The sequence below is a fragment of the Pipra filicauda genome, unplaced genomic scaffold (genome assembly GCF_003945595.2).
Source record: "Pipra filicauda isolate LSUMZ 115617 unplaced genomic scaffold, ASM394559v2 scaffold506_size402828_pilon, whole genome shotgun sequence".
In the NCBI taxonomy this organism is placed as follows: Eukaryota; Metazoa; Chordata; class Aves; order Passeriformes; family Pipridae; genus Pipra; species Pipra filicauda.
Genome location: NW_024104650.1, coordinates 34,056 through 87,451, shown reverse-complemented (window position 1 = coordinate 87,451; position 53,396 = coordinate 34,056). Strand labels below are relative to the sequence as shown.

Here is a 53,396-nt window from a genome sequence, read left to right as displayed (position 1 = left end):
GAGAGCCACAGAGCTCCTGACTAATGGCAGCAGAGGCTGGTAGGCATGCTGGACACACCACCAGTATCCCTGGAAAGCAGACCATTATACTTGGGCCAAGGGATTTGTTTAGTAAAACAAAACCAACATTGAGTGAGAGCAAAAACATTCTCTTTACAAAAGCATTTGTATTTTTCTGTGTCTATTCTTTCAATAGGTAAGTCCCACAGATTCTTCCAACACTGCATCATCCATATTACAACATCCCTAGCTAGCAGGGAGAGGAACACTGAGTTACCCTGAGTTTCAAGGCTCAGGCTGCCACCACTTGCCAAGAACAACTTCAGGCATGCATAAAACACAGATGTGGAACACCAACACCATCTATCATTATGGACTGAAGTTTACATTTGATTTTCAAAGGAATCCAAATACCCATTTCTAACTCATTTTTCCAACAGCTCTCCCAACAAGCATAAAACCTACTTACCATCAGAGAGAGCTTTTCTCTAATGGCTGTAACCTACCAGAACATTGGCAAGACCCCCCTGCCCCTGAGGTGTGATGTTGCTTACGCAGTTGCAGCTGCAGAGCTCAGGGACTTCTGAGAAATCATAGAGACTGAGACCCCTCAAGGATGGGATATTCATACAGAACATTCCCAAATAGATAAATCAAGACAGGAGCTCCAGGAGAAACCAGAGTTGTAGAATGTGAGGATATAAAGACAAACAAGGTGTTGCACAGCTGTAGTAAAATGTCAGCAGGGGCAAGTTACCCTCCAAGCCAGCTCCTGTGGGGTTTCTTCCTTCAAAGGAAGGAGCCTTTCTGCTTCTGGCCACAAGCAGAAATAGGAGGACATAGGAGTAGGAAAGGAACCCCTTTACCTCCTATGGCCCTGCCTCCACAGGAGTATTTGGGGACTTAACTGCATCCTTGCAGTCGCACCTTGGAAGATCCCAACCACATGATGCATCTTAGACAAGCACAAGTAGTCTGGTAAGCAAAAGAGCCTGACAACAGGTACCTGCAACCCACCAGCAGCATTACAAGCATCCCATATCTGCAGGGAATGCCATCAGGCTTCTATAAGGATCCTCTGCCTCTTATTTATTGGATGCCTTCCACTTACTAGAGACTTCACAGTCAAATCCCAAACACCAGCTACCATTAGAAGCAACTCTTAGGCAACATCTCCCTCAGCCTAATAAACTAGCAGCTAAATAACAAATGGATCTATTTGACGTGCCTCTCACTGTTAACAGCAAAACAGGTTATCTGAGTAATTAATTGCTCTCATTGGATTACAGCTCAAGGCCTGACCCTGCAGTTGCTGCATCCTCCAGGTCCCCCATTGGTTCCCCCATCCAGTTCCATGTGTACAGTTCCACATCCAGAAAAAAGGCAGCAGAATAAAAGCCTGCAAAGGCAGAAAGCAAGTGCTCTACTCCACCTTCAATATTGCTGCTCTTGACAGCAAGTGAGTGTGTGCAGGATCAGACATTAAATCTGCAAACTTAAAATGACCAGTATATCTGACAGAGAAGAATTTAAGAACTCTTAAGCTTGCACTTATCACAACAGCAGCTTTATTCTGTTTGGAAAAAAAGATGATTTAGAGAGCAAGGACAGCAGGCAACCAGAGTCAAGGAACAGGCACTGGGGCACTGCCATATTACAGATACGATAGTGCATTATAAAAACCTCTGCCAAAGCATGGGATTAAACAGGAATAAATTGCAAGAATGACACAACTCATTGCAAAGGATTGAGACAACTCTGAGTCAGCCTCCTGTTACCACCATTGCTTGCTAAGGAAGACAATCAGTTACCCTGTAAATTGATTTTTGGCAAACACAGCAAATAAATTTTAAAAATAAGGACTCCAATGATCCAATATATCCTTGACTGGTTATCCAAACAAAATGAACTATGAGCAGAAGCACTTAAAACCAAGTCAGTTGAATTACTCACTCAAATCAAACTGCTATGAAACTTTATTTGGATATAGTGAAGCTCACAGGGGATGTGGGGAGGTTGTTCTACAGCTGAGTGCTCTGCAAGAAACTCAAGAACAAGACATCCCCCCAAAGCCAAAGGCTCACCTCAGAGCAGGGGCTCATCCTCACCGGTAGAGAAAAAGATGTGCCTTGATTCATCCTTTGGGTCTCCAGGCTGTTTTCACTCTGCAGTCACAGGGGGGAAAAGTCTTCCAGACAGTGGGGCCTGTCTTTGTCAGCTGATGCTCTGTGGAAGAAAGCCATTGCATTTTGGGGTGAATCCTTACAGAATGCCATTCCCATGCCTCTGGGGTGGTTTTGGATGTCCTGGTTTCCACATGCCAAGTTGGGGCTGGGTGTGACATGACTTAACCATGGTGTCCCCTGGCCAGGGCTGACAGTGGTGACAGCCACCCTGTGTAAGGAGATGGGGCTGCCCCACTCACCTCTCTCTGTGGGACACCACAGCCACACAGAGCCACAGCAGCTCTCCACACCTACAGGAATGATCTCAACACACAAACCCTTCAAAGCCCTCCTCTCCCAGCAAACACCTTACCCCTTCCCCTCAGCTCCAGGTGAAAGTAATCACCACTCCCCCTCATTAGCCCTCTCCAAACAGACCTCCTTTCTCACAGGCACGGTGGCCCCTTTGTCAACATCAGCTGGGTAGGGCTCTTTCTCCCTTCCAAAGTTCCAGCCTGAGAGATGCAGCTATTTTGGGTGCAAGGTGCCATCACAAACCTTCTTGACTCCCTGTCCACACTGACTTCTCGGAGTCACTGCCTTGTTATTTGCCTGACTTCATCCCCTTTCACCACACAACCACCTGCTTTCACCAGCCTCCACGAGCAGGAAACCTTCCCAGCAGAGGCAGCCACACACGCTGGCTCCTCCTGGGACATCTGTGTCCCTGACTGGGTGAAAGTCACTTGTGCCCTGTTTTGGATGGGCTGTTTTCCCACTGGAATATGAAGCATCTGTGTCCCACAAAGGGCATCCCAGCTGAAGGGAGAAGTGTCACATCGGAAAGATGATTCCTTGAGGCCCCAGTGATGGCTCTCTCTCCAACCTGTCCTCTGCATTTTCCAAAGGCTGTTTTCAGCCCCAGGTGCACAGATAACAGTGCCCTGCAGTGAGTCTTCTCAAGAGATCTGAGAGAAAGAAAAAAGACTAAAAAAATAGGGAAAGAGATCATCAGTCTCCACGCCCTGACCCATCCCACCATTCTGCTGCCCTGGGGGATAACTGGTAGCCAGATGGAGCCCCAGCCCTACAGGCAGCTGGAACTCACCTGACATGGGCTAATTACCTCACAGCCATTAGTGAAAGGTCTCCAGGCAGGAAAAGTAATGGAAAAACTGAAACATTTCGGAGTCATTCCTCTCTGGGAGTAAGTAAGGGAGGGGTTGTGGAAGGTTTTAAACAGTGTTGTTAAAACATCAGCGATGCAAATCCCTTTTCATGGAGTTTAAATACATAACATGCTGCTTTCCAAGTTGATGCAAAGGAGGGCATTGCAACCTGTTGGCCACATACCATGGACTGTGATCCTCAGTGTGGAGAAGCCAGGCTGCCAAAAAACAGGCATCTGTCAGCTCTGTCTGTGGATCTATCTGTAAGTCTGTAAGTCTTCCTGTCAGTGTAGTCTGGAATCACACACATGCATGGGAGTGAGGGGTTAAATTGCTGCTGAGGGGCACCAGTGGATTCCTCTTCATCAGTGGTTGTGCAAACCAGCAAAGGACAAAGTTGTCCTGGCCTCAAGTTGCACCAGAGAAGGTTTAGATTGGCTATCAGGAAAAATGTCTTCACTCAAAGGGTGGTCAAACATTGGAATAGGTTGCCCAGGGAAGTGGTGGAATCACTGGTCCTAGGAGAGTTCAAAAAACATGTAGATGTGGTGCTAAGAGATGTGGTTTAGTGGTGGTCTTGGCAGTGCTGTATTAATGGTTGGACTCGATGATCTTAGAGGTCTTTTCTAACCTTAATGATTCCATGATTCTATTAATTTAGTGGGCTAAGCAGTAAGACACAAAAAAGGATTGTGATCGTATTTGGTGATATGCACGAAACTACTCAGCTTTCCACTGTTTAGTGTCAAAATATGTCTGTAGTATAACCCTCTGATACCATCAGCAAACCCAGATCAAGAGATCAAAAGAGATTTCCAAAAGCCTGACTATCACCTGCTGAGAGCCTGCTATTGAATAGGCCAATTACAGTGGCTGAGTTATTCAGGGCATCACCAGTACTCAGATTTTCCTGAGTGACACCAGAATCTGCACACCGAGAGGGGATCTAGCTAGAGATTTTTCCCACCTTTAAAAAGCAACTGCAGGAATGACTCAGCTATCAGATTAAGAGAAGCAGTCATGTCAGCCCACTTGGCATCCTTTGGCAGAAGTCAAAATGCTTCTCCCAGTACAAGTTGCTCCTTCTGTGCATGGAAAATTACAAAGGTGACTCCCATTTATAAAAGATGATGCACCAGGGCCCTACAGAAATGGACCCATCTGTTGACTCCATGCCCGTAGCAAGGCTACATTTGGAAAAGGCAACAGAAACTAAGGTTTCCAACAGTCTTTCCAGTAACAATATAAGTTTTCAAGGAATGTTGGCAGCAGTTGCAGCTATTTATTTATCTGCAGCCCGCAGGGGGCTACTCAAACTCTCCAGGTTTTCTGCCAAGGACAGGGCTTGAGGTTTTCTGCTCTGCAGTCCTTTGAGCCTCAGCTTTGCCATCCACATTCATGCACTGGGTGCCAGTGATGTTTCCTGCAGGCAGGGATGTGGGAGCAGCAGGCAGCTTGTGGCCACGAGCATCGCCACACCTGGGCACACACCCATGGGACGTGGCAGCCCTGGGAGGGTGCACAGCTCTGTCTCTGCAGCCCCACACACCAGCCTTGTCCAGCCCTGTGGTCTGTGTAAACCCTGTCTAACCCTGAGCAGAGCCCACAAACTGAAACATGGGGAATAGTCTGGGCAAACAAATAACTTTGCTCCTGCAGAACTTCTGCCATGACTAGAATTTTTCATCTGCCGTCAGCTGAAGTCAAGTAAATTTCCATTGACTTCAACAACTGCTGGGTCACAGTTTGCTTAAGTGTTTCCAGATTTTGGCCCTTCCAGCAAACACCTTGGCCAGACACTCAGCAACAGGAATCCATCAAATATTTGAGTTATTTGCATAAGCCAAACCAATAAAATTTGAGACAAGGTTTGGTTCTTGGTCTTCATCAGTTAACAGTTCCTCTGCACATCCAGAGAGATCTAACAAAGGCTTCTAATAGCAATAAGGTAAAGAAATAGCAATATAATATAAGATTTTCCTTCAAACAGAGCAAAGGGATTTGTGATGGTATGTGTTATGAAAACTTAAAACATGTATGTCTTTATCTTACTATACATAATTACCCTAACATTGGTCTTTTTCCTTGGTGTGAGGCTCACTGGGAGTTTCATGTTTCAGATTTGAAAAGATGGCTTCCAGGCATCAGACCAAAATTAAGCATCTCTAATAATTTTAGCTTTAGATTTTAGTCTAAGAAAAAAATTAATTCAAGGTACCCACAGGCTAACATAAGTAAAATACATGTTTTAATAGCAGAAGAGGTTTTCAGAGCATGACAAATTTCATTTTGCTTTAGTCTGCAGTTAAAATCAAATCAATTAGAAAGCTGAGGACCATGAAGAAACACATACAACTGGATTAGATCATTGCCAAGAACGTGAGAGGTGACAGGCACAGCGTGGGCTGGGGCTCACAGTGTTTGCCTACAGCTCAGGGGACCACAATTAAATTCCTCATCCTGGTACAAACTTCTTGTTTGACTTAGGCTGAGTCACAACACCAGTCCCTCAGGCACTACCTGCCTGGCTCCAGGGCTGCTGGAAACGCTATGGACATGCTCCAGGAGGGAGCAGTGCCTGCAGTCCCTGTTTAGCTGTCTGAAGCTGCCTTTGCCCCGTCTGTATCATCGAGCTGGAGCGACTCGCTCCGTGTGCGTCGGGTTCCTGCGCGTACAAAAAGACATGAGAGCGCTTTTTGCTCCCTACACGTGTCCCACGGAGGCAAAGGCATGTGAGCAGCTTGGCTTCTGTTTTAAATGCAGACTTTGCAACAACAGACAGGTACAAAGAGGACAAGCTTTCAGATTCAAAGGCACCCCATGGAGAAGATTCGGGTTCAAAAGCAGAGCTGGAGACAAAGCACAGCTGCAAGAGACACACAAACCTCCTCTGCTGCCATAGCATCTTCCAGTTCTCTCTGCTCTGACATGGGATGGGACACAAGAGTCTCACCTCAGGCCAACCTGGCACCTGCTACCTGTGTGTCCTTGTCTCTCCAGATGCAAAAGCCAGAGCTGGGGAGTCTTAATAAACGCTCTGCTGGCTCTTTGCATAGTGATTTTGTGTGACTCACAATTAATGCCAGTGAAAGCTGTATTTAGTGAGATAATTAATGGCAGCTGAAGCTATGAAGAGGCTTAAATTAGGTGTGCTCCAAGGTACCAACCTAAACTGCTCATGTGGTTCCCAGGGCTACACCAGGGGCAAAGTGAAGAAAGCAGTCACTTGTCCAAGGCCATGAATGTGATCTCTCCCATGGGCTGGAACTGAACTCCAGCCCAGATCACCAGAACCAAGTGCCTCTGAATAAATTAAAGTCTTTTTCTTTCATATAAATGCACTGGGAATCATACTTACTGCTCAGACCTACACTGATGGTAATGTGGAGAAACCAAGGTTACACCTTCCCACCTTTTCTGCTTGCTCCTTGTATCCAACAGCATTGCCTATATGAGCATTTTCAATTTCTCTGTCAGATCAATTTTTCCCTTGCTAAAATAAAGATTGTATTAAAATTTAAAGACTATTGATGGAAGGCTTAGTCACAAATAAGGCTAGGCTTTTTATTCCCTCTGCCAAACAAATCAAGTGAACAGTATTCCCTTCAATATACTATGTAGTCTATAAAATACATGCTTCATGTTAGCTTCATAGTTAGGCAAAAATAAGTTTGTGTAAGGTTTCCAAAGGCTTTGTTTCACAAACAAAAAAAGGAATAGTCATGGGAAAATTATAAACCATTTGGCATTAAGGAAATTATGAATGCAATTTCCTGAGCTCAGTGTGCTGAAGGAGCTGCAATAAATAGCTGTCAGGCAGCTTTCTCAAACAAAAGATTTTAGACTTGATACCCGGCTGTGAAGAAGATTTGTCTGTCCTGGACTTTTGCTCTCCTTCCAGTCAGATGGGATTTTCAAATTACTTAGTTCAGCCGGCACAAAGGGAGCATGGGTGTGTTTCCTTTGGTTTAAAACAAATTTTCTGGGAATCATCTGTTATGCGAAAATGGCAGAGTTCACTTCTTTGCTGAATTCTGCTGAAGAAAAGTGATTTAAAGATGGTTTGAAGTCAAAGCTGGGAGACCCAAGAGAAAAATCTCAGACATATGCATGGATACAGAGAAGCTGTCTTCCTGCCACTTCCAAACTGAAATAAATCTCTTCAGTAAAGCAGATTGGGATTTTTTTCCCCTCAGCAGCTCAAGTGAGTGTTGGGAACAGAAGAAAAAAACAGAAGAAAAATATTTGGCATTTAATATTTTGGATCTGAAAAAGAACATGAGTTGTGCAGAGACTGCTTAGATTTTGATGAAGGAGCCCCTCAGGAGAACGACTCACTACAGCGAGGGGTGACAGACCCGTCTCCCAAGAGAAAAAGGACTCTGCGTGCTGTGCATTCCCTTTCCACCTCCTTCATGCAAACCTAAGCTGGTCAGTGCAAAAATGCTGCCAGGCTGACTTTTGTGGGCTGTCAGTGCCTTGTGCCCCCTTTCCCAGAGCTGCTGGCTGGGATGCAGGTGCTGGTGGGTGCTGCTGTGGTGGTTCACAGTGCCCTGGGTGCTGCCGGATGGCCCCGCTGCCTCGGAGAAGTGCTCAGCAATGCCCCAGCTCCCTGCAGAGAGGATTCTGCCCCTGCCAGTGTCCTTGGCAACTCAGAGCCACAAACATCAAGTGGTAGGAGCCAGGAGGGACAGAGGGATTGGCCAAACATGAAACCTGGTAACTGGGCTATAAATATTTACACGCTGTGCCTCAGCTTTACTCATTCTGCTGCATCAGAAGTCCAGGTATTAACTGTCCTACTTGTTGCACTCCAGGGCGTTCAGATGGACCATAATCCTCACTGACTCCGTGTCCTGAATCGGATCCACTCCTGAGGAGGCCAGTGGATGCTCCTTTTCCCAGCCTGAGGAGCCAGTGCGTGCTGCTCTGATGTTGGTGTATCAGCATTACATCTGCCCACCACACCCCTCATCAGTGAAGCCTCACAGCCCAGCCAGCTCCGTGCTGCTGTGAACACAACTGCTCCAGTGCCATCCTGGCGTGACTGCCTGACCCCCAGCTGGGCTCTTCTCCCTAGAGCAATAGAATTTAGTCTTGCAAGCATTGCTGAGGCCCAATGCTAGCTATGGAATTTCAGATTAAATATCTGTAAAGCCAGGATGATCCATTTTTTCCAGGGGATTTTTTACTCAGCTCCTGCACCCTTGTCACGAGCATCATCAGTCTATTATCAGCTCTGTCATCAGAGCAGAGATTGCAGCTGAAGCAACAAGTCTCTGATGGAGCTGAGTTTAGTCATGTCACTGTGCCAAATGGCACTGGCTTCGCTCTGGCAGCACAATAGCTTCGGGCCCTTTAAGGCATCTGACCCAAGCTGAGGTATTTTATCGACAGCAAATATCTCAGCAACAAAGCTCCAGCTGGTGACCCAGCCCATGCAGGGCAGAAACCAAGTCACAAGGGAAATTTGTTTGCCTTTTGTAAGAATTTGGACATTCTTGTGTGAGCAGCGGACACAGCCCTAGAGTCCCAGGGTGGAAAACATAATCCAGACATACCTTGTACCGTTGCAGAACTGTCACTTGACCTGTCTTGTCAGGGAAGTCCTTGATTTTGCACTTTGAGAAACGGACACCAACGCAAATAGTGACCTCAGACTACTCAGATCATCATTTAGCTAAATGGCTTTAGGATGTTCGTGGCTATTCCAAAGCCAAAACATAATGGCAATGGTACCTGGAAAAGGGAATAAATTTGTCTTAAACCTGGCCCATCTGTCATGGAGATACAGAGGCATTTCCAATTCTCTCTTATTACAGATCTCAAAAACTTCAGAGGCTGGGAGAATTCACACAACACGTCCAAAAGCACCAGTGATTAATATTAACTACCTGGGAAAGGGGAAAAGCAAGCAATGCTGCATCTCTTGTTCTCACTCCTCTTATACCTCTGGGAATTCTAAGAGTGAGTCGTACCACAGAAAAGCAGATTTAGCCATCCATCATCAAAGTGTGCAGAGGAGATACTTCAAGGTGCTGCAGAGGATGAGGATGCTGCAGGGATGTGGAGACATATTGTCCTTAGATATCTTTAAGGCTATGCCCTTGGAGCCACACTAACCAGAAAAGGTGCATTTTGGTCCAGACCAATGCCTAAGGAGGGGCAAGGGAAATAAAGATGCAGAACATGCCCACTGTAACCCCTCGGATTTTCTGATTAGCCTGTTCCTAAATCAGCCAAAGGGCCTTCAGCTAACATGGGGGAGAGCAGGAGGTGGGCAGTGGGTTGCAGGACATTGACTGCTACTAACCCTGAGGGGGACAATAGCTCCATTGCTGTGTTTGGAGGATAAACATAGCATAAGTTAGCCATGGGCTGTGGGCACCAGGCCACAGAGGGAGGAGGAAGGGGAAGATGTCCTGGGCAGAAGAATCAAGCAGAATTCAGGCTACAGAAGTCCCTCACGGACAGAAAGTGCTCAGGGGTAGCTGCAGCTCTTGGCCACAGTCTAGAACAGAAGGAAGAGGCAGGACAAGGGAAAATCTCTGCTGCTGTCTCAGCCTAGGCACGTTTGCACTGCCAAATGCTTCAGTGCTCAGCCAGTTGGTATTTTCCTATTCCCAAAGCATCCTTTGCACCGCGGTGCCTGCCCAGCTCAGCGCCCACGCGGGCAGGCTGGAATAACTCACCTTGCTGCTGCAGGTGGAAGGGCTGACACGCTGCACAGAGCTGACAGCTTTCATTTGTGCACTTTTTTTATCTTTGTCCGCATTCCTCAGAGCTTATACATACAGGAAAGGGAGCAATGTTCACACATATCCTTAAAAGTAGCCATGACTATACTATTGTGGCACATGCAGCCTCAGGAGATTGCAACCATATATGGGCTCCTTGGGGCTGGAGCATGGCTGGCACCCCTGGGAGGAGGACAGCTGGTGGAATTTCCTATGAAAGGCCAATTAATAAAGACCAAATCCTTTTGTATATATGCATGTCTAAATATTGGACAACAAATTCAAGGCTTTGCTACCCCAGAGTCCTGAACCTTACAGAGTCTCCTGTACTCATTAATGGATCTTGTAGCCTCTGACCCAAGCTCTTTTAAGTGCATGGACTGCAAAGGCTGGAGTAAGGAAAAGCAGCAAGATGGGCTGTGTGAGGGCTGCAAGTCCCAAAGTAACATGCTCCAGAGCCTCTGGTTCCCAAATGCTGTTCTGAGAGCAGACCTCCTGCAACACTGAGTGGCGACAGGCTGGAATTCTGCTTTCCCTGGCTCTGGGCTCTCCAGTCACAGCCTCACCCTGACACCTCACCTCTGCAGCAGCCAACACACCGAGTCTTTGCTTTCCTTCTGATCTGGCTTGTCTGAGGGCCAGGAGCTTCAGGGACATCAGACCCACTGTGCTGCTGTGCCACCCTCCTCTCAGCCATGGCAGGGATCAGGCAGCAACTGGGAGCCAAACTGTCCCCAGAGCTGCCCCTGCCAGCAAGGTGCAAGGCAGCTTCTGATGATAATGTGGTCGAAAGCCCCAGGTGAGTTGTAAATGCCTTCATGATAAGAGACACCTACTCGTCTCCCAGCTGAGCAGGATGCAGGGGAGATGGGAAGCAGAGGGCACATGCAGTGTTTGTGCTGGGCAGTGTTGCTACGCTCACACTGGACACAGAGAGTACACAAATACTCCCAGCCTCTGGGTTCCCTCACCAGCTTGGCAGATTTTGTTATGGTTGTCAGCAAGGACACGATTTCTCTGTTTCCATTTTACTTGCCTCATCTTCCAATTATTCTCCAACCACAGACATGTGTGACTGAAAGATTTTTTTTTTGCAATTTAGCATTATAAGAATATATTTGGGCCTATTAGCATCCCATGGGCACTTCCAACCCCCTGTCCTCTTTTAATCTCGCCAAGACATTTCCTCCAGAAAACTCCTCACATCTGGTGACATACACTATTTTGGCGCTGTAACAAGTGAGAGCCAAGCAGACAGAAAGTCCTCTTGGAAGAGTGCAAGCAGCCATGATGACCTCAAATGGGCTGCAGATGTCAGTAACACCTAGTACTAGGAAGGATTTGGTGTCCAGGTGATGCCCTACCCGTGAGACATGGGGAGCACATGGAGGAAGGTGCCCTTGCAGGCTCATTGCTGGGGGGGGGGTTGAACCAGACACTTGTCAGCAGCTCCAGCAAGGACTGCAGCTCATCTCTGACCAAAACTGATCCTGCAGCCAGCTTGTGACCACTGGCCTTAAACTCCTTATTCTGAAAACCTAATAGGGAAAAAAACTGCCAACAAGCAGCTGAGCTTAAAGGGGAAAACAAGGTGTAGAGGAGATATACAGTCTGTGAGCTCAAGATTGCCTTGACACATCCAGACTCCTGGGTGTTTGAAGTGATGGCTTCTGCAGGGGGGCTCAGAGCAGTAGTGTCACAACAGGGTCTCCTCTCCTTCCTGCTAATATTCAGCTGGGTGGTGTATGAGGCATGGTGGGGGATGGAGAGGGTCTCTGGAGCCGGGGTGGGCTGCTGGGCTCTGCACTGCCAGGACCTGCGAGGACATGGCAGTGATGGACAGTTACTGTCCTTTCCAATATTGCCATCTAGAGGACCCAGCAAGGACCAGAGCGCTCCTTGCAGGCCACAATCAGATAAGGAAGAAGATTCAAACCCTTGCTTTCTTGTTTTTTTAATATTACTTCATGTAAATACTCCTTCAGCATTACATGTAGACAGAGAGCCAAGTGCACAGGACTGTCCGTGCCTTGGGCATGGGAATATGGGATTGCTCTAAAAACAGCCCTGTGATTTTTTCTGAGGCTGTAGATACCCAGCATTGGCCCATTTCCCAGCATTTTACTGATCCCCACATGAAGGTGGACAGATGGTATGATAGCCTGACTGAAAGCTGCCCCTCATCAGCTCAAACTGAACGGAACTAATAAAACAGGGACTAATCAGCAAATGGCAGCTCTACACACCTGCCTGCAGTGCAAGTCCCCCTCCCCAGGCAGGGATCTGCCTTGTCCCTGCTTCCAGTGCCTCTGAACAGCAACTATCCAAAATATTTTTGCATGGTTGATATACCATGGCAGCTCATGGCACAGCGAGCCCATCCCAGAGGGTTCCTGTCTGCAGCTGCCTGCACTGGGGATGGGGGGTGCATACCAGATGGTCTCGGCTACATTTTGGGCACTGGAGACACTGCTCACCAATGCTGAGGTCCAGGGCCTGAATCTTACCTCATTTCAAGGAAACAATCCATTTGAAGGGAGGTGCTGCACTCCTTTTGAGGGTTTGCAAAGGTGAAGAGCTGCTAAAAGGCACTTTTTCAATTGCTCAATTATGTCCTTGTTTGTTTTAGTTACATGAACAAGTCTGACCCAAGCCTGGGCTGGACAGCACGTGTGCAGTGGAATTAGTGGAGTTTATTCCAACTATCACACAAGTGTGATAGTGTCCAGTGGAATTAGCATCATTTCATAGCAAGAAAATAAACACCATTGTCTCCTGTCCCACTCCTGTGTCTTCCAGCACAGGCCACCCACGACCAGAGCAATGCTGGACAAGCCCCTCTCGCTCGCAGAACTCCCAGTGCTTTTGTGAGCTGCAGGCAGAGTTCAGGGTGTGCCACCCCCCACAAGGACCACAGTCCCTTTGGAAAGCAGCACAGACATCCCCTCACCTGTTCACTGCTACGGATGGGAGTCAAGTGTTTAAGTAGGGTTCAGGGCTATCCTCCAACAGCGACGCAGAGCTATGCACAATGCGGGTTTGCATCATTCAAGACACGAAGGTTGTCCTTTGTGAATCAAAGCCCTCAAAAAGAGATTCCTGAAGTTTCTGAGGTGCCCTCTGTACTGAAGGATTGTAAAGCATTTGAACAACTTGCCTCTTCAGCTGCTCCAACAGCAGAGCGCCAAAAAAATGGTATGGGCGGGAGACAGAGGGCAGAATCACCAGCCATGAGCCCAACTGCAAATTCCACAGACCCATGGGATATAAAAGCCTGTGAAAGCTCAGGAGCCTCGATTTTGCAAACACCCCATAGTAATGCCTCTCACACAGGTCCACCCATTGCCTCAGGGCAGGTGAGAGTGAGCAATGCTACCCCAGCTGGGTTTGCTGCTCCTGGAGGAACCTGGGAGCTGCAGCGGCTTTTAGCAAACAGCATCTGTCCACCTCTCTGTTCCTGGGAGGGAGGATGGCCCCAGGGCTGGGCTGTGTCCCAGGAGCTGGGAAGGCAGGAGTGTGCAGCCCAGCCCACCTTGGGGTCCAGCATCCTCATCCGTGGCTGCTGCCCTCCTTACCCACTGGCCAAGGGCCATGAACAAACCGGTCTGAGAAGGTCGAGTGGCACGTCGTCACTTTGCTACAGATTTATTTCCGTGTGAATTAATGAAACGGTACACACAATTCCAAAAAAAACCAAAAAAAATAATCTTTTATAGGCCCATAATCCTTCTTTCACAGTACAACGCAACAGTAAAGGATTTAGTCAGTGTAAACAGAAGGTCCAATAGTGATCATCAGCTATCACAGATCAGCTGCACAAACACCACAGCTACGGGGTTAATGCCATTACCACACAAATCGACAGTACCAGTACAAATTATAACTTTACCTACAATGCTTTTTCATGTGCAAAAACCATGAAAATTCAATTTACAGAAGAAGGGCACCATCTCTAAATCTCCGTGGGTGCTGTAAACTGCCTCCTCGGGGCTGTCTTATCTATTTGGCAATAGGTCTCAGGCCCCAATTCTCCAAGGTACCTTTAACTCCATCTGCAGCACACAAACATCAGGGCTCTACATCTGCAAGCCACGCATTTGTGGATGCTCTGCTGCAGCAGAGCAAAGAAAATAATCAGCTGAGGACAAATCCGAGTCATTTATTAAATGTCTCCTGAACTGGAGCTTAGATTCATTCATTCATTCACCAAGGCTTTTCAAAACAGTCCTGGTTGTATTACGTATGGATCATAAGAGTTCACAGGCAACCCATAAAATTATAATTTGTAACTTTCTTTTTTCTTTAATGTACTAACTGAGCTGCTACTGCAGTCAAAAGTTGAGGCTTATGGTAATGTGTTGGCAAGCCTACAGTGAGTGGGTAAATTACTGAAGTTGAAAGGTCAGAGAAAGAGAGGAATGCTACCACAGCAACGGTAAAACCTCACCCTGGGGCACCTCAGGTGGGAATTTGCACCTCAGCTGGGGATGCCTGGGAGGGAGCCCAGTGCTGCCATTGCTGGGGCCCTGCTGATGGGACCACGGGCTGTCAGGGGGAGCAGAACTGCTCTGCACCTCCAGCTGCACCAACTCTGTAAATTGAATTCATAGTCAGGCGATACAGGAAAAAACAAGAGGTAGTTATTTATCATACCTCTTCGAAAAGGCAGAACAAACAAAAAACAGGATGTAGAAGTGATGCAGTAAACCTAAAATCAACAGGTTCCTACTTTTTTTTTTTCTTCTTTTTTTTTGGATTTTTTTTAAACACATGAAGTTAAGTCACAGACATCATATAAAATGCACACTCACTTTATGGAATTCCTGCATAGTAGGAAACAAAGGCCAGCGCTAATCCAACAGCAATGTTAACAGCGGGATGCCATTTACAGGTGCAAGGAAGATGCCCTATCCAAATATAAACAGAGCATTACCCCCCTTCCAGGGGATTCCTATGGCAACACTTATACATTTTGTTCTGAAGGAAAAAGAAAGCATTTTCTTGGGGATAAACTGCCAAAATAATTGGTTTCACATCCATAATTTTAAGGCAATGTTACTTAGACCTGAGAAAATGAAAAACTAAAAAAAAACAAGTAAATTTATTTTCTCAACTATACATATATACTTGAAATTTCAGGATTTCCTGTCTCCTCCAACTCTCAGGTGGTGCTGGGGAAAACAGGCATGGGGACACTGCTCTGAGGTCTCAGGGTCAGATCCTGAGCGATGCAGTTTGTTCCAAGGACAGCTAATGTGAGCTGTGAGTGCCTGAACTCACCTGGCTCTTTTTCATATATTTTTATTTTAAACACCTCTGTTTAAGCCCTCTGGAGAGGGTTAACTCCAGAACAGGCCTGTAGTGCACTAGTAACCCTGAAAGGTTTGTATAGTAAAACCGTAGATAAAATAGACAATAAAATTACATACAGTAAATTTCTGTGATTCCCCCTTTTCAGGAGAAAAAGGATGTCAGGGTTAACAGTTTCACTGCACCTTTAGCCATTCCTATAACTACAGAATAAATCCTTTAACACTAGCGTGAAATCGCAAATTGTTCTGTGCTCTTTCCTGGAAAACAGAAGTTTAAATTAAAATAAAAAAAAAAATCAACTCGCAAACATTTCTCATTAAATGGTAAAAGAGACATGAGAAAGGTGGGGTGGGTTCTGCAGACACACAGCATGCTGAGGAGTTACCAAACGAAGTGCAATGGTTTTCAACTCTGTGGGAGGACGGACGGACGGACGGCTCCCCTTCAGTACCACCTGGATGCCCAGTGCCTCTGGAGAGCCCTGGAGGCACCGTGTCCATCTGCAGCCATAAAGCTCGTGTTTGAGGCTGCCTGGGCTCCATGGCCCCCTGTGCAGCTGCAGTAGCTCTGCACACCTGTGGCTGCAGGAGAAGGGATTCGCTCGCACAAGGACACGGTCGCTTCCCAAACGCGAAATTTAATTGCCAATTGAGGATTTGATGGCTGGTTCTAGAAAGCTGCTTGAGTCACAACTGAAGGATGGACTCAGCCCTAAAATCTGTGCACGTCTGGTTCTGTGGGATCACCTCCTTCAACCATCCCTCTCTCCTGCTCCCATCTGAGCAGCCAGACACCCACAGGCCTTGCTGTCAGCTTTGGCCAGGGTCTGCCATGAGTTCACTAAAGCAGGGCTTGGGCAGAAGGTCACTAAAAAGCAGAAAGTCTCCAGGTTCCCACAAAGTGAACAAGTTTATCACCATCCACTGCCTGGCAAGAGGGTCTGTGGGCAGATTTTCTACTGATGTTTCAAATGTGACTATCCAAAAATCAGAGACAAAAAAAAAAAACAAACCAACAATCCTCATCTGCCTAGAAAGCGATTTCCACTGCTCACCAGCACCTCCCTACCCTCCTCTCCCAAGTTCAAAGGATGAACAGGGAGTCAGCTCCTTTACCTACCCGCTGGGAACTAAACCCTTCATCAAATCACACATTAACGAAGCTCACTGTGTGCAAAAGACTCTTACGCTAAAACAGTTCCACCCTACGTAGTGCAGTCAACACAGTTTTTAACTTAAATTTGCAGCTTGTTCTTTACAAGTGCTTGGCAGAGAATATTTATATTCTTCTGACACCATATAAATAATATTTATACAGCTTAGACATTTTGAGACATGCATTAGACTTTAGGTAGTACATACTTCTTGATCATATATGCAAATATTACTGTCAATTAAACCGAGCAACCTTATGCTGGACCATGTCTTGCGTTATCCAGGACGTTTGATGGGGGCTCTGAATCGTCCATGGGCAGGACCAGGCGCGTTCCCCGGATTACGAGTTCATGGTCCCCAAAAGCAAGCTCCCGATCCAGCGCGTCTTCCGAGCTGTTCCCCACGAACCGCCGCGACGTTCCGCTGGACACGACGGAGTCGGTGTTGACAGTGGAGTCCCCGTAGGTCAGGCTGATGTCCCCGTCGTTCAAAATGAGGTCAGAGTCATCGTCCTTCAGCTGCTCCTGATTCTGGGGAACAAACGGGAGGGAAGTGCTGTTGAACTCCTCTGGAACAGCTGTTTGCAATCGCACGGTGATGGTGGAGGAGCAGATTGAGGCACCGAAGCACAGACTCTGCTGCACCGTGACCATAACAGTACACACCACACACACATCTCTGAGCCCAGGTGACTTGCACCACACACTGATTTCTCTGCACACTGACTAAAAGGGCTCTCCCAGCTCTCCTCTTTCTGGTGCCATACCCAGATACATGGGGAATGCAGTTTTGAGTGGCTTTGACAGGACCAAAATACCTATGAGCACAGAAACCCCATCACTGACCCCCCACAGACACCTCTGGTTTGTCAGGGAACCTGATGCTGATACTTTGCAGACAGGGCAAGAAAACTCCTGCCACGGAGAGCTGCTGCTGCAAGGGGCTCCTGAGCATGGCAATGCTGGCAATCTTTCTGGTTGTGAGTGATGCAGCTGGAGGGGCTGCAGAAATAGCTCAGGTGCAAGGCCAGAAGAAAGCAGGAGATGATAAATTGTGTGTCCTCCCAGCTGGGCCTGGGAAAGGACAGCCATGGCAGCTTCATTGAGCCAGTCACTGAGAAACCACCACGAATACACCACAAATCCCTTCATGACCAAACAGTGGGCTGGAAAAGCAAAATGCTCATGGGAATTAGCTCACCCATCAGCCCCAATATCTGATCTCCCCTCTGGCTCCCAGCTCGATGCTGCAGAGCAGCATCCAAAAGTAACACAGAAAGATAAACACGTCAAACCCACCAACCCTGTGACAGAGAGGACACCGATGGACTCACCTCGTACGCCTGCGGACTCGTCAGGCACCGGGCAACGGGCCCACAGCACCCCGGGAGCGTGGTGGTCAGCGGGGGACCACTGTGTGTCAGGAGAGGCTTTAGATAGCTATGGAGAGGGTTAAGGAAGAAACAGGAACAGGGCGATGGCAGTAAGTTAAGGGGTGGGATGGTGGCAGTGAGGGAATCAGTGTCTCGAGGAAATCACAGGAAAGAAAGAAACACAAGTGCCTGGAAGCTCAAAAATTATAGGGATGAGAAACATGAATGCAACCAAACAGAGCAGAACATGAGTCAATCAGGACACAGCCCTGGTAAGATGCTCAGCAGCATCACTTGTCCCATCAGCCTGTGCCTCTCAGACGGACACCACTCCTCCCCTAATTCATAGCACAGCACCTGAAAGGGAGGAGGGGCACAGATTTAGCAAGAGGGCTGCAAATGAGAAGCCCCACTGCCCTTCCTGCCACTGGGATCAAGGAGCCCCTGGGATTGCAGCCTTGGAGAGCCCAGCTTTGAATGTAGCTGCCTCTGCGTTCCCACTGATGGCAGGTGGAAATGGTCATTTCTCACAGACACGAGTAGGTGCAAACCAAAATCCAGCAGTGTAACGGGAAAGCTCCTCTGCTAAGCAGGGAGAAAGTCATGCTCCAAGTCAACAAGGGCTGCTTGGGGCAGTGGGATTTGACAAGGCACGCACCGACCGCCATCCAAGGATACTTGTGATCGAAGTTGTACCACATGCGGAAGAGCCAAGCGCTCTCGGCCTTCGTACTCCTCCTCTCGCTCTCTGGGACACCCTGTGGAAGAGCAAAACATTAAACAGGGGCAGGGCTACGTGCAATGACCTGGATCAGGGCTAGGAGACCCCATAGGACCCTGGATTATCCCCAGGAGACATAAGAAGACACACCTTCCCACTGTCCCTTCAGAAGAAACCTTTGGGTTTCATTGAGTACAAGGACATTCACACCACAACAGCCTGAAGGTGCTTCCAGCTCACACTCTGCATTTAGCAGCATTTAGCAGCCTTAGGGAGGTGATATCAAAGCACAGAGTGACCATTTTTCTGCTAGAGCCTTCCAGTATCCGGCCCCAAGGTTTAAAGTGCCTCAGAGCCAGCGGCTCCACCCAGACATCATATTTAATAGTGACTGACAGGCTCAACCTCCATCAGATCTCGCCTGAGATTTCTGTATGCAAATAATTGTGTGTTATGGGCACTCCAGGCTTCCTTTTAGTCAGAGAAAAAAAAAAATAAAACTGTTTGGAGGGGACTATGAATACAATTATGTATTTCAGAGAAATCTGGCTTACAGGTTTATGGCTCTGGGCTGCCTATAGCATTTGATGCTTTCTCTCCAGGAGGTGAAAAGCCCAATAAATGGCTCTGAATAAAATGAACCTCCAAGGCGCAGAACCCACACTGAAATCAAGGAGAGCCACAGTCACAGCACGACCAGGCTGCAGATGCATGAGTGAGACAGCTCAGAGCTAAAAGGCAGGAAAACTCCCAAGGCTCCAGCATTTAGCTCAATGTGGTCAGTGGTTCTGGGCCTGCCACATAACTCCCCACAGGAAACAGGGAGCAAAGGAGGGGTTGAGGGTATCCATGAGTAAAAGTGGGACAGAAGATGCTACATAAAAGCAGTCAGTAAATGGTGTTTCTGTACTGCCCTGGATGCTTGGATGAAGTAGAGAGCCTCCATGTCATGCACATTTTGGGATTTATTTCAAATCCAGCAAGGGAGAGATCAGTCTATTGCAGCAGCAACGTGGACTGACTAAACAGTCCAGCATTACTTCTGTGTTCTTCTTTCCAGATGAGTCAAAGCAAGGCTCATTCTAACCCCAGACAGCACAGAAAAGCTGTGACTCCCACTGACTGCAAACTCTTTCACCAGCGGAGCTAAAAACTCTCCTACAGCTGGAAGGAAGCAGAGCACAAATGGGCATTCACAGGGTCTCGATGTAACCCCTGCCCCAATGGGTGCAGTGCAGATCCCTCTGCAGAGTGAAATTCACTCACCACGTTCTCCTGATCCGCATCCACGCCAACCCTGTGGAGGGGAAAACAAGCACAGGGTTACACACACAATGCCAGGAGGGTCCGTGCCAGGCTCCAGGGGGGAAGGATGTGATCTTCCTCTTGTCTCTTTAACCCAAGCAGCTTAACTGAAGAGCAGGAGGAGGGAGAGGACGTGCTGTGGCAGGAGAGCCCTGTGCACTCACCGGATGTTCAGGCAGGACAGCATGGCCGTGGTGCCCCCGCCGAACACCCACACCGTGAAGAAGACGATGAGGAGTGTTGTGCTGAACATCATCTGCCGGGCGTACGTGGCCGTGTCGCGGATGGCCAGGGCGAAGGCCATGGCTCCTCGCAGCCCTGCCGGGGAAGGGACACTGCAGCAGCCAGGTCAGAACAGCCCACCCCCACTGCCAGTGGGGTTTGCACCTTGCTGCCCCACATCTGGTCCTGCCCCTCGGATGGCACATCCACAACCAGAGAAGAACAGTGATGATTTTATCATCACTCCAGTCCCACGCCATGCACTCAAAGCGGGGCAGGAGGAGCTCATTCCCACACCCCCAAACCAAGGCATTCACACCACCAAGCTTAAGGGAGCCCTTTCCTGCCCAGCCTCCTCTCCAGATGTTGCCCATAAGAGATTTAAAGTTGAATAAGGAATATTCCCAGGTTCTCAGGGGCAAGGAGGTGCCAAGGGGCCACACGGGTTGGAGGCAAGGATGCAGTAACATACCAGCAAACATCATCATGTGCTGCAAGTTTGTTCCGATCTTATTTCTTCTCCCCAAATTCAGTAAAAATGACAGTGGGTAAATATTGGCAGCTCTTCCTAGGAAGATAGCAAGCTGTATTTGCACATGTTAAGGAAATTGCTCTTCCTGTGTCTCCCACCACATCCCACCTGCATGGAGAGCCAATTTCTGCTGCCTGACGGAAACGCTGGGGAGCCACAGAAATGCTGGTTGTCGGGCTGCAAGGACAATAAACCAGCTCCAAGTGCCACAGCAGTGTGGGGAGAGCAGGCTACTGCCTCGCTGAAGCAAAGCACACACTGCAATTCAGGAGTATCATACAGAGACAAGCACAAATAAACAAGGGAAATGATGAAAGGATGTGTTAGGCAAGTGAGAGGAGAGAAAAACCACCATTTCCACTGTATGCTTTCCCCTGCCAGGTCCATTTTCCACCCCAAGAATTATTTGTCTTCTGTGAAGCTCGAGTTATCACAGCTACGACAACCCCTCTGACATTCCCTGGCATGCCACACTTCACAGCTGGGTTTGAAGCTTTAAGCCAAGTCCCATTCCCAAAGATTATTCAGCAAAATGAAAGCAGCAGCAGTTCAGAAGGAAAAAAAAAGTAATACTCTTTCTGTTTTCATAGCCTGTGAGATACAAGAATCACCAGCCCCTTCATATTGCTTTTTATCTTTGAAGCCGAGTCTTTTAATACCAGCACCCAGATGGCAAAAATAATCTTGGAGCCAGTATTCAGTGCAGCCTTGAATAATGTGGAAAATGCTTCCAGCTTTTATGTTCTTTCCTGAACACCACGAATTTGCATAAGAGACGTATTTCATGATCTCTCTCATGAATGAGCTATTTCATCAGTGAGTTAGCCAGTTCCCACTGAAGAGCCACAGCACAAAATTCCAATATAAACCACCCAAATGGCATTTCCCTGCTCTACACCTCCCTTACCCCACTGCAATCCCACAAAAGCTCATTGCAGAAATCCAGCTGAGCCTGCTGCAAACCCACAGGCCACATTGGCAAGTAACAATGTTTTATTTATCAGTATAAACCTGTGTCAAGTGAATGCAAAGGGTGAAAATAATTCTGCGCATTTAACTGGCTTCCCTGTGATACGAAAAAAAATTCCTTCAAAATCCTTGTTTTTTTTGAGACACACCAGGGCCAATCTCTTGTCCCCATCAGCATCAGCCTGCAGAAGTGGAAATCCTTTCTCATTACATCATTAAGAGGCATCTACTGTAGCTTTAACTGTGCTGTTTGACCAAAAAAAAGGCTTTTTTCAGGGTTAACAAAGTGGGCTAACAGAGAAAAGAGGAAATAAATGGCTAAACCAGCCACTCGTGGTGCCACGCTGGCACGTGACAGCCTGGCATTCGGCATCACGGTCACACTGAATGACGAGTCCCTGCAGCAGCTCATTCAAATGCCCACGAGAGGAGAGAAGACGGGGGGAAGGAAAAAAAAAAAAAAAAAAAAACAACAGAAAAACTGGGAAAAGAATCTCCTTATCTTCTTAAAATAACCAGCAAAGGCATCACTACGTGGCAGAAATCCCCTTTTAAAAATAAAGCTAAACTGCATTGGAAAAAACCAAACCCACTCATTTGAATGAAAAACACATGAGAGGGAATGAGGCACCTCTCCCTTTCTTTCTTTGTCTTATAAAATGGGCTCCAAAGGATACGAAAGCCCCCACCACAAAGGTAGGGTTAAAGACATGGTTCTGGAAGGTGAACAGTGCAAGTCCCATGTAGGAGAAGATGAAGTTTTCTGCCAAGAAATTCAGAAGCTCAAACAACTGAAAGAGAAAAACAAATTAAAAGCGAGTTAGACATAGTAGAGATATAACAAGAAAAGCACGTCAGCCCATCCATCACCCAATAAATACTTCTGCAGGAGCAACCCTAGTAAAATCCAGCTGTAGGAAGACAGATGCACCTAATTCTGGTTAGAGGGAAGGAAAAAATATTCAACTTGAAATTCAGAGAGGCTGAAGGGGGCTGAGGAGTTCTCACCTGCTTAGTTCTGTGCTGGGACTCTGTAGATAAGTTGTTATAGGTATAATGGGCCTGTGTGATCCCACAGAAGAGCACAGCCACCACACCTGAGGAGCAGAGCATCATGTTAGACTCCTGGTCATGAAAAGGGAGCTGAGCAACACCCCAGTAGTGTAGGGGACTTAACACAGTAACCCCAGAACCCAGAGAAATTAAACTTCTTTAAGCAGAGGGAGAACCCCGGCTGCAACTGATACTGGAAGAAGCAAAACTCAGTGGCCCCATCACCCCTGCAGATCTCCATCCCAGAGGCAGGGCTGTGCTGGAGCTTGCCTGTAAAGCCGCAGGCTTCAGCCAGCAGGAATGTGCTCCAGGACATCAAAAAGAACAAGCCAGTCTCCAGCAACGGGAACTCCCGAAGTTTCGTGAACTTGGTGACGTTGAAGATGGTTAAGGACAATTTGGAGGGACACTGCAGGCTAAGAGCATATCAAATCTAATTGTGCATCCCATCAACACTATGCAGTCTGCCCTTAAAAAGGCCATGGCACTGCCCTTCGTTAATTTAGGGGAAAAAAAACCATGAAACATCTGGGTGAGATGCAGCACAGCAAAAGAAGAAGCTCTCACGCAAACACTTGGGAAAAAAAACCAACAACAAAAAGGATATTAAAGCTGTCACAACTCCAGTAGCTGCTCCCATTGCAAAAGATCCACTGAATATCCCCAGGAAGATCCCGATGGACTTGAACATCGCTGTGACATCAAACGTGTGGCTGTTGTCGCCCGCTGGCTGATACGCAACTATTGAACTGGAAGAGGGAGGGAAAGCACACACAAAACACTCCTTAGTCTGGAGGCAGAGGCACCTCACAGTGCTACATGAGCCTTGCAAAGTGCCATGACTGCTGAAGCCACTGAGCCTGAGGAATCGGGGAGACACTGCAATCCCCTGGGACTGCAGCACACCCACCCTGTCCCAGGGAGTTTGGGATCCCCTTCCCTACCACCGGCTGTCTGCATTTCAGCCACCCCTCCCAGGCATGGCTCTGCATTTACTCCTAGAGAGCATCAGACCAAAGCCTGTCCCTCAAATGATCTGTCATTTATGATGGTATTCCGGGGGTTTGGCACCAGCTCTCTGTAAAAGCCAAGTGCTGTGGGACCACAAACCATTCAAGTGGGAAGCCTAAATTTCTCCATCGACTCCACCGAGGTGGCTCATGTGAATATCCCCTGGAGAACTGTAAGTTCTGCCGTTTTGCCACATTTAACATGCACTACATTTAGTTTGCACTGCTCTGAGTTCTGAAGTGCAATATCACAGGATAGCAAGGCAGATGGCACCGTGCCATTCACAACAGAACACTATTCTCTGCACCCACCAAACCTCAGCAGACCTTTGTGATGAGACGGCAAACAGGTCTGCCACGCTGATCCCATTACTGAATCTGCTCCCTGCCAAGTCCTGATGAGCCTCACCTCGCATGAGCAATTCCACTGTTTTACCTGGAAAGGCTGAGATACCGAGGGGCCCTTATCCAGCTCCTAAATCCCATTCATAGACTCCTTACATTGCTTTCTTTGATATAAACTTACCAGAAACATTAACTTCCTAGTTAACAATTCCTTGGCTGGCTCTCTTAAAACCCCTGTATGTGGACTTTAAACACTGTTTAACCTGCTGAGTTATGCTGGAACAGGCACTTACTGCCTTGCACACACATCCTGCATCTTTCTCTCCTAACTACACGCTAACATTTTCCTGCAACAAGAATGACAGTCCCCCCCTTTCCAACATATCATGGGTCACTTCCTTTGCTAAACTTCCCTGCCCTTAATACATCTCATTTTTCTGCATTGCCTTTTACACTGCAAGCTGCAGATTTCTCCCTGTGATTTAATTCCTTTCATCAACTCCATTTTTTACTTCTCATTCACCAATGTGCTCTTGTTCTGGGGCTTGGGGTTTCGTGGCTTTTTTTTTTAAATCCAGACTGGTTTCATTTCCCCTCCACAACCAACTCTTTGGGTGTTGGCTTTGTGTTTTAATCTCTTACAGTTCTCCTTCTGGTTTTGGTTTTTGCATCGCTAATAAGACCTTATTGCCAGCTGCCCGTGGGGATCCCCGTGGTGTTTAGTCTCTGTGAAACCTCCCTTTGGAAGAAGCAGGTAGAGACCCTGTGGCTGCATTTACCCCACTGCTCCCAAACTGCAGCCCCAGCACCTCACTGCCCACTGGCTTTCAGTTCTGGGTTCAATTCCTCTTCATCCTGCAACAAGTTCCCTGCTGCTGCAAGCCAAGCCAGGCCAAGGCAGCACAAGGCAGCAACAGAAAGGCACGGGTCCTGCTCTCTAAGCACGGGAACAGACATTTGTCTGGGGCTGAAAGCAGGGAGAAGAGGGGCCTGGGAGCACCCAGCTCCTGGCAGAAACCCCGTGCAAGGAGCTGACAACACTCCCTGGGGCAATCACCAATCCCACACACTCATCCAGCTGTGGCTGGAGCTCCCCTTCACCATGGAACAGGGTGGGATCCACCACCATCTGTCACCCAGGTGGCAGCTCCTCTAACAGCACAGCCCACCTGCCCAGAAACCACCCACTTCCTCGCCTTCCCAGCAGCTCCTAACTGGGGAGCAGGTCCTGCTGTGCTTGTGGGAGCAGAACCATCCCTGTGTGGTTCGCCCACTTATGCCACTGCTGTGAAACAGGCAAATGCCAAACTAAATTTAAAAAAGGGGAACCATAAGTAGGAGCTATGGACTGCTCCTGGAGGAGCTCTCCTCGTTGGCACAAGAGACCCTAACCTCCTCCTTGCATCCAAGACGTGGTTATGTGCAGGTGACTTGAACTACCTGCACTGAATGTGAGATACCTGTGGTGCAGCCTGGGGCTGCCTTACACTGCTTATGGCTGACAGTGAAGACAGACCAGGGCAAGCTTTAAATCAGAGAGAGGACAACTGCTGAGATGCCCTTGAGAAGCGTCTCATGCTGCCAGGCCCCTCTGCCCAAAAACTCTGCAGCAAAATTAAATAACTGCTGACTGAGCTCAGAGCTGCTGCCTTGGTGCAAATTATCCTGTTTTGTAGAGGGGGTGGACTGAGCTCAGCTTGTGGAGAGAGGAAGGCAGGAAATCAGAGCAACAGCTACAAAGCTGGTACTAAAACAGTGCAAGAGGTAAATCACTGCACACGGTGCCATCACCTACGTGTGATCCACCACAAATTCCATTACTCTGATGCTGAATCCACCCACTCCCACCCAGAACCTCCCAGCACAGGCTGGAAGACCCTGTCCCTTCCTCACTCAGGATCACTTCTGAAACACAATGTGGGCTGTGCAGCGTTTCCCCTCGCACCAGCGGTGACACATCCAGCACAAGAGCCAGAGTGAGCAATACAAACAGTTCCAGAAACCCCAACAGAAACACTCAGTTCAGTAAACACAGCTTATGCGGGTGGCAATTCACAGCTCACAGTAAGTTACTTGCTGCCTCCAGTAAAACCCACACAACCAGCACGCTGGAGTGACAAGTATTCCAGAAATATTTTCTGCATTAGTCTGAGCTATATGTTAAGCTGTCACCATTGCAGATATTATATATTTCCAAACAAATTCCCGCAATGACAACACAGTGAAGAAGCAGATAAAATACGTCCTGCATGCAGAGGACATAAAATATTAAAGAATATAAAACATCCTTTAGAAAGGCAGCAAGTTTCCCCTCTGTTTAGTCCAGGGCATTAACTCCAGCTGTAAGAAGCACCACCTTCTCAATGCACAGAAAATGGGGAGAGAGAGGAAACAGCTGCTTTACCAGCTATTTCCACCTAAACAAAAGCAGATATTTGTGGATGGGAATGAAGGCAGGTAAGAGAAAAGCCATCAGCAAGAGTTTTCAGTGGGGTCCTGTGGCTGAAATGCAGACATGGTGCTTTTCCTGTTTCAGAGGGACATAAAAACTGACCCATATGGATGGGTCAACTGGCCATAAAAGCAAAACAGAATTATCCATCGTGCAGGGGGAAGTTGTAAGGACAACCTGTAATCCCAAGTCTGCAATGAGGACATGCATCAGAAGGTCACTACAGCTTTTTGGGACACTTAATATGCTCCTGCAAACACCCTTGCTCCTATTTTACAGGAGCAAGGTCAGGTGGCTCCCCCCTCAACACCTGACATGTAACATACATAACAATTAAAAATAAGAACAGAAGACACTTACGAAGACAGCACTATGGCAACGGCATCATTGAGGACGCTTTCGCCAAAGAGAAGGGCATACAGCTCAACATCAACCTGGAGCTCATGGAATATGGCAAGGACAGTCACTGACAAATAGAAAAATAGAGAGACGTTCAAAAGGTGCTGTTATTTTGGTGTAATCAAAGACAAAACGTCCCTTATTAGAAAGCTGCCTCACTGCACATCTGTGCCACTCTGCTGTGACGGTGCCAGCTGCCCCCGTGCTCCCTTTGACAGTCCTCCTTCTGCTATTTCACATTTGGATTTGCTTCATCACTTCCCTCCTCCTCCTTTTACTAAAACACATCCTGGTCTATTGAATCTTTTACAGGCAGACATAAAGCTCTGCTCTGACCTTCCTGGTGGTCTGAGCTCATGGTGCCAGTACCCCAGTACCATGCTGGCAAGAGCCATCCAGCTGTTGGGATGCCGTTAGCTCGGAGCATCAGGGAGAGTCTTCCTCCACCTGCAGAAGACCGGGAGGATCAGGCTTGTCCAGAACAATGACTGCCTTTTCCTTCCATTCCTAATACTTTGAGATAAATCCGCAGATTCAACACAAGGTGACACACTGGAAGTGCCAGCACAGATGTGTAACATTTCAGACATGACTGGAAAAAAATCAGGCATTGGTTCAGACCTCATGTAGGAATTTCTGTGATTTATGGCCACATGGCAGATATTGGAGTACCCTCGAGCCCTTCCGTGATCCAGAGACTCCATGAAGATAATGAAAAGCAGAAGGCTTTGTGTATGAGCCTTGCAAAACCATCTAAAGCAAGACAGAGATGGTCATCAATCAGGCACAGGCCAGGCTGCTGCCGAGGGCTGAGATAATTCCAATCAACTTCTGTGAAAGTCCTTTCAAACAGCACTCAGGGACTCACTGGGGCACACTGGGAGGGTTTAACCCCTTTATGCCCTGGGAGATGCTCCATTTTAACCTGTGGAATCTTCTTGTTCCTATTTCAAAGCCTGAAGGAGGGACATGATGCTGACAGCTCGCCTGCAGCATTTCTAAGCATTACTTCTACCTACAGTCCTGGCCTCTGCCCACCTGCCATCAGACCTTCTACACCACCACCACTTTTGTGGGGTGATCCCCACTTTAGAAATGTGCCCCCATTTCAGTGTTGACTCCCCAGCTAAGTTCCAGGGAGGAAAATCCATCTTGCAGCCACATGGGAACAGCTCCCTGCTCAGGGAACTGAAGGCCTGATCCAACCTGAACAACTGAACAACCAATCCAGGCACGTTTGAAGAAGCTGGGAAATCACATTTTAAAAAATAAAAATAGCAGCAGTAATAGTCACACCAATACCTGGCAAATCTTAGGGAAACAAAAAATAAATTATTACAAGCTCATGGGGAATGCACATCTCACACCTCCTCCTGGCAGACAGACATGGCTACTGCCACGCTGTGCTGCGGGTTGTGCTCTGCAGTGTTATTCTTGCATATATGCTTATACATATGGTGCTGCTCATTTTGCTTTTGAAAATAAAAATGACTGATTGTCAAAATGAACAGGTAAAAGTCCCAATTCATCTGGAAATGACACCTGTTTCAAAAGGGCAGAAGACTGGGCTTATCCAGGTGTGTAATCTCTCCGTTCCAAGAAAAACTGACCAATATCTGCATTTAAAAATATCCAACAAAACTACTGTAGCACTAGGAAGGGGGTGATGCTGCCACCCCATGCTGCTCTCAAAAGTAGTAGTCAGTCTACAAAGAAAGGAATTCAAGCCCTGCTCAGCAAAGGGCAGGAGCAAAGAGAGGCCTTTTTGTGGTCTTGTGTTTTTACACGAAGTCGGAGCATACAAATAAACAGCTACCCCACAAAAGCAATCATAACTAAGTACAATTCAGTTAGATAAGGCATGTTTTTCATAGCTTTGATTTATAAAGTGCATCAGTAGACCAAGATGTTACTGCTGTCCTCAGTACTGCTCATTAAGGTGTTTCATTAATCTAATTTCAATTAGATTAAATCCTATCACAATGGAAGCAGAAGAAAATAGCTCAACTAACTAAAACTATAAACTGAACCCTCCCCACATTAGACATTTTGTTCTGCATCAGCTGCTGGGACATGATGGCAGCAACACGGTGGACCTGTCACAAAACCCAGCAAAGTCAAGAGAGATTTCACTGCAAACAAGGATTCAGGAAATCAGAGGTTTGAAAGCTATGTTACACAAAACTGGAAGGAAATAAAAAAGCACAGAGACAAACTGGATCTCTAAGAATCCCACAAATAAATTAAACTCCAAAATTCAGAAGGAGGGAACTTGCAGAGGTTTCAGACTTTCTTCCCCTCAAAACAGACCAAAATACAGGTAATATGAGGGGAAACATAACGATTTAACATACCTGGGTCAGTAGCTGACACGATGGCACCGAACAGGAGGCAGTCAGTGAAGTAGAAGTCTCCCCCAAGCTGCCCAGTGACTTTCATCAGCGCCACACAGCCATACACAACAGAACTGGTGATTAGAAGAGGCAATTACTCATCTCTGCAGTGCATTAAAACAACATTAAAATGGGCTCAATTCCCCTGAATTTGCCAGATAACCTCAAAAGTTATCCAAATGCCAGAACATCAAGGAACAGGATCAGCTGAGCCTGGGGTGAAACCCCAGGGCCATGATCTTGGAGGTGAGTGCAGGACCATACACACCAAAGCACCTGCTGCACTCGACCACAAACACAGTGCCAGAGAGGAACTGGGACCAGAACTCCTCAGTGAGCATAACACAGCTAAAGAAAAGCAGGAGCCAGGCTTGTGGGATCCCACCATCCCTTTGCAGTGCTCACATGAACACCATTCAGTGGGATGACCTCGGCCTGACTTCGAAATGGCCAAAACTTTCAGCGAGGAACAGATAATGCAGATGCTGAGCTTGCCTGAATCCACTGGACTCCAACGGAAAACACGCTATGTTTTCCCAGCCTGTGCGCTCAGAGCAGGAATCATCAAGCTCCCTCTGCACAGAGGGATAAATAATTTGAAACACATCTGTGCTCACCAGGCACCTGTGTTTATGATCCTGCCTTTCTACTCTTGTGTCTCAAGCTCATTAGGGCTATGCTTTCAAGAATGTGAAGCTGCTGGTTTTTCAAGATAATCTTCAGAGAACTGTAAAACCTTCCTTGCCATGAATGACTATTACCATGGGATGCTGAGAGAGCACTCTGCAATTAGACAGCAACCACTCTGTCCACACAGCAGCAGGCTGGACAGTAAATAGTATTATTTGCTGCTGCAGAGCAGTAGTAGCAGAGCCTGTGAGACCTTTCAGAGCTGGGATTAGCATCTGCAGCTCCAGGCTCAGGCATTGCCTCCAAGCACAGCTCAAACTCCTGTGGAAGAACCTGACCAGCTCCATTTACTCACCCGATCACCAGGCATGAAATGGCAGTGCCGAGAAAAGCGTATGCCAGGATGGATCCCAAGTTTCTGAAGAAGTGCCTCTAGAAGTAGAAAAAACCACCAAAACTGAATTATATTTTGCTAACAATTTATTTCAAGCCTGCACAGGCACCTACAGTGTCAGCAGCAACTTGGACCCAGCTCAGGCATCATAAGCTGGACACGCAGGAGGTGCCCAGCACAGCACACTGCCAGACCAGCAGTTAAAGCAGCATTAATAAACATGAATATACCATTTTCTTGTACCTGTGTATTTAATAAGGTGCTGTTTCAAGTCCTGGGAACTGATTTCCTAACCCAGCAGCGTTCCTCCTTCCTTCTCCCGCAAGCTAAACAGCATCATTTTCCTCTCATTCCAAGTCAGCATTTCAGAGAGCTGCTGCTTTCTAAAAGCTTCCCACACTCCTATGTGTTTGGAAAGCAGGGATGGCTGAAATGGCAGGGCTGACCTCAAAAATCCCTGTGCAAACCCATGCTGGAAACTGTTGAAGTCACTGACCCTTTCCAGGGCAAAGGGACAGATGAGAATGACTGGGGCACTCAGCTCTGCTTCCCTCAATCCTGCATGTGCTGGGGAAAACCATACCCACCTCCACCACCCTGGCCTGCTGAGCAAGCATTAAAGCACTTGCAAGTATTAAAAATTCTCTGGAGGCAGAGGAACTAAAAACATCGGCACTGTAAAGGCACGTACCCTTTTCAAGCTGTAGCCTGCATAAAATATAATTGGAGGAAGCAAAATGTTGAAAAATACTTCAGGATCAAAAGTCACCTGTTAAGAAAGATAAAAAAAAAAACAGTAAAATGATTTGTTAAAACTTTGCAAGACAAAACACAAATAAGAAAGTAATAAATGGAGGAAACCCTGAACCCCCCTCAGGTGAAATGCTGTTGGGTCAACGCCAAGGATGTGTCTTCTGGGATCTTCTGGAGACACATCCCAGAGTCTATACAGCTTAAATTAAGATCAGCTGAAACTAGAGTTTCGTTAGATTGTGTTCAACTTATAATTTATAGCTGATCACAATCACAAGTTTAAAAAACAAAAATAAAATGACTTAATCCAGCAGAGCCAGGACTAACCCCATGGAGCGAGTGGGAAGCACCGCTCACCTCTCCACTTGCCAACTCCCTTACCTTTCTCAGCATCTCATTATCCTGGACGTTATTGAGCTCCTGGGCACTGATTTCCCCCTTCAAGGTGTACTCGTAGTACTTCCCACTGACATTGACCAGCAGGGTGGCAGGGCTGGTCTGCACTTGGCAGCTCAGTGTCACGTTGTTGACGTCGCTGGGGACGTGGATGCCATAGCGCAGGACCACTCCGACCAGGACACCTGGGCAGGGACACAGGTTGGTGAGACAAGCCATGGCAAACTCCTGGGATGATCTCTTTGGGCATGGATGCAGCATCAGGTATGCTGGGATCCTGACACTCTGCTCAGCTCCTGAGCACAACCACCAGCCAAATAATTGCCCACGTGAAATCAAACCATCTTCATCCCCTGTCAGCCATGCAAACATTCCATGCTCATGTGGACTTCCTAACACAGCCATGGATGGGTCCTGGAGGCTTTTAATTACCCAAAAATCAGTCAGACCCTCACTCCAGTGCAGCAAACAGCTGACATCGAGGGCACACTGAGTCTCTTGGGGTGAGCACATGGCTGGGCACCTGGGCCAGGTGCTGCTCACGTGTGCCCAAACTATGCATGTTACACCCCAAAACCTGACACTAATACATCAAACTCTTCATTTTGGTAGGGGATTAAAAGCAATACCCAGCAACCACCAACAACACTTTGAGGCTGACAAGAATCCTTTCTAAGGTGCTGCAGCACCTGCCACACCAGCTCTCCCCTTTTTTATAAAACCATTAGAGTTTTCCAATCCAGGCTGACCACCCAGACCTACTCCTCGCCCCTGCAAGCTTCAGTTCTGCACCACAAGCAGCAGCCCCAGGGCAGCCCCAAAAGCCAACTCTGCCTCCAGCTCAGCTGCTACAAAGGAGCATCATGGGGTTAATCTGCAAGTCAGCAATTTATACAGCATTTTTCTTTTGTGCTCTGAGGTCTCACATCCAGATTCTCACCCACAGTGTGTTGAGTGCTCTTCTGGCAGAGATTTTTGACATCTGCAGGATGGGGAGGAAAAGTGTCCCACAAAACACCTTTCTGTGTAGCCTTCAGCACAAAGGGGTTTGGAAACTCCTTGATTAAGGCAGCCCCAAACCGCCACAGAAATCCTGGATCTTAACCCCATTTCTGAACCACACATTTATGAAAAGCTTTCAGACATGTGAGAAGTAAACAGAGACCGCAACACTCTGAAGGCTTCTCCATTTGCCTCCAAGGACGCTCTCGCTTCCTTGCTGTTGCCTTAATTAAGACCTTGCTCTGTGCTTTCCTACAGGCAGGGCACAACCTTGACTGAAAGGAACACCCAACTCTTTCTGTGCCACCATCTCACAGGAGCAGAGCCTGGATAGGAGTTGTGGCTGGGCAAGACAACATGGGGTCCCAGGGCATTCAGCATCTCCTGCAGCCAGTTCCTGATCTGACACCCACTTTTTGCTTTCTCTTCCCTTGACAGAAGTTTTCCAGGACAAGATTTGCTCCTTTTCCTTTGCCAGAAGAAAAGCCCCCACCTCCCACCCCAAGGGATGCCACACACTGCAGGGCTAACTGAGCACACATCCAGGCCATGAGAGGGGGCAGAGGAGCTGTCTGCAGACAGACTCAGCACTGCTGACCTACCACCCCAGTGACACAGTCAGCTCTGCCCAGGGACTGCAGTGAAACTGGGGAGCTTCACCCAAAACCCTGCTCTAACACAGCACTTCTGCAGCACAGGTGAGCTAAAAGGTTACCGATGCTTTTAAGCCATGCACCATGAACCAGGTGCTCAACACATGCTTTATCCTGCACTGAATCACCCCAACAGCAGCAGAACAGGTCACTCTCAGCACATCAGGCATGGTCAGCTCCAGCAAGGAGAGCTGCTTCAGGGCACATCACACTGTGAGAACTGCTTTTGCATCAGCATCACTTACAGGGGACACCAAAGAGGAATTCTATTGCTTACTTTTCCGCTGTCCTCTTTGTTCTTATGATCTTCCCATGATCCAGAAATAAAAGTACAGAATGCAGGCAAGGATGTCAAGCACATCAGGACACCACAGTATTTACACGAGCATGAGGCAGGGGGGTGCACGGCACCACAGCAGCAACACAAAACACCCTGTCTTCCTTTCACCCAGATGATGATCCCTGAGGTACCATGGGAAACAACCAAAACTCTTCAACGGGACAAAGAGAGCTTCAAAGGGTTAGTTACATCTGTTTATGGCTGTTAGAGTACACCATGTTTTCTAGTCCTCCAGAGCTACCTGAAATGGCCTTTAAAAAGTCTTTCCTTGAAAAAAATAGTTGATTTTAGAGCTTCATGTAGGAGTCAGAACCCTGCAGCAGCAGCAGCAGCAGTTGCCTGCACTTGCTGAGACAGAAACCCACCCAGTAACCTCTTTAATGCCTGGGCTCAGCACTGTGACAGGAGAGGTCACATAGGAGGAAGGAGGGACAGACAGAAGGACATTGCTGCTGGAAATTCAGAAGGGATCCTGACTCACCCACCTCTCCACTCTTAATCCCTGTCCCAAAGCAGCCCTACATCTGATAGCATCCCTGCTCCTCCTCACTGTCTCACTTATCCAGGCAGCTGTTCCGGCCCTGCGTGCCAGCCGTGCTCCAGACACAGTCAAATTCCCACTCTGGCCAGGAATGGGGCAAGGGAAAAGGGACAGATAAACCTACAATACCTGCCAAGACCACTGTGCTTGAGGCTCCCAAAATCAGGACTTTATCTTGCCCAGTAACAGGCTGCCTGGGAGGCTCCCAGGGCTCTCCAGACCGGGCGGGAAAGGGTAGCATGTGCAAACACACATGTGCACAAATATCTCCCAGGCACCGAGTGTGACCCAGCATTGCCCAGCAGCTCCCAGCTCAGAGACACCACCGGAGTTCCCTGCAGGGAAAGCATCCTGCTGCTCCACTGAAAACCAAGCATTTTACCAACATTAAATGCCCCACCAGTAGCCCCTCCTGCCCAACAGTGGACCTCAAAAGAACCCTCCCCAACTAACGATGGTCGCTGGTGGCACTTGGGACATACCTGCCAAGGTTTTCCTGACACTGAACCCAGTCCTAAGCTCAGGGTACCTGGACCAAGCCCAGGGGACTGTGTAGGTGCTCCTGGCTCTGACAGCCTCTTAGGAAAAGGCTCAGACTCTCCTGGCACTCACAGGGCTGCCCAAGCAGCAGCCCGTGAGCCAGTCCACCAGTATCAACATGCTTTTACAGCCAAAAGCTTTACAAAACTGAGCCCTGGGAGGGAGCTGAGCAGAGGGAACTTGACACCAAGGAAGCTGCCAGCCAAAACCTGCAAGGAGTAGAGAAGCTGAAGCCAAAACCGGTAAATTAATTGAGTTCTTTTATGCGAAGTGCAAGAGATTATTTTCATTGCATTTCTCCCAACTTCATTAAAAAGAACAAAAGCCCATGGGCTTTTTTTTTAAGGTGCTGTTGAACATTTCCGAAGTAAGGTTTTAAATGAAGACTAATATATTACCAACCCAGCACTTAACAACAGTGGAAACAGACAGGATCCCCAGGCGAGCATTAGTCTGGACACCGAAAGGAAAGAAAAATGCAGCGAGCAACTGAAGGCATCCTGACAACAAGCAGTTTAGACACACACAGTCCAGGGGCCAAGTGGAAACAAGTACAAGGAAACTAAACTTCTAGAGAAGATCCTGCCATGCCCACCATCAGACCCTGAGAAGAACTGAAACAAAATTATTCAATTAATCATCCTAAACACCGAGCACCTCAGATGTAGGAACCTCATTTTAAACACTGGAATGAAGCTTAAGGGTACTAAACACCTGTTTTCTATCACTGTGAAATGATTCCAGCCTGTGTCCAGCTCTTGAACATCAGCTTTGAACTGACAGTGTGATTTCTGAAACAGAAGTCCACCCAGAGCAAGAGATTATAACTTTGAGTAAAAACACAGACACCAAGGAAACTGATGTGTTTCACCAGAAGAGTTGTATGCAAGAGTTTAATCTGACTTAGTTGTTGTCGGTTTTCTTAAACAGAAAAAGACAAGCTTTTGCAAATTGCTTCTCTTGCCCAGATTTCAGAGTCTGTTTTGCAGCCCTTCCACGTTTTCAGTGAACTTCCCTGGGGCTGAAAGCAACACAGGGAGCCAGGACAGCAATCTTCCCTGCAGATTTTAAGTTGTCATTGTAAAACAACAGCATCTCACCACTCCTTGGGAAATTACACATCCCTTTTTCCATGGCAGCTGACACTACTTGAGAAGCCAAAAGCCTTGATACCAGGGAAAAACTTGGGATTTTCTGCATGATCAAACAGGTGACATTACTGATTTTGCCAGCAATTCTCTGAGCACAGTCTGCAGAACAGTAGACAGAAAAGATGCATTTCATGGATCAGCAGGAGACCGAAACAACCTGGATTGTGCTCTGAGAACACGGAGAGCACTCGGGTAGGTCAGAGAGAATGGAGGATCAAGAGGAAGAAAACTCCAGGGGAAGAAGAACAAGGTTAAGGGCAAGTTTGAAAGCATGAAAGGAATAGAAAGTTGCCTGTCAGGAATGCTGGGGCAGCAGAAGGAAGACCTTCCCCACAGCACAGCTCCTGTCCTGGGAGGTTACCACCCCTGCCCTGGGCAGGAGGCCATCGGACACCTGCACCCACCTCAGCCGTGGCTCGAAGGAATCTGAAAAGGCTGACCAGGATTTTGTGCCTCTGGGCTGACGCAAGTGTCTCCACCCCTTCATCTGGAAGGACACTTCAAATTAACTGAAATTTAGGATCACAAAAGCCAAAAGCCAACAGCCAGAATAGGTCAAGTTACAGCCTTCAGAACAAAGCTTTCTGCTGGGCGGGGGATTCTGCTCTGACCAAGTGTGGTCACACATCACCCACAACCAGCCAGGGCAAGGGCAGCACAGAGGAGAGACACTAAGCACAGCACGCAGTAGAACACGCCTTCTCAATCCTGGACTCAACAAATCTTGTCTAGATAAGGATCCCTGACCATGTTAATCACTTCCCCACAACTCCCAGTCCTACTTTGGTTGAACTCCGGATAACTCAGGCAGAGCCACATATGGCACCTCCATACAGTGATTCAGGCCACTTCACGAGGCCATGTCACCCTCACTAAATCACAGGCCACTGTTAAAACCCAAATGGCTACAGACCCACTCCCCTGACCCACAGCCTTGCTCCACTTCTTGTGAGAACACACATAGGCTTCCTCACCAAGAGGTCCTGTCACAGCAGGAGGAGGAAACCCAAAAGTAAAAGCTGGTGTACACAGGTGCCCAAGAGGCAGAATGCAAGGCTGCTGGCTCTGCATGACAAAGGGTAGAAGCATCCCCCAAATGGCCTCTCCACTCTTCTTGGACAGCTTCTGGAAATTTGGACGCTCTAAACACAGGGTGGAAACAAAGCCTCTGGCCCCAGCAAGCAGGATCACAGAGTGGTTTTCAGCTGGAAGGGGACCCTGAAGATCATCTACTTCCAAGCCCCCTGCCACAGGCAGGGACACCTTCAACTAGACCATGTTGCTCAGAGCCCCATCCAACCTGGGATGGAAGACCCTCGACCAGTGCAAAGCCTCTGACCAGTGCAAGAACTGGTCTGTGCTGCCCCAAGTCCTGGAACAGGTAAGTGGGACTTGCCAGTGCTCAGTGATGAGGTTTTGAGGCCGCCTGTGGAAACCCAAACAGCTCCTCACTGTCTTGGGAGACTTGAGAGTAACTCTGCCCTCGAGAGCTCTCCGGTATCTCGGGTTTGGAAAACAACCAACCCTCCCTCCAGCAACACCCAGATAAGGCTGAGCACGGGGCACGCCAGGACAGGGCGACAGCCCGGCTGGTCCCGGCGACACGGCAGCACCCAGCAGCACCCGGGATGTGTCCCCCGGGACCCCCCTGGACCCCCGCACCCCTTCGCCCACCAAACCCGCCGTGTCGCAGCCCCTCGGCTGAAGGGAACTGAAGGGAACTGAACTGAAGGGAAACGGCGAGCTGCCGGTCCGCACGGGCAACACCCAGATAAGGCTGAGCACGGGGCACGCCAGGACAGGGCGACAGCCCGGCTGGTCCCGGCGACACGGCAGCACCCAGCAGCACCCGGGATGTGTCCCCCGGGACCCCCCGGGACCCCCGCACCCCTTCGCCCACCAAACCCGCCGTGTCGCAGCCCCTCGGCTGAAGGGAACTGAAGGGAACTGAACTGAAGGGAACGGCGAGCTGCCGGTCCGCACGGGCGGTGCCATGGGAAGGGGCGGCCGGGCGCCCACCCAGCCCCTCCAGCCGGCCCAGCGCGAGCCGGGACTGGTCCGGACGGCGCTCCCAGTGCTCGGGCAGCTCCCGAGGTTTCCCAGGGATGGGGGTCCGCGGGGTGCCGCTCACCGTAGATCATGGCCAGCCCGGTCTCGTGCAGGAAGCGGGCGCGGCGGTGCTTGAAGAGCCATATGGTGAGGATGGTGAGGGTGAGCAGCAGGATGAAGACGAGCAGGTTGGCGCTGTCCTGCCGGTGGCTCTCCTCCGCCGCCTTCTCCGACACGATCTCCTCCTCCAGCGCCCCGGGGCGCGCCGGCACCTCGGCGGCCGCCGCTCCCAGCGCCCACAGCCCCGCGGCCGCCGCCAGCCCCGGCCGCGGCCCCGCCATCGCCCCGGCACCGGCCCGGCCCCGCCGACACCAGGAAGCGGCGCTGGGCGCAGGCGCCGGGGGCGGGAACAGCGCGGGGAGCCCGGATAGGGACGGGCCGGGAGCGAGCGGGGCTGAGGGGAGAGAGGGAGCGGGGAAAGCGGGGATCGGAGGCGAAGACAAGGAGAGGTTCGGGAAGGGAAGGGGCGCCTGGGTGTGACTGGGGCTGCGAGGGGAGGCTGGGACGAGGGTGCAGAAAGGGGAGAGGTGCTGGGGGCTCAAGGAGGTTTCCAAGAAGGAAAAAAAAAAATCCCCGAGACCTGGTGCAAGGAAGAAGTTTTGCGCAGCCACGCGCGGGAGCGGGTGTTGTGTGGGATGCTCGAGGGGTGTCCTGCGGGATACCCCCGGCCCGGGCTGACGGGACCCGGGGGGATGCTGGAGGGTGATGGTGCATTCACACAGTGCCGAGGCATGTGGATGGTGCCAGGAACCGCCATCAGCCTCGAGGTGGGATCAGGGTAAACTTCCCACTTTGTTTACCAAGAAATAGAGAGGATTCGTGCAGCCGGTAGGGCAAGGGCTGCAATAAATGCCACAGTGGTCAGCTTAAAGGTGATTTCTAGGAATTGCCCTCAAAGAATTGCTTCTGTGCCTCTTATCTTTGTGCCTTGGGGGCATGGAGGAACCAGGATGCTTGGCTGCGTGGGACCCTCGGGCGTCCTTGCTTTGCCCCAAGCCTGGCTCTGACAGGAGCGTCTCCCTGCTCGTGCTGTGCATCCCTTGACACCGTTTTTTTCTTGCACCGGTTCCTCAAGCTTTGAGGTCAAACACGCGGAAAACGGGAATTACCCCGGACCCCCATGGCCCCGGAAGGGATCCGGTGGAGGGAGCGGGCCTGGTCCCGGGCCCTACAGCTCCCTTGTCCCTCCACCGCCCCCTGGGACCGTCCAAAGGTCCATCGCGACCCTTCGGATTTTCACAATGGCCGCGCGTGGGAAAGCGGCGGGGTGGCCACGCCCTTTTCTGGAGGAAACCACGCCTCTTTTTACACGGCCCCGCCCCTGGGCGCGGCCCCGCCCCGCCCTCGGTGACGCCATCAGCGCGCGCCGGGGGCGCGCTGTCGGCGGCGATGGCGGCGGGGTCGGTGTGGAAGGGGCTGGTGGGGCTCGGCCTGTTCGCGCTCGCACACGCGGCCTTCTCGGCGGCGCAGCGTGAGTCACCGCCGGGGCCGCGGGGCGGGGGCAACCGGGGCACCCGCACCGCCACACGGCCGCCGGGGAGCTCCCGGGGCGGTGACCGGGCCCGGCAGCACCATCATCCTCATCCTCACCATGATCATCCTCATTCTCATCATGATCATCCTCAGCCTCGGCAGCAGGGGCGGCCCTGCCCGTGCGGGACGGGCTGCGGGGAGAGCGGGGCTGGGGACTCACCGGGGGCAGCGCGGGGATCGTCCCCTGCGGGCGTCGCGGCAGCCGAGGGAAGGAGGGAATGGGAGAGGGAAAGAGGGAGGGAAAGGGTGGCTGCCTCTCGGCCCCCCGCTGCCTCCCGGCCCCACAGCCCGCCTCCCTGCTGCCTGCCCGGGGCCGGGGCCAGTCGTGCTCCGGAGCAGCGGGGTCACAGCGGGGCCGGGGGCAGCCCAGATCGGGCTGACACGTGTCTCAGAGCCACGGCCGGTTCTCGTGGGGGGGTTGTGCTGCTGGGCTGTGTGTTTGCGCGTACAGAGTGATTGGTGCATGTGTGTGTTTCTGTTTTGTAGATCGTTCGTACATGAGGTTGACAGAGAAGGAAGATGAAACGTTGCCCATAGATGTAAGTTTTTGTCGTGTTTGAAAGGTGTAGCTGTGGGGATGGTTTGGTCTCTCTTTTTTTTTTTTTTTTAGTGTGGTAGGCAAGGTCAAAATAGTTTTTAAATTGCACTTTCCTTCAAGCTCCCTCTCTCAAAAAGAACCACATTTTCCATCCCAGCTTCCTGGGTGTGTCATACCTGTCAGAGAGAAGAAGCTCAAGGTCCAAACCTCCCTCTCTTTCTTCAGAATTACCCTGGGCCACCTTGTCCAGGATTCCCTGAACGTAGCTCAGGGAGCTTTTGCATCCATCTCCTCCTTTGCAGCACAAACACCGTCCTCCCTCTGGCTTGTATTTATTCATTGTGACCATGTGCCTGTTTGATCCCAGCACAGCCTGCTTCAGGAAGGGGGGTTCTTAGTTACTTTATTTGCTCAGTTTTTGAATTCCACTTCAGTTATCTGTTCCCTTTTTGCTTAATCAGAAGGGCAGGGAGATCAGTGCCAGGGGCAGCCTGGCACGGCCTGTGCTGGCAGCTGACACATTCCTCGGGGGAGTTGGGATCCTGGAGTGCACAGAAACATGGTGTTTGGGCTCGGGACATTACCGAGGAGCCGTGTGGGTCGATTCAGCTGGCGCAGCTCAGACCCAAGCTCGGGCAGCTGGAGCTCTGCCAGGGCTTTGCTGTGCTCACAGGGGGGTGTTTAATCCTCCTGTGCCTCAGTTTCTCCACTGCTGGGTTGCCCACCCCTGCATGTGCTGTCATGGGGTGAAAAGCACGAGAGACACTGTGTGGGGCTGAGATGTTTGGGTGAACGTGAAGAACCCCCAGTGATGTGTGTGCTGCTCTGTGCTCCCTCTGTTGCAGATAGTCCTGCAGACCCTGCTGGCCTTCGCAGTCACCTGCTATGGGATAGCACATATTGCAGGAGAGTTCAAAGACATGGATGCCACTTCAGAACTAAAAAATAAGTATGTTTTATATCTTCGTTTTGTAAACACTGGTGTCTGCTACTCACTGTACAAACTTGCACACTGAAATAGCTTGGTTTTAGCTCAGTTTTTGAATGCATGTTGTAGTCAGGAGCACTGAGAGGAACAGCTGGGAAAGCCAACAGTGAGAGAGTTAGCTAATAGGAACAAATTAAAGAAACTTTGTGCTTTTCCTCATCCAAAATCCTGCTGTGCAGAGTTGGTGGAGGAACGAAATGTGTACGAGGGAAGTAGAGCTGAGGAATCACAAACTGCTGTCGTGACATGGTCTCACAGACTGCAGGGCCCGGCCCACCCTCTGTTTGTGTCTGTTCCTTCACAAGAGCCTGAGTTATTTGAATCTTACACTGAACTATTCAAGGCAAAACATCTGAAAGGCTTTGAGAGAGTAAGAGATTTTGAAAAGGATATGAAATTGGACGGGCAGATGTGGCTTCTCTGGCTGTTTCCAAAGACACAGGAGTGTGTGGAAAGTAAACAAGTTGACATGGGTGTATTTCGGAGCATTCACCTTGAAGTGAATGACTTCAGCTTGAGGCACCCAAAGGGATGGAAAGCTGACAAGGTGTTAACACAAGTGACAGCTGAACAAAGGCTGGTATGTGGTGTGCACATGCAGCACTCCACAGGCTGCCCCTGAGCTCGAGGAAAGGAAGGGAAAGTGAGATGTGGACATTTTGTGGTATTTTTCACAATTGCCTTTGTATTTCCTCTGTTTTAGTTTAGGAAACTTAGAAAATGAGCAGATTTGGGTTGAAAGCTTGTATTTGTCTCAAGTCAATAAACCCCAGACTGACTCTTATAATCTCCCTGCTCCAAAAGAGTATTAACCTTGGCTTTTTACATTTATTTTGAAGGACATTTGACACATTAAGGAACCATCCGTCTTTTTATGTATTTAATCATCGTGGTAGAGTATTGTTCCAGTCCCCAGACACAGTGAATTCTTCTTCAAACCAAGATGCTTTGTCATCCAGCTCGGCACTGAAATTTCGAAAACTTGAACCTCTGCGCCGCTAAGACTTTTACAGATCCTACCAATAACCCAGGACACTGAGATGTAATATTCAAGTCGGGGATGTAAACACTTTTTTAATTTCTGGAGCAGTATTTATATTGATCTTCCAGACTTTATAAAGTATATATATATATAAATATATATATATAAACTAATGACCTTCTTTGTACACTGTTAATGAGAATGACCGAATTATGGATTGGCAATGCAGTGTAAATTCTACAGTTATGCTGTGAAACACATCTCCAAAAGTTTCAGATATTAAAATGAGTTGCAGCTGACTTAACTTCAGTTAAAACAAAAAGCAAGCTAGTTTTTCCTGCAGTTGGTGTCCTTTGACAGGAGGGAATGTTTGAGTGTATTTATTTTCTCGGTTTGCTTGCGCTACAGTCTGTGGAGCCCCTCGGAAATGCTGTGTGCACTGCTTCACTGAACAGCAGGAAAAGGGGCAGCATCTCCTGTCCTTAGAATGCCTGTGGGACACCTGCACGGTGTGGCAGGGGAAGTCAGAAAGATTGCTTTTGGTTTTATGTTTTTTACAATGCTAAAACACAGTTGTGTGAAGGTTGTTTTTTTCCCCTGGTTTTTCATTATCACGTTATTTCCTTGTTACCCTCCTTTGTTTTATGTAAGTGTCTGATGTTGTCCCCATGTGCCTGGGCTGTGGCTGGGCTTTGGTGCTTGTGCTGGGGAGGCAGCTCACATAGATAATCCACCACGCTCCGTCTTCACCCACTGTATCCGTGTTCCCTGGTTGTGAACATGGCAATGTTGGACATTGTGAACACGCTGAACTGTGTGTTGGCACCAGGAACAAGCTCCAAGTCATCTTCTCTGAGAAGTGTTTAAGTATCAGTAAGAACTATCCCTTCTGTCAGTGGTCCAGCACTTTGCTCTGTTTGCTGGCAGTAGTCCAGGTCATGGGACAACTCCCCCTTTCTCTGCCAACACAGCCTTTCACTTTGATTTCTCCAGCTGAGCCCTTGATTTAAGATTACTGTCTTGATTTCATGCATTAGAACAGATTATACAGTCCTTAACTCTTACTCACATCTAAATTCTCATCTCCCCTCAGGGGCTGAATCAATGCTAAAATCTATCTCGGTCTGGCATTTCTCCTCCCTGATGTAGCAAAGGGAGGGTGGGTTGAGATACTGGTGGGGCCAACAAGAATTTTGCCTGGTCTGAGGATGTCTCACTGCCACAGTGGAAACTCAGCCTTTTATCTTGGAATTTGTTAGGTTATTTGTTGGGTGGTTTTTGTTGTTGTGTTTTTTTTTTTTTTTGTTTGGGTTTTGGTTTTTTTTAAACTGCTAAGAACTGTCAAAGGCAAAAAGCTTGGCAAAAGTACTGTGTAAACCGAAGCCTCTTTTTCTAGCTCTGCCCGTCCTATGGAGTGGGTGCCCCAGTGCTCGAGCAATACCCATAGCTGCTGCTCTACAATCACTCCTAAGCATCTGGGTGTGGTTGGAAAGGGTTACTCTGCCAGCTGAAAGTGTCTGAGCTGCAGGATTACTTCCTAAAGTGTCCTGATTCCCCCCGGCTGGTGTCACAAATCAGCTCCTGCCAGCTGCCGTCACCAAAGGCCTCAAATAATAGGTGTCAGGTCATCTCCCCATTGTGGACAGAGCTCTTTCCTTGGGGAACAGGGCTGCTGTGCAGCAGCTGCTGCACAGAGGGAAGAGCTGAACATTGGCTAGGTGACCTTGTGAGGCAGAAGAGAGACAGAATTAGCAGAGGGAGACAGTAACCACTGTGCCAGACTGGTCCTGCAGCCGTGGTTGGCAGTGAGGGTTCACAGAGGGTCTTAGAGCAGAGCTGTTCACCCAGAACATCCAAGAAGCCCCATTTCTGCTGCTGTAAGGCTACGAGGACCTGCCTGAGGCAGGAGGTGCTGCTGTGGGACAAGGGGGTGGAGAACATCACCTGCTGCTTGGAGCAGGTCCTGCTGGGAACACCCTGTGTGCTGCATCAGGGCCCTGCTCATGATGAGTAGCCTCACTCTGCAGCAGCAATGGTTGTATCACAAAGCTGTACAAATTATTTTTTCTTATTGATCTCACAATGTCAAATAAAAATTGATATCCTTAAAGTGTTTATTTGTTTATTTCTGACCATTCTGGAGCCTGCTGCCACAAATCCCTGGTGAGTGACTATTTAAAAGTAACTGCCTAGCACTGACATGAAGTGATTGCCTTAATTACGGCAGCTCTGTGTGAAAGTGCTGCCTGGCCTGGTGTTCATTACTGGGAGATAGGATCAGTAGGGGGGATCAAAATAGCTGCAAGTAGCTGAGTAAAACATTTAGGAGGAAAATGCTACCAGCCTGTGGATCTGCCTGCCTTGGAGGCTCCCCATCATCCTAACTGGCAGAGCTGACATATTTTCTGTCTTCAATTTAACCACAGTAAAGGCTTTTCCACCATGTGCTAATCCCCTGCCAGCCCACAGGACAGGCTCCTGCAAGGTCTGGTATTGCAACAGTCACTGAGGGAAACATTCAGGCTGCTCCCAGGGTTGGTGACAGTTAAAATCCTGGACTTGAGCAAGATCACTTTTCACTCCTTGCTCTGCTTTTTTGTTGGGGGGGGGAAAGAGGAGGGAGGGGGTTGAAAAGTTGCCAAAGAACTAGAAGAGTTTGCTTAACCACAGCATCCACCAGGATTGCACCACAGAGAGCAGCAGACTCACCCTTCATCTCCTTTCTACACTGCTGCAGCTCCACGTTCAGCACAGAATATGAGGGTGTAAAACACCAACAGTGTTTCAAGAAGGGGCACCTTAACCAGCTCCCAAAGCCATCTCGTGCTTACCTTGCAGTGTGTGGTTCTTCACAGAAGAGCTTTTCTTCTTCAAAAGTAAAGCAAAAGTTCAGCCAAGAGCTTCTTGGATTAGACAGAGGAGTTTCAGCCTCACCCAGAGCACACTTACAGCCACCACGTGATGGCTTTGGCTACAGGCCATGATATTTCTACTACATTAAATACTAAAAAAATATGTGCTGGTAATTTCCATTCGTAGCTGAAGTAGCAGGTTTAATCTGCATTAATTTTGCTGGATTTTTCTACTACTCCAGTGAGATCTCAGTGGGGCATTTTTGTTTGCTTAAATCTGAGGAGGGAGGGAGTTGTTTAGGCCCTTGCAGACAAGAGGACAAGGCCCATGGTTTGTGTCGGAGAGGCCAGGCTGGAAGTGCAGCTGGCAGAAAGCTGTTTATTCCTAGAGAGTCAGTGAGGGCTGAACTGCAGCACTGTGTGTGGAAATCACTCCTGATCACACATCTGACAGCTGTGGAGGAGCTTCGTGCGGCCCCTCCACACGTCGGCAGAGATGGAACACTCAGCCCTGTCCCCGTGCCCTCTCCCCACTGCTGCCCAGAGCTGGGTCAAAGCTTTCCTCTGGAAAGCTAGTGGATAACACCCCATTCCCACTGCTCTGGAGCACCCACCCACCTACCCTGGAGAAAGCAGGGAATGGTGATGACTTTCTAACTGTTTTTGGCTTCCTTATCACTCACTTCCCAAGCTCCAGGTTCCCTCGCCCGTCACCACACTGCAGCAGAGCTGCCCTTCAGTGTCTCTGACACCTTCAGTGAGGACATTAGCTGTATGGACATCCTCCATCTGGACACAGCTCCCCCTTTCCCACCAAAGGTGGCACCATTTCTGCTCCCTTTTGGGGTCACCGGCACCAAAAGGCAGCCATTTTCCACCAGACCATCCAGGAAGGCTGAGCTTCATCCCACAGCATCCGGGGCCACAGCACTGCCCCCGAGCTCCCTGTGGGAAGTCACCCAGCAGGGCAGGGAAGCTGCAGCTCACTCTGCAGTTCCCTGCTGTCCCAGGCACTGCTGTGCAGAGCTGGCAGCCTGCCTGTGGAGGGGAAGGGCAAAGCAAGGCTATTTTGAATGTTAAACAAGCAGAAAAAACTTTGGTACCAGCTTTCCACGGCTGGCACTAACAGCAAAGGCAGAACACTCCTTGGATTTGGCCTTGAGGTTCACCTTGAAGCCATAATCACCAGGGCCAGAACCCCGGCGGAAATAAATCTGGTATTCCGGCAGGTAAAAGCCTTTTAATCAGCCCCAGGTTGGTCTCAGTGACACAATGTCATTTCAAAACACTTCAGACTGCAATGAAAGCTACATCCTTAAAATGGCAGCTAATTAATTTTCCTGTCCTGCTAACTTAATCCTTTTTCCAGCCAAGAAAGGGGAGTTCATGGAGCAGCAATGCAGCTGGAGCCTGGCAGCGCAAGCAGGAACACGAGCCCCAGGGCTCCTTGGCAGGAGCCCAGGCTGTGCAGTGTCACGGCTTCCCAGGCCATTTTAATAGGAAGGGAGAGGGGGGGAAAAAATAAATTAAAAGGTGACATTTTGATTATCAAACCAGTGGCTCGTCCTATGCCAATGGTCCTGGGGAACCCACAGGCCCCCACACAGACAGATGTGGCTCTTTATTCCCAGTTCATATCCCAGTGGAACCCTCGCTGCCAGGCAGAGCACCCAGCGCTGACAGTGCCCTCCCTGCCCAGACTGGTGCTGGCTGAACCAGTTTCCCTGGGATCTGCCAGAGGCATGTGGTGCTGCAGGGGCACTTCACTTTGGATTTAAGAAAAAAAAAAAAAGGCCAAAAAAAGGCCAAAAAAAAGAAAAAGCAGGGAAAGGGAAAAACTCCCCCTCCTCCCCCAAGGTATTTGTGCTGGGTATTTTAGAGCCGTTCAGGGCCAGACATGGAAGGCCAGTGCTGACGTCCTCGGAGCCCCAGGCTACTCCATCATCCCCTGTCCCTGCCCCAGGAGGTCTCTGCTGCAGTGCAGGGTGCAGGAGGAATGTCCTGTGCACACGGTAATTTATTCCCTCATTCTGGACACAGAAGGTGTACAGAAGACACTTGTATCCCAAAGGAGTCTCGGAGCAGCTAGTCTGGGAGATGCCCCAAAGACAGGCTTCTCTTCCCCACATCCACACCAAGCTGTCATTCCCTGGACTACTTCCAGAGCCCCTGAGGCATCCACAGGCTTGGGTTGAGCCCCCAACCCCACAGTAAGACACCACCTCCCCAGCACAACACAAAGCACATGGAGGGGAGGGAGAGAGGGGGCCAAATAACGCCCCCTCCTTCCCCAAGGCCACCCCCCTGCTCTGATTTGCAGGCTCTGGTCACACACAGATCTCTGCTGAGGCACCCTGGAGAAAGCAGTGCCATTTCAATGTCAAAGTCACCACTATTACTCTGACGCAGGAGCCATCTGCTCCTTCCACACCTGTGTGAATATGGCAGCTTCAGATCACAAAGGAAAAGCCACAGCAGAGTGAGGTCCACATTTACCTCCTGTGGAAGGGACACACATATCCTACAGGGTGCAACAGGACCGGTTAACAAACCCAGGTCTGCAAGTACGGCCACGCTGATGCCCTGGGTTGGCCAGGGAGGACAACCTTGGAAACAGATGGGCTGAGATGTCTCCCAGCACAGCACGATGTGGGCAGTGGGCAGGGGAGGCCTGCAAGGCGCTCTCCTCTCTGCCTTTGCTTCTTGTGCTCAGGTAGCAACTGCAGAGCTTGAAAAGGCAGAAGTGAGGGCTCAACTCCAGCACATTCTGGAGAACCAAGCAATGGGACACTCTGCAGAGATCAGCCAGCGTGCAAGTTAAAACAGGAGCACTAAGGGGTGAGTCACATCAGATCAGCTTCAGACAGAGCAGAGTCCACCAGCATCACGATACCCCTCGCAAGGCACTGCCACCAGCCTCGTGCTGAGCACACAACCAGCCTCCCAGAGACATAACCTTGGTGCAAGTCTCCACCCTTCAGAGGAGCTCCCCACCCACGTGTCCATGCCCAAGGATGAACAGGGCAAGGCTTTCACGGGTGTTTTCAACCTCTTACTGGTTTCCCATCATGACAAGAGCTGTCCCTTCTCCTCTCCTTGCTTTCACAGCCCCCACTTGCCTCAGCAGAGTGGGCACTCCGAGTCCAGGGGTGCAAGGCAGACCCCGGGAAGGAGAGCCTGCTGTGCTCACATCTGCAGGAACGCAGGGTTTGGCCACCCAGAACCCCAACAAAAACCAGCTTTTGGCTGCCCCATGAGGTCAGAACCTCCCTGGGGTCCTGTTGTGTGAGAAAAGCCATCATTCACCCTATTATCCATTTCCCATCATAGCCTGGGCCGTGACTCACCAGCAACTGCCTTTCCTGCAGGGAATTCACAGCCCGTTCCCAGGAGTGGGTCTGACCCAGTTTCACCTGCTGGAGCTGCAGGGGCTCGGCAGCAGCAGCTCGGTGAGATTCTTCCCTAATCCCTCACCAGCACCGAGCCCCAGCACGTCCTGCCCACATCCAGCCCCCAGCAAGCCAAACGCTGCCACTGCACACTGGCGTTCCTGTTCTCTGACAACACTCCCGCGGGAGGATTTGCTGGATGTGATTCACCTAAAGCAGCTTCTTCCAGAGCTCCCGAGTCTCCTACCTGTCTCCCTTTTCCACTAACAATCATTTTGGAGAGTGGCTACTAAGCTCTGTCTGTTCTCTGAGCGCAGAGGGAGGAGCCCTGAATCCAGGGATGCCAGTGCAATTTCAAAATACACTGGGAAAGGAAAGGCACTGGAGCAGCCTGGATCAGAAGCCAGAACTCTTTTTAAAGAGGCAGCACCACCACCAGTGCCCACAGGCTTGGGCAGCTTCTCTACATCACTCCTATCTCCCTCTTTCCAAGCTCCTGCTTTTTTCCAGCTTTACAAGCACACTTCCAGCAAAAGGCACCTCCTTCAGCCACCTCTGTGTGGAAGCCATAGGGAAGCCACAGGGAGCCTGCCCTGTCCCCATCCCATGCTGCTCCCATGCTAGATCCAGGCTGGCAGGTGGAAGAGCTCAGGGAGGAAGGAGCCCACTGACACACACAAGAGCCCAGCAGTTAGTGTGCTGGTTTGTGGTGGGATTGTCCACACCAGGGAAATAATTCAAGTTTACAAGACCAAATTAGGGCACAGGTTTTATAATAATCTTTGCTAGTGACACACTATATGACCTTGGGTAAGTCCCTCCATCCATCTTTAAAGACTCTCTCAGAGGAGAGCCACAGGACTTTAATTAGCAGCCCTAAAAGTGCTCGAGATAGTTTGTCTCTCTTCCAAAATAACCAACTGCATATGAATTGGAACAACCTTATTTTCAAATTCTGCAAGCAACTGGGATCCAGGCTGCTCTCAGATCAGTCACTTCAACAACATAATCAAAGTTAAATGTGCCAGCTGTGCATGAAGGGTTTTAATATGCTGCACAGACTGGAAAACAGCTCGAAGAACCAATGCTATTTTTCCATGGCTGGGATGTCACTGTCGAGCAGCTGCATTATAATCATCCGCAATCAGCAAAATGCCTTTTTTTTTAATCACTTTGCAATCTTGGGGAAGAGGGCTCATTTTTATTTCTGTCCTACTTAGGAGAGCACCCTCGAAGCCCTGAGGCACCCACTGCCAAGAGATCAGGCAGCTACTACAGCAGCGTGTGCTGATCAGAGACCTCTGGCTGCCCATGATGGAACCCCAAACACACTGACAGGCTCCTGCCCAGACAGTAACTGCTCACACTGACACCACCACCTCAAGAAATAGTAAGTGCATTTCCAGAAATCCAGCAAAAATTCAGCTCCAGCTGCCTCTTGTCACACATTCAAGACCTGGGATGGTTCCAGAGCAGAGTCCCTGCCTGTGGAAAACCCAAGCACAGCCCAGCATCCTTCTCTACCTCTCTGCACAAGCACATGGGTCACAGCTGCAAGATGAAGCAAGAGGGGAAGTCTCCCAAACCCATCCTTTACAAAAGGCTGAACCTCTCTGATACGTTCTACATATTAAACATTTACAAATAAAGTTTGGAGAAAATGACAGGAAACAGGCTGACCACATAAAAAATGCTTTGCCCTTTTAACTACTGAAGTGCTTTATAACCCTCTCCTCCTGTTCACCATCCTGCAGGGCTGTATTTTTCAAACAGGCACACACCATGAGGATGATTCCTAAATAGCTCTGTCCCTCCTGCCAGGCTGCTCAGCAGTGGTGACTGGAGCACTGGGATACAGCAAATTGCCAGAGTTGTCCAATGTTTTAAGGGACATTATGCAAGACTGTTTGCATTAGAGGAGTGACAGTGACTGACATGACAGCGAGCATATATAAATGCCAAGGATCCAGCTACTTCCACTGCAGTTGGAGCTGATCCAGGACTAGGAATTAGCTGTGAAATTCCCATTGCAGATGTGAAGATAAAACTTCCCCAAGCTCTCCAAAAAAACAGATCTCCAGTAAAACTCTGATCAGAGGTTTCCATTTCACTGCCTTTCCCAAGCCAAACTATTCTTTTGGAATTCACCATAAATTGTTTGAGAGTTTCAGCCCAAGCTCAAAATCTTAAATATGCAGTTGTTTTGAGAGCTTCCCAACTCCTGCTCTGGGGTGATACTGTTTTCCTTACATGGTACCAGAAGTCCCCATTCCTGGCAAAGCCATCTGGCTTCCAATGCCTATGGAAATACCCTCCAGTGCATCTACCACGAGGCTGTACAACAGTTTAACTCCTTCCTTGGCACATTCTTCTTCTGGACACTCAGGAATCAGCTGTTCAAGGTACCAGACTGGTGCTACCAGACCCGAGAAGCATCTCATTGAACCACCTTCACAGTGCACAAGCAATGGCTGCTTTTCCCACTGACTCTTCCCACAACTCCTGCCTGAACTCCCAGCTCAGGGTTCCCCTGTCACGCTGGTTTAGCCACTACCAAGAGACAACAACAGCAACAAACACAACACAGAATGAGAGAAGAAAACCACCAATGGATAAAGCCAAGCCAGCAGTCTACTTTCACGGATGAAACAACACGCTGGGTTGCAGCTGAAATGGAATGGAGTAGTTCAGGAAAGTCCAGCATTTTTTGTTTAGTCTGCCCTCCTCGAAATGATCACAAGATTCAGATTTAGAATACAGCTTAACAATTCCTGCACGCCACAAGATCGTTGCTAAATCCTAAGGCATTATTCTTCTCCAGTTTCTTCTCTTTCCACTTAAGACAGACTTCAACTTGTTTTTGCAAACCTGAAAGCAGCAGCTCCTTTTAAATCCTCTGACTTAACATCCTTTCTTCAGATCTCTGCCAAACCTCCTTTCTGCCAGACTTGAAGTGTCTTTGGCCCTGTTTTCAGCTTAAATAGGTTACACATTCTTCAAGACAAGCGCTCTTGAGTCCATTTGCTTAAGGTGTGATGCTGCCATGTTCCTAGTATGAAGCACTGTAGTTGAGCTTTGTAGTTATTTTTAACAGTTTGTTTCTGTTAGGCAATGCATTTCCTCTTGTATTTTTCCATCAGAAGTTCCTCAGTAGATTTTAAAGAACAGAACAAATTGAAACAAACTCAATACCCTACACTGCTGCCATTTCAGCCAGCCAGTTTAGAGGCAGAACCTGGAGAAAACTATTAGAAGAAAAAAAAGAACAAAAGTAGGGTTTGGGGGTATTTTTAGTTTCCTACAAAGGGAGACATACAATTGCTTGACCACAGCAAAGTCAAGAGCACAGCACAGTAACAGCCTCCACAGCTGTTATTTTGGAAGACAACAATCACTTTCTGATGCTGGTTAAACCTGGGCAAGAATACACTTGATAAATGCATTTAGCTTAGGAGAAAAACTCCTTGATGTTTATATAGGAAATAATAAAGATAACATGCAATGAGGCCTAGTTAAGAGAGGGTCAGAAAATGGAAGCAGCAGAATATATCCAGGTATCCAGACTCCAAAGCGCCACATAGCCTTTCTACCCACAACAGGAAGGCAAGCACTAAATTTGTTAATCTTGATAGTTAAACAATGCTCCTTATAGGAGACACAGAGTTGTAATTTTTCCCCTAGTTCCCAACATTCCAGTTTAAATGTGGCACATTACTTCAACCTTAGGCAAGAGCTCAAAAATGTAGTTCAAGGAGAGCACAAACAGCTTCCAATTCCTGTATGTATCATGGAGTTGTCCTGTCTCCTGAGGAACACTCCTGCTGTGCAGGGGCTGTTGTACAGACTAGACAGGCCCTGTAAGGCAGCTGTGGCTGCTGGGTCATGGTCTGTACCAGGAAAGGCAAGGCCTGACACCAGCGTGACCCCTCCTGGCTGTCCCTGCAGTGCCAGCACAGCTTGGGGCTGTGTTTGCCCAAGGCATGTTCCATCCACATCCAGCACTTTGGTCTGTCTTACAGTGAATTTGCTCTGTTAAGATCCTCCTTAACCCGGCTCTGGAGCGCTTTCTGCTTCTAAGTGAACCATGTTCACATTGAGCTCCATGTGGAATTCAGGACTGTGCTCCTGGATCAATAACTGTTGCTTCTTTTTCTTCATCTCTGCACTGACACAACCCCTGAGGATGGTATATCTTCCTTCCTCCTTATGAAAGACTCACGTCCAGTTCACTATATAAACATATATATGGTTTCTTCTCTTTTAATATTCTGACCCAAATTCAATTTATTCAGATAAAATGACAGCGACGTAAAGAAAAATTCTCACTGTTTGTACTTGAATGGGATATTTTGTAGCTTCTGAGGCATAAGATTCCAAACATGTGAATGAAATGCACCAGCTTCCTGTAGCTGATTTGGCAGCCAACTGCATCACACCCGAAGAGCAGGTTTACATACTAACGAGGTCACTAGTTAAAAATTCAGCCCCTGCTCAGACACGCTATGATCAAGCGAGTGCCTCTGGAATCAGGAATGAAAATTAAACAGCCATTAACTATATGGAAGAAAGCTGTCTCCTCTTACCACCTACTAGTTCAAAAATAGCATATTACATGCAACTTGATGCATGTAACCAGGGCATTTTATGATGAGGTATGCATGGTATATCCGACCCTCTGCAAATAAAATCCCTTTAGAGTCCAACATTAGGAATGGGAGATCCATCATGCAGACAAACAGCTTCCATGTAAAATTTTGAAGGAGTAAATCCCCGTTTGTGTCATTCCAAGGTATTTCTGTGTTTTTTTTTTTTAAAAAAACGTTCAACTTGTACAGATGAATAAAAGTTAATTCTAAGAGAAGAATGAGGGCACATCGATAGTAATGCCTTCCTCTATGTCACTTCATTCATATACACTGTGACAGATTTGCTGTCACTGGATTTTATTTCCTTCTTGAATTTCATCTCCTTCTTGAATTTCACTGGTGTAATCCCAATGGTCAAACTGCATCTTCCAAGGAGCCAATGCCACTGCTTCGGAGTGGATGGAAAAGATGCCTCACAGGCTGGCTAGTACTAAAAATACCAGCAGGAACAGAGAAGTACAAGCTCACCACGAAAATCTGTTTCCCTGCCTGGCAAGTCAACCAGAATCCATGGAATATTTGCCATACGAGGTCAAGAGCACAAGTTAACACAAGCACAACTTCAACCTGTCTTCTAAAGAAAGCTGTCAGAGGATCAGAGGATGTTACGCGCGAACAACCGAAACCACGCACTTATCCAAAGAGCCA

At 48.8% G+C, this 53,396-nt stretch overlaps 2 protein-coding genes across 2 annotated transcripts; one reads left to right on the top strand and one right to left on the bottom strand.

Annotated features, from left to right (window-relative positions):
* Positions 1-13,690: 13,690 nt before the first annotated feature.
* Positions 13,691-38,116, bottom strand: SLC9A6 (solute carrier family 9 member A6). The gene is made up of 16 exons (XM_027722534.2): positions 37,843-38,116; positions 31,470-31,669; positions 31,027-31,104; positions 30,297-30,373; positions 29,273-29,385; positions 26,880-26,985; positions 23,320-23,461; positions 22,983-23,088; positions 22,668-22,756; positions 22,337-22,450; positions 20,631-20,742; positions 20,101-20,254; positions 19,898-19,928; positions 18,589-18,668; positions 17,872-17,977; positions 13,691-17,068 (listed from the first exon to the last, which is right to left on the bottom strand). Exons 1-16 carry the CDS (start codon positions 38,099-38,101, stop codon positions 16,793-16,795), a joined length of 2,043 nt encoding a protein of 680 aa, XP_027578335.1. The 5' UTR covers positions 38,102-38,116; the 3' UTR covers positions 13,691-16,792.
* A 1,083-nt stretch (positions 38,117-39,199) lies between these two features.
* On the top strand, positions 39,200-43,971 carry MMGT1 (membrane magnesium transporter 1). Its single transcript, XM_027722535.2, has 4 exons — positions 39,200-39,291; positions 39,840-39,892; positions 40,737-40,840; positions 41,719-43,971. Exons 1-4 carry the CDS (start codon positions 39,210-39,212, stop codon positions 41,879-41,881), a joined length of 402 nt encoding a protein of 133 aa, XP_027578336.1. The 5' UTR covers positions 39,200-39,209; the 3' UTR covers positions 41,882-43,971.
* The last annotated feature ends 9,425 nt before the right edge of the window (positions 43,972-53,396 follow it).

Excerpts from the sequence above, each read along its gene's own strand:
- SLC9A6 (XM_027722534.2), bottom strand. The coding sequence starts at position 38,101 with ATGGCGGGGCCGCGGCCGGGGCTGGCGGCGGCCGCGGGGCTGTGGGCG. Across the intron at positions 30,374-31,026 it reads CAGGCTACAGCTTGAAAAGG|AGGCACTTCTTCAGAAACTT; the intron begins GTACGTGCCTTT and ends TTCTACTTCTAG. Across the intron at positions 22,757-22,982 it reads TGAAGCCTGCGGCTTTACAG|GTGTGGTGGCTGTGCTCTTC; the intron begins GCAAGCTCCAGC and ends TCTGCTCCTCAG.
- MMGT1 (XM_027722535.2), top strand. The coding sequence starts at position 39,210 with ATGGCGGCGGGGTCGGTGTGGAAGGGGCTGGTGGGGCTCGGCCTGTTC. Across the intron at positions 39,292-39,839 it reads GGCCTTCTCGGCGGCGCAGC|ATCGTTCGTACATGAGGTTG; the intron begins GTGAGTCACCGC and ends TCTGTTTTGTAG. Across the intron at positions 40,841-41,718 it reads ACTTCAGAACTAAAAAATAA|GACATTTGACACATTAAGGA; the intron begins GTATGTTTTATA and ends TTTATTTTGAAG.